The sequence below is a fragment of the Myxine glutinosa genome, chromosome 2 (assembly GCF_964187855.1).
Source record: "Myxine glutinosa chromosome 2, kmMyxGlut1.1, whole genome shotgun sequence".
Taxonomy (NCBI): domain Eukaryota; kingdom Metazoa; phylum Chordata; class Myxini; order Myxiniformes; family Myxinidae; genus Myxine; species Myxine glutinosa.
The window spans coordinates 178,914,271-178,986,359 of record NC_136262.1 but is presented as its reverse complement, the minus strand read 5'-3'; the positions used below and the strand labels follow the sequence as shown (position 1 = coordinate 178,986,359).

The 72,089-nt window shown below is 44.2% G+C and overlaps 1 protein-coding gene across 1 annotated transcript; it reads right to left on the bottom strand.

Annotated features, from left to right (window-relative positions):
* Positions 1-33,993: 33,993 nt before the first annotated feature.
* On the bottom strand, positions 33,994-36,266 carry LOC144890683 (glycosyltransferase family 92 protein F49C12.5-like). Its single transcript, XM_078771983.1, has one exon. The coding sequence runs from the start codon at positions 36,083-36,085 to the stop codon at positions 35,036-35,038; it is 1,050 nt and encodes a 349-aa protein (XP_078628109.1). The 5' UTR covers positions 36,086-36,266; the 3' UTR covers positions 33,994-35,035.
* Positions 36,267-72,089: the final 35,823 nt, after the last annotated feature.

The following is a 72,089-nucleotide window of genomic DNA, read 5'->3' as shown; positions in this document are numbered from 1 at the left end:
TTGTCTAATCCCTCAAATTTCTTGTCTAACCCCTCAAATTGCTTGTCTAACCCCTCAAATTTCTTGTCTAACCCCTTAAAATTAATGTCTAACCCCTCAAATTTATTTCCCATATTGTTTAACCCGTCTCTTAATTGCTCACTAGTACCCCTTGCTTCGTCCCTCATTTGGCCCCTCAATTGCTCACCCTGAGCATCCATCTGTTTCCCCAATTGCTGACTATTAGCCCTCATCTCGTCCTTCTGCAGGTTGAGGGACGCCTGCATTTGTGCCATAAATTGCTCCATGAGGGCCTGCATTTGGGCCATCCCTCCCACTTGTACAGCGGGCGCGGCCGCCGTAGCCATGTGCGAGGCGCCATTTTGCGCGCCCGTAACCTCGTGCGCGAGAGCGCCATCTTGCGCGCCTGAAACCTCCTCAACCACCTCCTCATTGCCCTCGTCCACATACATTTCCCCGCGGTCCTGGGTCGATTCTACCCCGTCTATCTCTCCCACCGACATCCCGTCGCCTTGACCAACCATGGCGCGATTTCCAAATTCGGGTTTTGTAAAACAAAACAAATTTCAGTAGCTCGCAATTTTGAGCGCGTTAAGCGCGCTTCGGGTCCGTTCCCGCTCCCTACACCAATTGTTACGGCAAATTGTACAATTGGTGTTCCAAAATTTGGGCTAAATAAATTTAGTCCCAGGTCCGAATCCGACACTCCTGACACCAATTGTTACGGACCGCGGATAAGATGTTCGTTTTGCCGAGCGGAGGCCCCGCGGCCCTAACAGTTACCCCGACTAACCCGATTCCCGAACGTTGGCCGGATCGCGCCACAGATATTCAATATGGAAAAGACAAAAGCGACACGGATGTGAAGAAGAAGAAGAAGAAGACAAAAAAAAAGGTTGGCAATACTACTGAATTTATTCCTACTATTTACATGCTCAAAAGTAACCAAGGAAGAAGGAAAGATAAGAAAATAATTTACAGAAGATATTAGACAGTGCAACGCTAGCTTATACAAACTTAATTAACCCAGGGACAGAACAAACAAAACAAACTCACGTACACAAGGAGGATGGAAAGGCAGGAGGTGGATGGCTGGAGGGAGAGGAAGGTCCAATGGTACTGCAGCACGATTGGCGCGTTTAACAGCCGCCGTTCCTTCGCGGCCCTGCTCCGGAACTGCCGTCAAGGCCCCACGCTGCTGTTGTTGCTGCTGTGGCTGCTGCTGCTGCTCTGTGTACGTCACGTGCTCTTTTCAGGACTCGTCTGGTCCAACCACACAACTGAACAACGTGCTTGCTTCTTGCCCAACTCTCTTGCTTGGTCCAACTTTGGCGAGCAAGGCAACGAATAGCAGGCTTTGTGCTTCCCTGGATGATCTCTCTCAGTACCTTGCACGCGCTTTTATAGCGCTTCCGGCGATCAAGCCGCCGGCCTTTAGGACACGCCCCTCGGTGTGCTCACCTCGGCCCTGGTTGGTCGCGCGACCCTCTGGCTCCGCCCTTGATGACAACGGGCGGGCACGCCCGTCTTCCCCGACCCGAGCACATGTTCAATGGTGGTTTTGGAGGGGATGTAATTGGCAATCGAGGCTTGGCAATGATGAAAGGGGAAAGTGAAAGGAATCTACTCTATTTCACTTGGTGCAATGGAGTGTCATCTTAATGGAAGACAAGGCCTTACCCTAATACACATAATAAAGATATAACTATCAACCAGGGGGAAATCTATGATTGGCTGACGTGATTGCTTTATGGACTAATTATGGGACGCCCTTTGACCTTTATACATAACTGGAGTAAGGAGGGTCCAGAATCAAGCAATATTAATAAAACACACAATAAAAAAAATACAATCCTCATATCCACAACAATTTTTTTTTTTTAATCATCATTAAATAAGAGATAATCACAGAATAAACTTTGTTTATGGGCTTTTGACTCTGTATTTAATCCCACTCTGTCACAAGCCGGACAATTCTCTAATTTATCATATGGAGAATTAGGGAATTCAAGAGGCTCAATATCTGGTATGTCGTTTGGATTTATCATTTTTATATAGTAAAAGATTACTTAAACTAAAAATCATCTTCACTATAATTGGTGCTTTCATAATCATCATCATCTATAAAACTACTTTCATAGCTATCGTTAAAACACAAACTCTCAGTATCATAACTGTCTTGCGAAGACAAAGTCTCACTACCACTATCATCACTTTTAAAATCAACAAAATCTTCACTTGAATAATGACTCATATTTAATGAGATGAAAAAACATTACTGTCTATATCCATATACTTTTTTTCATTGACAGATTCAACTACAACAATTTTTATATTAAAGGTAATTTTAAAATGGTTCCTAACTACTATTGAGCGAAATGACATTTCTCCTGATATATCAACATCTTTCATTTCATCAAGATTGACATCTTTGGGGTTATTAAAGAATATAGAAATTTCACCGTGTTTAGAGCTGATAGTTTTATCTTCCTTTTCGGTAGCTTCAGTAAAAAGAGTTTTCTTTTTTGATACTTTTACATCTTTCATTACCTCCTCTAGTTTATTATAAATTTCCATAAATAGTGGTGAAACTTTTGTTATAATTACTTTAAATGACGACTTCCCAAAGACAGAGAATGCTCTTCCTTTAAAAGGTATTGAGTAGCTCATATTATCCTTCATAATAGGTTTAATCCAAAAGTTATTGTAATAATCTTTATTCAATTTTACATCAGTGCAATATATTTCAGTATCCTTTTAAAATGAGGAGATTGATTGAAATTTGTCTTTTGTGTTTTGGAACATTGTATTTATTAGACAAAAAAGTGATTGTCAAGAGATTGAGGGGAAAATAATTTACTATAATCTCAAAATGGTATGTGGTTCAGGAGGGGGTCAGACAAGGTCATTAAGAGAAGTTTATCATTTCATATCAGCTCAACTGCGATACCTAAACCGAGAGTTAAATTCTAATATAACATTTATCAATATTCTAGATCAGTGGTTCTCAACCTTTTTTCTGTCGTTTCCCCCTTCAACCAGTTCAACCCTCCGGATTTCAATCAACTTTCGCAGCTCAATCAATTTTCACGGACCAGGTGTTTACGGATACGGATATCCGGCCGCCCCATTTATATTATTGCATTATCATGAATGTGAATGCCCTATTTATATTTAAATATAGTTTGAAAACTTTTTGAATATGTTCAGATAAGTAGGCTTACTCCTCACTTGTTTTGAAAATCTTTTCACCGGAATTAAATTGAGAATGAGGTCGTAATTGCCATAATTGCCGTTATTGCCGATATTCGGTTCTTCACCTGATGTCCTAATGGCCTACAATCTCACGTAATGTAGGCCCTACATTACGTGAGAGCACATTGACTCAGTGTGAACTTTGACCCGCCCTAATCGCTATGTAAATGTTCTCATTGTCATGTCAATCATGTATTGTAATGACATGCATACGCCCGGGGCGTATAGTTGATTTATTCGAATTTTATTAGAAAATTGAATTTATAGTTATTTGAAATATAATTTAATACACAAATATAATTTGTTTTGAAATATATATATTTATATTTTAATATATATTTATTATATATTTAAAGTTCATATTTCATTGAATTTATCACAATTTATTGTTATTATTTATTACGAGTCCCATACCCCCATATTTTGGTCCCCATACCCCCAAGGGGTATGGATACCCCAGGTGAAGAACCCCAGCTTTAGGGTCAGACCTGCATTCTCAACCTGTTACAACTTAATGAAGGTAAAGGAGCAGAAGTTGGGAGTGATGAGAGGAATGGAAAATATACAGGTGATGTGGTGAAGATGGATAATGGGCATCAACATGCAAACTCGGAAAAGCATCACCACCCCCCCCCCCCAACCCCCCACCCCCTAAATGCCCTTGAGCGAATGGAGAGAAATAAATGTGTCCCGAAGTCGAGAAAGGATGTTTGGTGGAGAATATTATACACCTGATACGGCGGCGTTCATTCCTTCACAAACACACTTTCCTAACTAGTGATAGTGATGAGAAATCTGTTCTGGGTTGGGCTGGTAGATGTTCCCATTGTGACCTGTGGTCAGGATGCTGCGATCCCAGGTGAAAGTCCCTGATGTGGGATTGTCACCAAACCTTTCCAATTCCACAACGGTCAGTACAATTCAGTCCATACCATCAGACAAGGGATTAAGCGTTTGCCTTTCTTGGTGTAGTTTATACATCCTGCCAGTCCTCCTGTGTCGTTGATTCCAATTGATTAGAATGCCACTGTTCAAGGACTACCCGGAACACCACTAATCTCATACCAAACTAATATCGACAAAATACTCCCATGAGTGTCCCCTCTCCCTCAACATTGATCACCATTTCAGTGAAATATCTTTGATTAATTCTAAATTCTTCCTTTCTTGTGTCCAGAACACAGGAACCTGTTCCTCAGAAGAAGCCCCAATTTTCCAACTCGTTCTGGAAGGAATTTTCCAACATCCTTCCAACCTCCAGTCTGAAGGTATGATCGCACACACCACTCCAGAAACACACACACTTTAATCCCAGAGCATAGAATTACCACAAGGATAGACACACACAGCCAACTCAACATGTACAATCTTAATTAACAGGCCAGGACAACCACAAACGCAATAACATAGCAACTCAGAAAACCACATGTGTAACCACACACCGTCCAGAACATATCACTGACTGTTGAGGGATAACTGATCACCTGTGGCCACTTTGGTGAAGTCTTTCATCAATTCTCAATTATTGTTTTCTTGTGTCCATCACAGAGAAGGCTGTCTCTCTGAAGCCACAAGAGCTTCTCTGGTCGACGTGAAACAAAATCTATAACATCCTCCCAACCTGCTTTCTGAAGGTATGATCGCATACACATCACTCCAGAAACACACACACTTTAACCCCAGAGGATATAAATGATAGCAGGACAGACACGCAGGTGGGAGGAGTAGGATTCAAGAGAGTGATGGAGTTTGTTCCAGAGGCGGGAGAAAAGAGGAATGAAAGAGTGAAGGTGAGCAGAGAGTCTTGATTTTGGCAGTTTCACAATAAGAGGGTTGCTGGCAGAGCTTGTGCAGTTGTGCATCCTGCAGCAATATTTGGCAGACAGAGCACAAACAGACCTGGGGGAGATAGGCTGGAGAGGAGTCGGTAGAAGACAGAAAGACCACCAACCTGCCTGCGGTGAGTGAGTGAAAGGGCCTCGGAGTTAGCTTCATCATGGGAGCTTCCAATGATTCTGAAAGCTTTGGTTTCAACAGCGTGAAGATGAGCTAGGTGTGAGGCAGGAGCACCAGCCCAGAGGGGAGAACAGTATTCCATTGCGCTGCGGATGAAAGCCTTGTATGTGGTGAGGAGCTCAAGTGTGCCGACGGAGGATGCCCAGTCGGTGTTTGGCTTTGGAGGCCATCTTGGAAATGTGGTTTTTCCCAGGAAAGATCATGGCAAATCGTGAGACCCAAAAGCTTGAGTGACAGAACTTCTTGGAGAGGATTGTTCAGAAAGTAGATGGGAGCATTGCCCAGTCAGTCTTTTTGGAGAGACATAGTGAGAGTGTGAGATTTGTCAGGATTGAAAGACATGTTCCACTTGTTTGACCAGTCTGTGATTTTGTCCAGGTCTGCAGAGAGTGACGAGGCTGCAGACTGCCGATCTGAGGGATGAGGTATGGAGCGGCAGAGAGTGGAGTCATCAGCAAAGAGATAGAGAGGATTTTCAAGAGTGTCAGAGAGATCATTGATGAAGACCAGAAAAAGCACAGGGCCCAGAACATTGCCTTGGGGAACTCCATCCTGAACCGGAAGGGGAGATGAGAGAAACCCATTCAGGGGCACACTTTGACTACGACCATAGAGGAAGTCCGCAAGCCATGTGTGGAGATTTCCATGGATACCATAGGAGGAGAGTTTGGTGAGCAGAGCGGGGTGCCAGACCTTATCGAAGGCACATGATATGTCAAGGGAGACACCTCTAATTTCCTGTTTGACATTGAGGACCACCATCCATTGTTGAGAAAGCAGAAGCAGCATGTCCAGAGTAGAGTGACCTGGTGTGAAAGCAAATGGATGATCAGAGATCAGGCCTTTGGAGAAGAGGAAGGATTTGATATCTGAAGCAATGATGGAATTCCATGACTTTGCTGGTAATTGGGAGCAGGTTGATATGTCTGTAGTTGCAAGGATCTGTTTTTGCACCTTTTTGTGTAAAGCGCAAATGTTGGCTGATTTCCAAGCTAATTGCAGATGACCTTTGAGTAAAAGAGAGGGTGAAGAGAACAGAGAGAGGGAGTGAAAGCGTGGCAGAGCAGGATTTTAAGACCCATGGGCTGATGCCGTCTGGTGCAGTTGTTTTAGTTTGTGTTGAAATCACTTTGACATGTATTGATTAGTTGTCTAAAGAGTACAAGAGCTGTTTAGGAACAGGTTCAGGTAGGGGTCAGGACAGTCAGGTCTTCATTAAAATGATCACCAAGATCCCATAAATGAACCTTAAATTTCTGTCAAATCCGATCGCTAAATTGAAGCTTTCGAGTTCAGTGGAACATTTTATGAGACATTTACTTCATAAATGAACAAATCATACACCGAAATAAATAAACCTGTTCTTCACCTCATAACGTCCTCACAACCAGGGCCGCCTGGGGCAATACCAAATACCAAGTCCTTTCATCCATGCCCCCTTTCAAAAATTTTTTTTTAAATCAACCTATTGCTTAGGAGGTTTCCGTATTTTCGTCAGAAAAAACACATGCCATGGTTAAGGGAAATCAATTTGTTTTGTTTTTTTCTATTTTTTGTAGGTGCCGAAAACACTCCCCTATCTACACCCAATAAGTAAAAATTTTATTTATTACACACACACACACACACACACACACAGACAGACACACACACACACACACACACACACGGCTCTCTTATGGTATAGATGAACGGATTCGTTTATTAACTCACTCCATTAGGATGGGGTTTCGCCAACATTCCTGTGTTCATTTACGTCATTACGACATCACCGCAATTATATTATTTCGTGAGGGAGGGTGTTTACTGCCCATGGCAATAGTATGTCAGGGAATCGCCCTGAGTGACTTGGAGGGAGACACAAAATAAAACTGTAGATGCTGTTTCTTCGTCGCAAACAATCATTGTTTGAAACCAAAAAATATTGAAGGAATAATTACGGCCCTACGGGCCCCTATTGGGTCCGGGCGGGCCTAGGGTGGTCGGGGGAATTACATGAAGAAACTGTCCGTTTAAAACTCACTTCTTTGAAGATGTCACCCCATACATGGTGGTAAATGGGGTGAAAGATGGTAATTTATGATAGTACGAGCAAAAAGAGCGCGATGAGACAAGATACAACCTTCATGTTTCACTTCTCACGAACAATGGAAGGAACAGCGATTGTGGGTTCAATTTATATAACACTGAGAACAATGGTAACCATGGAGACAGGGAGGACAATGGAGAACTAGACAATCGGAACAGTTTAATGATAAATAACGATAAACATTAAAACAAGATAATTCACAATTAAAACAATTAAGGTTTACTAGATGAACACTTTTAATTATAAATGGTCATTTAAGTATTTTAATTTTCATTTATAATCCTTCAATTGAACGAAAAAGGCAATATTGTCATTCCCATTAAATAATACATTCCATCGTCCGTTAAGCCCCATGGCAACAGATGTTCATTGATCAGAATTGCATTCCTGTTGTTTTTCAACCATTAAATCTGTAAATAACCCCAGAACAAAAACCAATAAACAGGAGTGTGTTCCGTTACCAAGCGGCTTGATATCGCTTACCAAGCAACTTACTGACGCTTACCAAGCAGCTTGCTATTGCTTACCAAGCGGCTTGATATTCTTTGCCAAGCGGCTTACTGTCGCTTACCAAGAGGGTTACTGTCGCTTACCAAGCGGGTTACTGTCGCTTCCCAAGAGGGTTACTGTCGCTTACCAAGCAGGTTACTGTCGCTTACCAAGCAGGTTACTGTCGCTTACCAAGCGGCTTGATATCGCTTACCATGCGGCTTACTGTCGCTTACCAAGAGGGTTACTGTCGCTTACCAAGCGGGTTACTGTCGCTTACCAAGCGGCTTGATATCGCTTACCATGCGGCATACTGTAGCTTACCAAGCAGCTTGATACCGCTTACCAATCAGCTTGCTGTTGCTTACCAAGCAGCTTGCTATCGCTTACCGAGCAGCTTGCTGTTGCTTACCATTCGGCTTGCTGTGGCTTACCGAGCTTTATGGCTTGTGCCTCGGGCCTCGTCTCATTTCGCGTTACTCGTATTGCAGGTGAACACCACATTTGGCGGCAAGGATGGCTGACAAATCAAGCCAGTATTCACGGTTAAATTCCTGCATTCAGTAGCGACGATTTTGAACTTTTTGCTGAACAAGTGAAGTTCCATTTCATCACAAATGGTGTGGACAAAGAAATCACAAAGAAAGCCATTCCTCGTTATTTGGTGTCCTCAGACAACTATCGGCCTTTCTGTGGCTTGATTGCTCCCAACAAGCCAAAAGACGATGGCTTCACATTGAATGTGAACACATGGGTGTGTTATTTCGCTGAAAACCAACCCAGTGGTGTGTTATTTGCCTGAAAACCATTGTCAAACCTTGTCAAACAAGTGGAACATGTCTTTCAATCCTGCCAAATCTCACTCTCTTACTATGTCTCTCCGAAAAGATCGACTGGACAACCCTCCCATCTACTTTCTCAACAATCCTCTCCAAGAAGTTCTGTCACTCAAGCTTTTGGGTCTCACTATCTGCCATGATCTTTCTTGGGAAAACCACATTTCCAAGCTGGCCTCCAAAGCCAGTCGCCGACTGGGCATCCTCCGTCGTGCGAAGTCCTTCCTCGGCACACCTGAGCTCCTCACCACATACAAGGCTTTCATCCGCAGCTCTATGGAATACTGTTCTCCCCTATGGGCTGGTGCTCCTGCCTCACACCTGGCTCGGCTTCACGCTGTTGAATCCAAAGCTTTCAAAATCATTGGAATCTCCCGCGATGAAGCTATCTCTGAGGGCCTTTCACTCACTCACCGCAGGCAGGTAGGTGGTCTTTCTGTCTTCTACCGACTCCTCTCCGGCCTTGCTCCCCCAGCTCTCTCTGTGCTCTGTCCCCCAAATATTCCTACAGGTCGCACAAGATCTGCCAGCAACCCTCTGATGGTTAAACTGCCGAAATCTCGGCTCTCTGCTCACCTTCACTCTTTCATTCCTCTTTTCTCCCGCCTGTGGAACAAACTCCCACACTCCCTTCAATCCCTCTCCTCCCTCCAGGTCTTTAAAACAGCTGTTCACCACCATCTCTTATCTTCCCCCATCCATAACCTTGATCTTTTCTACCCCCACTAATTCACCCCAGATCCACCTTGTTTGAAATTCCAACTTATTTCCTGGAAATCCTGGCAGTGTCCATATGTTTATACCTCTCCCACCCCCCCCCCCTTCACATGCCTCCCCCCCTTCACATGCCTCCCCCCCAAAGCCCTCTCCCTCCCACAGATCTCTCGATGTCTCCATGTCTCTCGGTCCCTGCTCTCAAATGTTGTGTTTGTGTCCTTCCCCCTCTCTCCCCATCTTGTCTACCGCTCCCGATGTTATTTGTTTTATGTGTCTGTTTGTCTTTCTGTGTGATTAATGTTCGCTCTTTCACGAGCCTCGATCTTGTATACAAAAAAAAAAAAAAAAAAAAAAAAAAAAAAAGCAACCCAGGGGTGTGTTATTTGCCGGAAAACCAACCCAAGTGTGTGTTCTTTACCTGAAAACTAACCTGGGGGTGTGTTCTTTGGCTGAAAACCAATCAAGGGGCGTGTTCTTTGGCAGAAATCTAACCCAGGGGTGTGTTCTTTGGCTGAAAACCAACCCAGTCGCTTGTTATTTGCCTGAATACCTACCATGGGGTGTGTTCTTTGCCTGAAATCCAACCCAGGGGTGTGTTCTTTGCCTGAAAACCAACCCAGGTATGTGTTCTTTACCTGAAAACTAACCCAGGGGTGTGTTCTTTGGCTGAAAACCAACCCAGGGGTGTGTTTGCTGTTCACTACAACCTGACAATTTTTTCTACTTCTCGGGGTTATTTCTTTTCTTCCACCTTTTCGGATCACCTTTTGCCTGTGGAATGTTCATTTTGTTTAACCACTGTGCTGGTCACCCCGAAACATTGGTATTTTCGTCTTTTAATCAACATTTCACGACGGGTTTACCCACCGAGACCTTCGACCAGCTTCAAGGGAGCAATGGCTTCATCTCGGTGGACAACCACATTTACTCCCGCTTCTCCACATTCGGTGAACGTAACATTGATGGAGGATTCCCAGCAAGCATCTAACCACCGTATAACTACATATGAGTAGAAATTAATACACACATAATTTCTACATTGGTGACCCAGATGTGATACGGTGGTTTAGATCAAAATTTTCTACACATTTGGACTCGTTTTCCAAACAGCATGTCTGAACCCGAGGTGCATATTCCTGTGGATGACATGTCTATAGAGGCCACATAACCTTCCCCAGTTGTGGCAGTTGGACTGAAACCTCCTCCCCTTCGGCCCAATGATCCAACCTTAAGCCCCTGTCACACATAGGCGGATTTGTCGGCGACTACTGGCGACTGAAAAAATCGCCACCACCCGCCGACAATCGTAATGAAACCGTAATGGACGGTCTTCTGTAGTCGTGGTTATCCTCCCCAGGTCTGCTGCAGTCGGCAAGAGCCGCAAAGGGGCCAAATATTTTTTTAAATGTTTAAAAACGGCGCGCTCAGTCGTTCTCAAAAAAAATCCGCCATGCTGTCGTGATGGAACCGCCATGCTGTCGTCGGTATCCGTAATAAGACCGTAAAGTGGCCGCAACCCAGTCGCTCATAGTCTTCCGCAATCACCCCAGCATCGCCCCACCAGCTAGCACGGCAGAGATGCGAATGCCATACGGCCTTCCCGCGGCATCTTCCCGACTACGGGCCGACACTGTTGCGGCTGCATATCGACTCCAGAAGAACTGTCACGTCTCCCCTGCGGCTATGGGAGACTGACGACGACAGCAGTAGGACTAGTGGCGGCCGAGTTATGGCCATTGGCGACAGAGACACGACTGCCTGACGACTGCATTACGACATACCACGATTTTCTGGCCAGGTATAAATAGGGGTGGACATTTCAGCTCACTGCAGTATGTTCTATGGTCAAGGTCTACCAAGGGTCTCTCTACCAACATCTATCATGGATGATGAACATAGGATGAAGCTGGTCCTTCTGAATGACTTGGCAGCACTGGACCAAGATATTGCTGCGAATGACCTACTGCTGGCTCATGCTGAGGAGCAGCATCAAGAAAGAGGACAACGGAGGGAGAGAAGACATTGGGTGAGGCCGTGGCTCCTGCGACGACCAGCTCTAGGGCAGTATGAGCATTGAGCAGCTCATGGTAGAGCTCAGGGGCGGAGACGTGCAGGGCTACAAGAACTTCACCAGGATGGAGCCAGCTCCCCTGCCTGGATGGACTCCCCTGCCGGCTCCATTCCATGGCAAGACAGGATGGTGTGAGGGTCTCCGTGGAGTGAGGTCCTGTGGTGCCGACAAGGATATGGCTTTATTGTTTGGAGTTGGGACTTTTGGGAACTTTATTTTTGGGACTTTGGTCCTTTGGAAACTTTATTTATGGGACTTGGGACCAGTGGAAATAATTTGTTGGACTGTATTTCCATTCTCTCTCCCTGCAGAAAAGTTTGTTTATTACATTACAATGATACATCTTTATTAACTTTCTTATTGTACATCAAACATCTTTATGCCTCATGTCATACATCATTGAAATGAATAAAGTGAAATGTAAAATAGAGAAATAAAGAGGGAAAAAAATGCAAAATAGAAACACTATAACGGTAGCTTTAGCCGTCTGATGAGTGCCTGTCGCGAGGACGAAACAGTGATTTTTGAAATTTATATTTAATACAAACAAATTTATTTGTTCATATTAAATACAAATTTGTTCATAGCACAAGTATCCAATAAATGAATCACAATGTTCAGAGCACAAGTATCCAATAGCACAGCACAAGTATCCAATAGCATGATGACATGATGACTACAGCTTCAAATACACAAAACTGTACCCTGTCTACGAGCAAAGAGCGTTGTGTGAATCGTCTCCAATCGCCGGCGGTCTTATTGCAGTCTTGCGGACGTCGGAGTAAACCGCCATCCGGGCCCAATGCAGTCGCCGCGATCCGCCATCAGTCGTAATCTAGCCGCTAGACTGTCGCCACGCTGCCGCCGTGCATCCGCAATGCAGTCGTCATCGATCTTCAACAGTCGCCATCCCACTCGGGGCGAGGTCAGTGCTTCGTCGCAATGCAGTCGCAATGTGGCCGCCTGCAGTCGCCATACTGCCGCCTGACCATATTTGACCGCCCAAAATCGCCAGTAGTCGCCGAATAATCTTGATCGCCGGCAGTCGCCAGTAGTTGCCAAAATATCCGCCTATGTGTGACAGGGGCTTTATGGTCCGCGCAGGTGAAGGCACACAGTTCCTGACTCAAAAGATCTTAATGCAGGATACGACATTTGTTTACATCGTTGGCTCCCTGCAACCAGAGATTGCTCAAGAGGTCAGAGATTTTCTTGTCAACCCACTGAGGACGTAAAGATATGACAAGCTCAAGACTGAGCTCATATGGCGTACCTCCGCAACTGAGCAGAAACGTTTTCACCAGCTGCCCATCTCAGAAGAGCTGGGAGACAGGAAACCATCACAGTTTCTTTGGAGGATGAGGCAGCTTTTGGGTGATGCCAAGCTGGAAGATAACATTTTGAAGCAGCTCTTTTTGCAGTGTTTACTCAACAACGTTCAACTCATCCTGGCCTCTACCAGTGAAGCTGTTGTGGCGGACACAAAAGCCCACTGGCGTGGTGACATCATTCCACGCACCAAGTGGGCGGTGGCCACGCCCGAGGGGTAGGCGTGGCCTCATGATATACACCGGGCGACCAGCCCGGAGGAGTTGAGTGTTACAGTGTAGTCTTACAATAAAGACGTTTATATGTTACCGCTTGTCCGCTTCCTCCTTGCTCACAAGCAGCGCGCGTAACGCCGCGCTTTACTGGTGACCCTCGACGTTGGATCTGCCGGAGCGATCCTTCCACACGCGACGCCATCGCCATGGCCGCCTTCGTCAAACTTCCGGAATTTTGGGAGGCTCAGGCCGAAGTCTGGTTCGTCCAGGCCGAAGCCCAATTTCAGCTTCGGCACCTCACCGGCGATGACACGCGCTACTGCCACGTCGTCGCCTCCCTCGGGCCCGGCACGGCCGCTCGAGTTGTGTCCGTCCTTCGCCACCCACCGGACGGCCACAAGTACGAGGCACTCAAGCGGCTACTCCTAGCCACGTTCAGCCTTACGGACGACGCACGGGCCGACCGCCTCCTGGATCTCCCCGAGCTCGGTGAGACGCGCCCGTCGGTCCGAATGGACCATATGCTGTCACTGTTGGGCGACGAAGCCCCTGGTTCACTATTCCGGGCGCTTTTCCGTCGCCAACTTCCAGCGCAGGTTCGCCTCGCGTTGGCCGGGACCGGGCTAACGGAACCCCGAGCATTGGCGGCCGAGGCGGACAAGTACTTCGCCGCTTCGGACACGCGGGCGAGCGTTGGCGTGGCCGTCACGGCCTTCGACGCTGATGTTCCACAGCATCATCTTCTACAGCACGCTGAGGTTCAGCAGCATGCTGATACGCACCTCGTGAACGCCGCCACGCCCCGCCCACCGCCGCGGCGAAAACCGCCACCGCGGGGAAACCCGTCGACTCCACCGGCCTGGCGGAGCCAGCCGCGCTCCTCCAGCTCCACCACCTGGTGCTGGTTCCACGCCAAGTTCGGCCACGATGCTCGGTGGTGTCATCCGCCGTGCTCCTTCAACGGGTCGGGAAATGCCCGGGCCGGCGCTCAATTGTGGCGATGAGCGCCGGCCGTTCGAGCAGCCTGCTGTTCATAACGGACACCTTCTCCGGGCGCCGTTACCTGTGCGACACGGGAGTGCAGGTGAGTGTCATTCCCGCCGGCACGTCAGACAAGCACGCCGCGGGTGGGGGCCCCGCGCTGCTTGCCGCGAACGGGACGCCCATCCGTACGTACGGAAAACGCTGCCTCTCTCTGCGGATTGGAGGGCAGGTTTTCCGATGGACGTTCGTCACCGCCGACATGCCCATGGCACTGCTTGGCGCGGACTTCCTGTACGCTAATGGGCTCCTGGTCGACGTCAAGCGCAGACGGCTTGTCCAGGCCGAGACGTTCAGCTCGCTCGCGTGTGCGTTGCCCAGCACAACGAGCGGCTTGCCAAGCGGCTTGCCGAACGATTCAGTTCCGGCCACATTGGTCTGTACGCTTCCGGCAGCGGACGCAATCACCCGCCTCCTCGCCGGCTTCCCGGCCCTCATGCGGCCCACCTTCTCGGCGGGGGCCGTCAAGCACGGGGTGGCCCATCACATCCCCACCGTCGGGCCACCGGTCTACGCCCGGGCACGCCGCCTCGAGCCGACGAAGCTGGCGGTGGCAAAAGCGGCGTTCGCTACCCTGGAGCGACTCGGCATCGTTCGGCGCTCAGAGAGCGCTTGGGCGTCGCCGCTGCACATCGTGCCGAAGCCCGGCGGGGGATGGCGACCGTGCGGGGACTATCGCCGTCTCAATGACGCCACGACTCCCGACCGCTACCCCGTCCCCCACATTCAGGACTTTTCCGCCCGTTTGGCGGGCAGGTCCTTCTTCTCGAAGGTGGACCTCATACGCGGCTACCATCAGGTCCCCGTCAGGCCGGAGGACGTACCGAAGATGGCGGTCATCACGCCATTCGGACTCTTCGAGTTCCTGCGCATGCCCTTCGGTCTGAAGAATGCGGCTCAGGCGTTCCAGCGACTGATGGACAGCGTCCTGCGCGACTTGGATTTTGTCTACGTCTACCTGGACGATATCCTCGTCGCCAGCGCGTCCCGCGAAGAGCACCTACGCCACCTCCGCACGCTCTTCGAACGCCTGGGCCAGCATGGCCTAATTGTGAACCCTGCAAAGTGCCGGTTCGGCGCCGCCACAATCGATTTTCTGGGGCACCGTGTCACCAGGCACGGCGCCGTCCCCCTGCCGGCCAAGGTGGAGGCGGTGAAGGGGTTTCCGCGCCCCCGCACGATAAGAGGGCTGCAGGAGTTCCTGGGCATGGTGAACTTTTACCATCGGTTCCTGCCCCGTATCGCCCAGCTCCTGCGCCCCCTGCACGAAGTTCTCCGAGGTAAGCCGGGCAAAGGCGACATTACCTGGACCGAGCAGATGGACACGGCATTCACGGGCGCGAAGCTCGCCTTGGCTAACGCCACCATGCTCGCGCACCCGGCGCCCGATGCACCGATCGCCCTCACCACCGATGCCTCGGACTACGCGGTGGGCGCGGTGCACGAGCAATGGGTGCGTGGAGCTTGGCAACCGCTGGCGTTCTTTAGCCGGCAGCTTCGCCCGCCCGAACGCCGTTACAGTACCTTCGACCGCGAGTTGCTCGGACTTCACTTGGCGGTCAGGCACTTCCGCCATCTGCTCGAGGGCCGGGCGTTCACTGCCTTCGTCGACCACAAGCCGCTGATCTTCGCGATGGGCAAGGTCACCGAGCCGTGGTCGGCCCGGCAGCAGCGTCACCTCTCGGCCGTGTCCGAGTACACGACGGACATCCAGCACGTCGCGGGGAAGGACAACCCGGTGGCGGATTGCCTTTCCCGGGCCGTCGCCCACGCAGTCCACCTCGGCATCGACTATGCCCGGATGGCAGCGGACCAGGCCGCTGACCCCGACGTCCAGGCCTTGCGGACCGCCGTCATGGGCCTCCGCGTCACCGAGGTGCCGTTCGACGGCGCGGGCGCGGCCCTCTTGTGCGACGTCTCCCTCGGGCGTCCTCACCCCATTGTGCCCGCGGGCTGGCAGCGCCAGGTGTTTGACGCCATCCACGGCCTGTCCCACCCGGGCGCGAGGGCCTCCCAAAGGCTGATCGCCGACAAGTTCATCTGGCATGGCCTCCGGAAGGCCGTCCGCGTCTGGGCCAGGACGTGCCTCGCGTGCCAGCGCGCCAAGGTGCACCGGCACACCCAGGCCCCGTTGGCCCCGTTCACGGTGCCGGAACGCCGGTTTGACCACGTCCACGTGGACCTGGTGGGACCTCTGCCCCCCTCGCGGGGTTTCACCTACGTCCTCACCATGGTGGACCGCACCACCCGGTGGCCGGAGGCCGTGCCCTTGGCGTCGACAACGGCGGCCGATGTCACGCAGGCTTTCATCGCCACCTGGGTCGCCCGGTTCGGCGCCCCCTCAGACATCTCATCCGACCGCGGCCCCCAGTTCACCTCGGAGCTCTGGGGGGCGGTTGCGCAGGGGCTCGGGGTCCGGCTGCACCGAACCACGGCCTACCACCCCCAGGCTAACGGCCTGTGTGAGCGATTTCACCGCTCATTGAAGGCCGCGCTCCGGGCCACCCTCCGCGACGGCGGCTGGGTCGACAGGCTCCCCTGGGTCCTGCTGGGCCTCCGGACGGTGCCCAAGGAGGACCTGCGCGCATCCGCGGCGGAGTTGGTCTTCGGGCAACTGCTGCGGGTGCCGGGCGAGTTCCTCCCCGACTCCACGGCACCATGGTCCGCGGCACAGCAGCGCTCCGCTCTGCAAGAGACCGCCCAGAGGTTCGCCCCGGTGCCAACGGCATGCCACGGGCACCCACCGACGCACGTCGCCCCGGAGCTTCGCACGGCGGAGTACGTCTTCGTCCGCCACGATGCCCATCGGACACCACTGCGGCCCCCGTACGACGGGCCTTTCCGCGTGCTGGAGACTGGGGCGAAGCACTTCACCCTGGACATCGGCGGTACTCCTGACCGCGTTTCGGTAGACCGCCTCAAGCCGGCCCACCTCGATGTGGACCATCCACCGCCAGTGGCCCGACCCCCACGTCGGGGCCGCCCTCCTGCGGGCGGACCCCCGGCACCGCCCAGCCCCGCCGCCACGGCGCCCCCCGGTCCTGCACCCATCCCAGGGGCAGCCAGGGGCATCCCACCTGGTATCCCTGCACCCCGGACGCCGCCGATCGCCAGGGGGCGCTTCGGCCGGGTCATTCGTCTGCCCCGCAAACTGGCCCTCTAGGTGCGCGGGAATTCTGGGGGGGGCGCGTGTGGCGGACACAAAAGCCCACTGGCGTGGTGACATCATTCCACGCACCAATTGGGCGGTGGCCACGCCCGAGGGGTAGGCGTGGCCTCATGATATACACCGGGCGACCAGCCCGGAGGAGTTGAGTGTTACAGTGTAGTCTTACAATAAAGACGTTTATATGTTACCGCTTGTCCGCTTCCTCCTTGCTCACAAGCAGCGCGCGTAACGCCGCGCTTTACTGTGATCATTGAACAGCTTGCTGAGATGGCTGACGAGATTGTGGAAGTGGCAGCACCAACATTTTCTATTAGTTCTGCTACACGCCAGTCATTCAGTGCAACGTTTGATCATTGGGTCATCCAGGATTTGGAGTCGACAGTTATCCAGATCACAGCACTAATGTAGGCGCTCACTTATCACCTGCAGGAAGAGCGCAGTTTTTCTCGTGATTGGGCCCAAAGCAAACAGCATAGCAGGAGCTAGAGTAATAGCTGTCCACGTCACGGGCATGAAGGTGCAGACTGTTGGTACCACTGGCGTTATGGTGCAGCAGCCCAGGAGTGTGTGCTGCCATTTTCATTTAAGACGCCTACTTCCACCATGCACTGAAATGGCGTGAGTGGCAGCTAGGGACGATGAGCTCTGCCAGTCAACGTGAGAGTCACCTTTTCTACGTCACTGACAAGAACACTGGCACACGCTACCTGGTTGATACTGGAACCAAAGTGAGCGTGTTGCCTCGCACGACAGAAAGTAAGAATCGGTATAACAACACTGCACCACAACTTCAAGCAGTTAACCACTCACCTATCGCCACCTATGGAGAGAGATCTTTGATGCTTGTTCCGGGACTGCGCCGAGTTTTCCACTGGGTATTCATCATTGCTGAGCTGCCCACACCCATTGTCAGAGCTGACCTTACTGTGAAAGGGATTGGTTCACAAGCATCCACCAGCAGTCTCACGTACAGTATGTGAAGAGTACTAACTCGTCACGATTTAGTGCCCTCCTTCATAAATACCCCAGCATAAGTCGACCAGTGTACAGCAATGCGTCAGACACTCCATCACACATCACTTAGAGATTCAAGGCCCACCTACAACAGCGAGACCCCACCCCCTTGCACCTGATCATCAGTCTAATGCCAAGGCAAAGTTCGATCATATGCTTGAGGTCGGTATTTCTGCCCCTCTAGCAGTAACTGGTCTTCCCCATTACACATGGTCCCGAAAAAGACACCAGGAGATTGGCGGTCTCATGGAGATTATGGGGCACTCCCCAGATCCATTGTGCATGATCGCTATCTGGTGCCACACCTCCAAGACTTCTCTTCTTCTTTGCAAAGTGCTCCAGTTTTCTCTAAAGTAGATCTGGTTGGAGTGTACCATCAGATACCCGTCGAGCCTGATCATATCTATAAGACGGCCATTACCACACAGTTTATACTCTTTTGAATTTGTTCCTACCAGTAAAAAAAGCCTGTCAAAAATGACGGATTGGAATAATTTATTTGACATTACTGCCTCGTGAGTGTGCCAAAATCTGAAGCCTGAGCCTTAAGAATGTTTGGGTCCTCTTGAGCTTTTCTGTCCTCTGAAATTTGAGGGGGGGGGGGGTCTTTTGGGTCCTTTGGGTACTTTAGATGAAGTATTTCAGTTAGAATTGTGGGTGGCGTCAGGTCAGCTGTCCAACGAATGGGTGAAGAGTGGACGGTGTTGCACTCGTGGGGAGGATTGTTTAATGATGGCACACTCGTGGGGCTGGGCTAGCAATAATGAGAAGCTGTGATCATCAGGGTGTATCTTATGTGAAATGCTGGGCCGGCTGTGGAACCAGATGAGCTCTTTCCTTTCTTCCTTCCCGTTCAACTTTATTTTCATTCTTTTGATTAAAAAAAATATCTTCCTCATTGACCTTCTCCCTCCCACCAGAGCTCTACATAATTGAATAGAGAAAGACCCTCAGGGAGAAAAAGAAAGAAGAGGAGGTGAAAGGAAGAAGAGTGCATCAGGACGGTGGTGGAAGGCGAAAATGAATACAGGATGCCCACTGCCCAGTCCAAGGTTTGTTTAACGAGAAACTCGGCCTGTGTGAGCTTTTTGAGGATTTGATTAATCTCTCTGAGGGCTGCCTGTTGGAGGCACAGTGTCGGAGAGTCTGGGGTGGAGGAGGGTTTTCTCGGTGCGCGTGGGATCGTGAGGAAAAGTGGGAGAGGGAGCAGAAGCGTTTGCTCCTCATCAAGCATCATCTGAGCCAACCGGAGGCAACATGCGGCTTCATGGTTTTGCAGAAACTGCTCTGGACAAGTCGTTTGTGGAGTTTGAGGACACCCACTGAAAAAGAGAAGAGTGGAGGTGAGGCGCCATCCTCGGGACACGTGTCTGGGGCGAGGCAGCAGGAACGCCACCTGAAACAGGCCTGAATTTCCCTCCTCCTCTCCCGGTTTTATTTAACCCATGATTTTCTTTGTATATTTTGGTGAATATACCTTTGTTATTTTTATTCTCTCTCCCCTCCCTCTCCTTTGAGATTAGCTGTGGATACCGGGTGGGTCATTTAATTGTCTTGCCCGTATTGTCTGCACGCCTGTCTGTCCTTCTTTAATTTCCTGATCTTTGCCGCTGCATATCAGCGGGATTTATTTTCCTTTTGATTTATATATTCCTTGGTGATATACCCTGTGTTTTTCTTGATCTGGAGTAGAAGATTTGCATTTATTCCATTGTTTTGAATTTGCATTGCATTTCTGAATTGGCATACTGTGTGTTGAACAGTGTGGGTGGCGGGATGTAAAATTACGTCAGCATTTGGATGGTAACTTCGCTCGGTCACTCCTGACTGCTCATACGGTGCCACGGGAACGTTTTGGCCTCCCGATCACATCTATTAGGATCTCCAGAGCAATCGGCAGTACCCCGAGCCCTTTATGCAGGGGCCAGGTCGTAACAACGGACATACATACATTCATAATCACAAATACATGCTCCATTATATATAGATGTTGTCGTCACTACGTTTTATCGCGTTGCTATTTGCATGGTTATAGATGTATAGATGTTGTCTTAGCTCTTTCACGAGCCTCGACTCTGTATACAAAAAAAAAAAAAAAAAAAAAAAAAAATGGTGAGGCAATCCGTCGGTGGAACTACGTGAGAGAAGAGTACGCCTGCGTGCGTAATGGCGGCACAGCTATTCAAGGCTTGACTGAATGTCTGTGGAAATAAACTCCTATTGTCTCCTGAGAATCTGCCTTCGAGTCATCACAATGGCGCTGCGAACAAGGCCAGACACTCATCTTCCGAGGAAACTTCTACTAACTTTCCGGAGTGTCGAAACGGGGAGTGGAGATTATCCGTTCGTGCGACGCCGACGCAGAGGTTTCCCGCCAACAAGCTGACCTTCCTTCGAGGACCGTCAGAGCCAGAGGTTTGGAATTTATGTGATAACTTCTGTGAGACCTTTGGAATTTTGGGAACTTTTCGAACAGGTATCGTAATTCATTGTTACATACGATTTGAAAATAATCGGTGGTTAATTTCAATCTCGTTAATTAATGGTGGTTAATCTCGATTGGTTAATTTCCCTGAGTTTGGCGGCGGAACATGAAGAACCGCTACGGCTGCGATTTCAGAACTTGGTTGCTGAAGTTTTCTGGTTGCTGAATTTCCCAAAAAAAATTCCATCTCTTACAGTGCATCTTTCATTCATTCCCTAAACTCTCCAGAACTCCACACATCCTTCAGCGTCCTCAAATGTATTTTTGACTCGAATGTCTCAAGAAACTCATTTTGCAATAAATGTTCGTTTCCCATTAATCGTACACTTTTCAAAATCCAATCTCACCCCTTCCCTCCAAATCTTCCCCATCACCCATCTCTTTCAAATCTTCCCCCTTGCCCCTCCCTCCCAAATCTTCCCCATCACCCATCCCTTTCAAATCTTCCCCCCTGCCCCTTCCCTCCTAAACTCCCCCCACACCCCTCCCCTCCGAGACTCTCCCTCACTCCTCCCCTCCTAGACTCCCCTCTCACCCCTCCTCCTCAAAGCGTCCTCCCCGCTTCTTCACCCTTCCAACTTTCACCATCTTCTCCCAATTATCAACAAAGTCATGGAATCCATCATTGCTTCAGATATGAAATCTTTCCTCTTCTCCAATGGCTTGATCTCTGATCATCAATTTGGTTTCAGACCTGGACACTCTACTCTGGACATGCTGCTTCTGCTTTCTCAACAATGGATGGAGGTCCTCAATGCCAAACAGGAAATTAGAGCAGTCTCCCTTGACATATCACGTGCCTTCGATACGGTCTGGCACCCCGCTCTGCTCACCAAACTCTCCTCTTTTGGTATCAATGGAAATCTCCATGCATGGCTGGCGGACTTCCTCTCTAGTCGTAGTCAACGTGTGGCCCTGAATGGGTTTCTCTCATCTCCTCTTCCTGTTCAGGCTGGAGTTCCACAAGGCAGTGTTCTGGGCCCTGTGCTTTTTCTGGTCTTCATCAATGATCTCTCTGACTCTCTTGAAAATCCTCTGTATCTCTTTGCTGATGACTCTAATCTCTGTCGCTCCATTCTTCATCCCTCAGATCGGTAGTCTGCTGCCTCCTCACTCTCTGCAGACCTGGACAAAATCACAGACTGGGCAAACAAGTGGAACATGTCTTTCAATCCTGACAAATCTCACACTCTTACGATGTCTCTCCGAAAAGTCCGACTGGACAACCCTCCCATCCACTTTCTGAATAATCCTCTCCAAGAAGTTCTGTCACTCAAGCTTTTGGGTCTCACTATCTGCCATGATCTTTCCTGGGAAAACCACATTTCAAATCTGGCCTCCAAAGCCAGTCGCCGACTGGGTATCCTCCGTCGTGCAAAGTCCTTCCTTGGCACACCTGAGCTCCTCACCACATACAAGGCTTTCATCCGCAGCTCAATGGAATACTGCTCTCCCCTCTGGGCTGGTGCTCCTGCCTCACACCTAGCTCGTCTTCACGCTGTTGAAACCAAAGCATTCAGAATCATTGGAATCTCCCGCGATGAAGCTAACTCCAAGGGCCTCTCACTCACTCACCGCAGGCAGGTTGGTGGTCTTTCCGTCTTCTACCGACTCCTCTCTGGCCTTGCCCCCCCAGCTCTCTCTGGGCTCTGTCCCGCAAATATTCCTACAGGTCGCACAAGATCTGCCTGCAACCCTCTTATGGTCAAACTGCCAAAATCAAGACTCTCTGCTCACCTTCACTCCTTCATTCCTCGCTTCTCCCGCCTCTGGAACAAACTCCCTCACTCTCTTCAATCCCACTCCACCCTCCAGGTCTTTAAAACTGCTGTTCACCACCATCTCTTATCTTCCCCCATCCAAAACCTTGATCTTTTCTACCCCCGCTAATTTCACCCCAATTCCACTTTTTTGAAATACCAACTTCTGTCCTGGAAGTCCTTGGTGTCCTTATGTTTTATACTTCTCCCTCCACCCCCCCCCCCCCCACTTCCCACGCCTCCTCCCCCCAAGCCCTCTCCCTTCCACACATCTCCCTGCTCTCAGGTGTTGTGTTTGTGTGCTTCCCCTTCTCTCCCCATCTTGTTTTCCGCTCCCTCTTTTTGTGTGTTTTGTTTGTCTGGTTGATTTGTTTGTGAAGTAAATGTTAGCTCTTTCTCGAGCCTCGATTCAGTATACAAAAAAAAACAAACAAACAAAAAAAAAAAACACTTCTGCCTCACTCTTCCCCCGCCTCAAATAAAACCTCACTGCGCCTCACCCAATCACCATCAAACCTTTTGTCCGCCCCATTCTTCCCTTTCTCCAAGCTATTCTGTAATCTCTGACACACCTTCAACAGCTCTCCCTACCTCTTCCTCCTCTTCCACATCTTACCCTACCGCTCCCACCCCCCTCTCCCCCCCCTGTTCTGTATCCGATGCTCCCCCTTCCTCTTCTTTAACAGTATGGACCTCAAACATCCGGGGCCTTCGCTCAAACTTAACTGATCTCTCCATACAGGTTGCTTCTGACAAACCAGACGTGATCTGCTTAACAGAAACTTTCCTCCTTCATGATGTCTCTGATTCCTTGGTATCTTTCCCAGGTTACTCCCTCCTCCGGTATGATAGACCTGAGCCTCGTCCTGGAGGTGGGGTTGCTATCTTTATAAAAAAACTCTCTTCCTCACTCGCCCTGCACTGCCCTCTCTCCACCTCACCCCCAGGAATACCTTTGGCTACGGCTTCCCCTTCGCTCCCACCTTTTGTTCATATGTGTGTTGTACCGTCCACCAAACAGTGGTGACTCCATCTACATCTCGCTGTCTGATAATATGGACCAACTTCTATCTACCCATCCCAACTCTCTCTCTTCCTCATATGCGGTGATTTCAATTGTCACCATGCCAGTTGGCTGGGTGTGGGTACCTCTCTCACCAGCCATGGCTCTTCAGCAAAGGACTTCTGTGACTCATTGGGACTGACACAATCTGTCAATTTCCCAACCCGGATCTCAGTCAACGGAGCATCTTCTCTTCTGGACTTGGTTATGACTAACTTCCCTGAAAATGTCTGCTGCTCTTCTTCTGCTCCAATCGGCTCATCTGATCATGTGCTTGTCAAAGTGGACATCTCTCTGACCATTCTCAGAGAGCCTCCTCAGCGTCGACGAGTCTGGCATTTCACTCAGGCCAACTGGCATGGTCTCCAAGCAGCCATCAATCATCTGGACTGGTCTCCCATCTCTACTGCCTCTGACATCAACTCATCCTGGGAATTCTTCCAAAGTAAATTGCTCTCTCTCTCATGCACAGATTTATCCCATCTCGTCTTCAGTTGTCATACCCTTCCTCCCGTCCATGGTACACGGAATCTTGTGGTGAGGCTATTGCCCAGAAACAACTTGCTTTCGTCTCCTGGAAAGCAAATCCAACGGAAGGAAATCTCATTTCCTTTCACAAAGCCCGAAACAAGTGTGTATCCACCCTCAGGAGAGCCAGGAAACAATATCTCTCCGTTCTCAGGACCGAACTCTCTTATCTGTCTCCCTCTTCCAAATCCTGGTGGCATCTGGTCAAATCTGTTTCTGGTGTTTGTTCCCCCTCCATCCCCTCCCTCACCTCAAATGGCCACACGGCTGACTCCGCACGTGAAAAAGCTGAATGCCTCAACTCTGTGTTTGCCTCTAAATCTTGTGTCCCAAACCCATCCCTCTCTGTACCCACCGTACACAGTCGTACCCAGCTGATCCTGGACTCTGTGTCCTTTCCTCCTGACAAGGTGGAAAAGTTTCTGTCAACCCTCGACTCTGATTCTGCAACTGGACCTGACGGCATCAGCCCACGGGTCCTAAAATCATGTTCTTCCACTCTTTCACTTCCTCTCTCTGTTCTCTTCACCCTCTCTTTTGCTCAAGGTCATCTTCCATCTGCTTTGAAATCAGCCAACATCACCGCTTTGCACAAAAAAGGTGAAAAACAGATCCCAGCAACTACAGACCAATCAGCCTTCTCCCAATTATCAGCAAAGTCATGGAATCCATCATTGCTTCAGATATGAAATCTTTCCTCTTCTCCAATGGCTTGATCTCTGATCATCAATTTGGTTTCAGACCTGGACACTCCACTCTGGACATGCTGCTTCTGCTTTCTCAACAATGGATGGAGGTCCTCAATGCCAAACAGGAAATTAGAGCAGTCTCCCTTGACATATGATGTGCCTTCGATACGGTCTGGCACCCCGCTCTGCTCACCAAACTCTCCTCTTTTGGTATCCATGGAAATCTCCACGCATGGCTGGCGGACTTCCTCTCTAGTCGTAGTCAACGTGTGGCCCTGAATGGGTTTCTCTCATCTCCTCTTCCTGTTCAGGCTGGAGTTCCCCAAGGCAGTGTTCTGGGCCCTGTGCTTTTTCTGGTCTTCATCAATTATCTCTCTGACTCTCTTGAAAATCCTCTCTATCTCTTTGCTGACGACTCTACTCTCTGTCGCTCCATTCTTCATCCCTCAGATCGGCAGTCTGCAGCCTCCTCACTCTCTGCAGAGCTCGACAAAATCACAGACTGGGCAAACAAGTGGAACATGTCTTTCAATCCTGACAAATGTCACACTCTTACGATGTCTCTCCGAAAAGACCGACTGGACAACCCTCCCATACACTTTCTGAATAATCCTCTCCAAGAAGTTCTGTCACTCAAGCTTTTGGGTCTCACTATCTGCCATGATCTTTCCTGGGAAAACCACATTTCAAATCTGGCCTCCAAAGCCAGTCGCCGACTGGGCATCCTCCGTCGTGCAAAGTCCTTCCTTGGCACACCTGAGCTCCTCACCACATACAAGGCTTTCATCCGCAGCTCAATGGAATACTGCTCTCCCCTCTGGGCTGGTGCTCCTGCCTCACACCTAGCTCGTCTTCACGCTGTTGAAACCAAAGCATTCAGAATCATTGGAATCTCCCGCGATGAAGCTAACTCCAAGGGCCTCTCACTCACTCACCGCAGGCAGGTTGGTGGTCTTTCCGTCTTCTACCGACTCCTCTCTGGCCTTGCCCCCCCAGCTCTCTCTGGGCTCTGTCCCGCAAATATTCCTACAGGTCGCACAAGATCTGCCTGCAACCCTCTTATGGTCAAACTGCCAAAATCAAGACTCTCTGCTCACCTTCACTCCTTCATTCCTCGCTTCTCCCGCCTCTGGAACAAACTCCCTCACTCTCTTCAATCCCACTCCACCCTCCAAGTCTTTAAAACAGCTGTTCACCACCATCTCTTATCTTCCCCCATCCAAAACCTTGATCTTTTCTACCCCCGCTAATTTCACCCCAATGCCACTTTTTTGAAATACCAATTTCTGTCCAGGAAGTCCTTGGTGTCCTTGTGTTTTATACTTCTCCCTCCCTCACCCCCCCCCCCTTCCCATGCCTCGTCCCCCCTGGCCCTCTCCCTTCCACACATCTCCCTGCTCTCGGATGTTGTGTTTGTGTGCTTCCCCTTCTCCCCATCTTGCCTTCCACTCCCTCTTTTTGGGTATTTTGTTTGTCTGGTTGATTTGTTTGTGAAGTAAATGTTAGCTCTTTCACGAGCCTCGATTCAGTATACAAAAAAAGAAAGAAAAAAAGTTGAAGATGAAAAAGAAACAGCCATCTTAACAGCTGTTGCTGTGGTTCGTGCAGAGTTTGACCAAGAATGTGCAGCCCTGAGAAACCAAATCAGAGACCTCAGGTACAAACAGTGTGAGGATCGGGAAAATGGAATAATTACTAGACAGGATGAAACCAACGTTCAAACAGTATGTAATTAATAGACATGTAGTCACGAGGCTTCACGGACCGTGTTTTTCGGTTTTATATATTGTTGCGGTTGTGGGAATAAAGGAGAACCCCCTCGTAGGTAGACGCACCACAACATGTAGCCTCGCTGTTGTTCAGTTATCTCTTCGTAAATGTAAGCGTAGTCTCCTTTCCTGTGTCAGTTTTGCGTTGAGCAGGCTAGTAAGTGTAGGCCTCGATTAGGCTGGAATACCATGTCCTCAGCCTGAACAAGTCTGGCAAGGCCGAAGGGAGGAGCTGCAGGGGGAGTGGCCGGTAAGCAACGAGCTGCCAATCAGAGCTCGAGGGGAGTGGCTCACCACGGCGACGGGAGGAGGGGCACGGAACATTCGGGTAAGGCCGGGGCTTAGCCATAAAAACCCTGCCCCGGGCCCCCCACCTGAGTTGAGTTGAGTTGAGTTGAGTTGAGTTAAATTGAGTCGGAGCCCTGTGAGAGTTAGAATCCACAGAACGCAAGAGGACAAGAGAGAGCCGAATTCAGAGATCGTCAGAACCGCAGCAGAACGAGTGGATTGAACAGTTTGTAATAGCCTCGTTGTACACGAACTTTCCCCGTGTCCTGTGCCCTGCGCTCTGCGGCTGTATTAATCGCGCTTGTGGAGACGATCTGTTCCGGAGCCACCTACGCCGACGATCCTCCTACCTGGGCTTCCTGCATACGTGCCATGACCACCAGAGGGCCACGCCGGGCAAGCTGTCCCGGAGCAACCGACGGCAAGGCGCATTTGGTGCGCAAACTTCCTTCCTTCCTTCTTTTTCCCCGCGTGAGTGAGTGGGCCCTTTGTCTGGAGATAAGTTAAGACTGCTTAAGTGCCTGCTTTGTGTCTCTTCGCCTGTAAATAGTAAATAAACCGTGTTCTTCCTCTTATTTGACCGTTCCCGTCATTTCACTATTGGCTTAGCATCGCACGAACAGAACCGCTCGAATCGGGTTCAATAAAAGGTAACGGCACGAGTCACGTGATACGCACACCGCTCGGGCGTATTCGATTAGCGTGGCTTGTGCGAGGTCCGGTCCCGTTTTCGTGGCAGTGTGGGTACCAAAGGTACGTGCGGCGTCGACCCAATACCCTTTTCCACGCTCGCTGCGGAAGTGGCGATTCGGCCTCGTGGACACGAAGACCCGAGGGGGAATGGGGGCTTAAGCCCCCCTCTGTACGTCGACGGGCTTCGGGAGAGCCGCAACAATATATATAGGTGAATATTGAAGCAACATGTTTCGGAAGAGCGCAGATCGACAATATAAAATTACAGTGATGATAATATTTAACTGTTATTGCCATGACATTGTTGAAGTTACATAAAAATTACATTTTACATGATGCTGCATTTTTTTGTTTTTCTTTGTATACAAGATAGAGGCTCGTGTAAGCGCTAACATTGATGATAACAAGCGTTACGCCTAGGTCCCCCGTCGGGGAAGTGATGTGAGTTGACAAAGTGGAAGACGCAGAAAACATGCTATGATATGATATTTCGCTCACAAGGTTCAGACATACATGGAGGCGGCCCTCTTGGATTTTGACGTGGCGACCCAATTTTCAATAGCGTTCTTCCTTATGCCTAGATACACCCACACACCAAATTAGAAGTTGGTACATTCGCTTATTTTTCAAGATATTCATCTCAAGGTTCAGACAAACATGGCGGCGGCCATCTTGGATTTTGACGTGGCGACCCAATTTTAAACAGCGTTCTTGCTTGTGCCGAGATACACCCACACACCAGATTAGAAGTTGGTACTTCACTTATTTTTCAAGATATTTCGCTCACAAGGTTCAGACATATATATGGTGGTGGCCATCTTGGATTTGGACATGGCGAACCAATTTTCAATAACGTTCTTCCTTATGCCGAGATACACCGCACACCAGATTCGAAGTTTGTACTTCGCTTATTTGTCAAGATATTCATCTCACGTGGTTCAGACGTACATGGCGGCGGCCATATTGGATTTTGACGTGGCGACCCAATTTTCAACAGCGTTCTTCCTTATGCCGAGATATACCCACACACCAGATTAGAAGTTGGTACTTTGCTTATTTTTCAAGATATTCAGCTCACAAGGTTCAGACATACATGGCATCAGACATACATGGCGGCGTTCATCTTGGATTTTGACGTGGGTTGCACCCACACACCAAATTCGAATGCGGTTCTTCGCTTACGCACGCACGCCCGCACGCACGCACGCCCGCACGCACACACGCACGCACGGAAGACAAACTGACACATAAAACATATGATAAAGGGAGTGGGAGATAAGATGGGGAGAGAGAGGGAAGCACACAAGTACAACATTTGAGAGCAGGGACATCGGGAGATCTGTGGGAGGGAGAGGGCTTGGGGGAAGGAGGCATGGGAAGGGGCGGGGAGAGGGGGAGGAGAGGAGGGGACAGGTAAAAAAACAAAAACACATAGACACTGTTCGGACTTCCAGGAAAGAAGTCGGTATTTCAAAATACTGGTCGAAATACTTCGACTACATCTATGCCTGGTTCAAGTAGATCTCGTCTTGCACTTCTCAAGTTCTGTCATATTGTGCTCGAAAGAGAGAGAGAGGTATGAACCTGCAATACATCTACAAGTAGTAATGTAGAATCCCTTGTGAACTGTTCGAAAACCCAAGCAGACAGATTTGAGCGGACAATCAGATTATTTTCGGTCAATTGGATGAAAATGGATGATTTTATGTGACTGACCTTTTGACAAAAGAGTTAATTTGATTTTACCGTTTTATCATAATAAAGCTTTGTGGTAAATTTGAGTGAGAATAGCTCAAATGGAAAAAAGTTACGACCCAGGCACACACACACACACAGGCACACACACATAGACACACACACACACACACACACACACACACACACACACACACACACACACACACACACACACACACACACACACACACACACAGACACACACACGCACACACATCTCGTTTTTTCATTTCTGTTCCTCACAATTCTATCTCTCTCTTTCATTCACATACACGCACAGACACACACACACACACACACACACACACACACATACACACACACACACACACACACACACACACACACACACACACACACACACACACATTTAATTAATTATACAGTATCGGTTGTTCCGAAACTTAAATATAAATAATTTAAAGGATTGTTGTAAATGATGTTAATTTCACAACATCCCATATTCAAACTTTATTTAAATTGTAAACCTCAAACATAGTTTCTCCACCTAAAGCAAGAATCTTAACCTGTAAGCAATTGACTCGTTTCCCGATTGCATGGATCATCAGCTCAGCATTGTTCTTCCTCGAGGTTTCGATCCTTTTTTTTTCTTTTTTTTTGTATACAGAGTCGAGGCTCGTGAAAAAGCTAACATTTATCAAACAAACAAATCAAACAAACAAGCAAACAAAGTATATAAAAAGGGGAGTGGTCGACAAGATGGGGAGAGAAGGGGAGGAAGCACACAAACACAACATTTGAGAGCAGGGACATCGGGAGATGTGTGGGAGAGAGAGGGCCTGGGGGGGAGGGGGGGTTGGGGGGGGGGCAGGATAGGTATAAAACGCAAGGACACCAAGGACTTCCAGGAAAGAAGACAAAAGTCAACTCAAAAAAGTGGATTTGGGGAGAAATTAACGGGGGTAGAAAAGATCAAGGTTTTGGATTGGGGAAGACAAGAGTTGGTGGTGAACAGCCGTTTTAAAGACCTGGAGGGAGGAGTGGGATTGAAGAGAGTGAGGGAGTTTGTTCCAGAGGCGGGAGAAAAGAGGAATGAAGGAGAGAAGGTGAGCAGAGAGTCTTGATTTTGGCAGTTTAACCATAAGAGGGTTGCAGGCAGATCTTGTGCGACCTGCAGGAATATTTGGGGGACAGAGCCCAGTATATGAATCTGATGGAGAGGTCTCAAGTTAAAATTTAGTTTTACCTCATTCATTTTATTTGGTTTCCAATTACTTTTAATAAATTCATTATTTGTTTAATTTTACTTTTCTTGTGCTGGTTCGTTTCTTTGTTTTGTGGGTTCGGAATAACCCCAGCCAAGGTTCAAAATATGCCTACGAGTTAAAGCTCGTTTCGGTCATTCGTCATCCAGGGGTCTTAACCCTGGGGACACGATAGTATTTATTATATGGCATAGTGTGCTGCTTTGTAAAAATTGTGATGGTATTGATCAAAGGAAAAGAGGAATCATATTTCATCGGAAAGTGGCATTCACCTTGGTTATTATCCAGCGTGTGGGAACTCATAGGAGAGCAAATATGGGGGACAAATGGCTTCAAAAAATGAGATTCTCGCTGCCATACATTTAGTATAGAGATCAATGTTGGAATCCACACTTTTCTATAATTTCACCCTCTTTATCGTGTAAAATTTATACATCGGCCATCCAAGGATACTTCTTATTTTTTTCTCTTTAACGGGTGGAGTTTCCTTAAGCCCGGCCTTTGTGTACAAGCAAGATACGCTACGATGTATGACATATGGTGAGGATAGATGTGTGAGGAAAAAAGTGAAGAAGGCGCTGCACTTGAAGGGTCTGGACTCTGGACAAGAGTGTAAACTGTGGTGAGAGGAATCAGAGAGTGTGTTTGGTTGGCAGGATGGCTGAGATGTACGCAGATATCGTCTCGATGTTGTCTCACCTGGGTTCGAATCTTGACCCAGCTATAAGCTGTCATCCTGGTGTTTCACAGTCAAGGTGATTCATCATTGTGTGTGTCATTCCTTGGATGGACGTTAACCTGGGTGTCCCGACCACCGTCATTAGTTGGTGGATGTTAAGGATCCCACGGTGGTCTTTGGAAAGAGTAGGAGAGCTCCATTTCTGCTGCTGAGATACTGGGGAAGCTTAGAGCTCTTTCATATGGCCCCGATATAAATCCCTGACTATGACAGTGCCTGTGGGGCGCTACAATTGACCTTTGGCCTTGGGCGCCACAAACCCAAATTCCACCACTTCCTACAAGTCCTGCCAATATCTGTGTACCCCTTTGTCTACAATGCATATCGGTACAAACAATGCATATAGAAAAAGTGTACAACCCCCTTTCAAATTTTTCACGTTTTGTTGCCTTATAACCTGGAATTAAATTGCATTAAAACAGACGTTTTCTACGTTTATTTACACATCGCATCCCACAACTTCCAAGTGAAAAACAAATTATACAAATTTCAGAAAATTCATTGAGAATACAAAACTAGAAAAGGGTTACGATGTGCAAATATAGGTGGAAAATGTCTGATTTAATGCATTTTGATTTCAGGCTATAAGGGAAGAAAACGTGAAAATTTTGAAAGGGGTGTAGACTTGCTTGAGCAGTGGTTCTTAACCTTTTTAAAGGCGCCGAACCCTAACGAAACCCACCAAACACTCGCGGAACCCATCAAATTTGACCAAAAAATTAAGAAGAATTGCATATTCATGCGTTTTCTGTTCTTCTTTTCGGGAGGCGATCTGGGAAATGCGTGGTTTTGTTTTGGCAAGGGCCACCCTCAAATCATTTTCACATGAAAGCCTGCTCCTTTTCTTTGTTTTAATGTCCACCAGTTTTGAAAACGCATGCTCGCAGAGATACGTTGTAACGAACGGCGTGAGGATCTTGAGGGCAATTTTAGCAATGTGAGGATACCCTTCCATTTGGCGGCACCAAAACGTTGAGAGCGTTGTTGTGCCGAAGAGTTGTTGTTGAGTCTGGCTCTGCTGAAGTTCAATGAGGTCGTCGAGGTATTGGTCGTTGACATCTGCCGTTGCAACGTCGAAAGTAAACGGCTGCCGCACCCATGCTGGGTATTGCTCTTGGTCGCGGAAGTAGCCATCGAATGACTTTCCCAGCTCATCCAAGTGCGTGGCAATCGCTTGCTGCAGCTCACCCAGTACAGCAGTGGCTCCAACTTCAGACTCTTCTTCGATCCCGCTCACGCACTCGTCCAGTAGCGAAAATTTCACGAAGTTGTCGTTCTCTGTTCGCCGCCTCCACAACGGTAACTTCTTTCGGAAAGCGCTCAGCTTTTCTTCAGATTCGATGACATTCACTCCACTGCCCTGCATCTGGCAATTTAGATGATTGAGTGCGTCGAAGATGTCAGCCAAGTACACCAAGGCGAGGATGAACTATGACTCTTGAAAGTCGTTGCATGGTGATGCTGGTGTTCTCGCAAAAACAGGGCTAATTCTACACGCAAGGCAAAAACACGGCTCACTACCTTCCCTCGTGATAACCATCAAACGTTAGAGTGGTAGAGAAGGATTTCGAATTCAGAGCCGATTTCATTGCACAGCTCTTTGAAGATGCGATGATTCAGAGCACGACTTCACACGTAATTCACAGTTTCAACGACGATTTTCAGAACATTGGCCAGTTTTGGAGGCAGGGTTTTTGATGCCAGCGCGTGTCTGTGCAGGACGCAGTGCGTGACGATGATGTGTGGTGCATCGGCCTTCACCAGCGCTCCAAGACCAGAGTAGCATCCCAGCCTGGCTGGAGCTCCGTTCAAGCGAACTGCAGACACCATGTTCCACGATAGGCCGTTGCTTCTGAAGAAGTCGTCCACAAGCAAGAACAAGAACGTCCATCAAGAACAAGAACGTCCAGAACAAGAACATCCACAAGAACGTCAATCACGTCAGCTGCCTTCATCGTTGTTGTGAGAGGCTTGCAGAACAGAAAGTCTTCCTTGAGCTCATCTCCTTTTACATAACGCACAAATAAGATGAGCTGGCTCAAATTCGAAAAGTCGGTGGTCTCGTCGATTTGAAGGCTGAATTTCGTCGGGCTAGCGACTAAATCTACAACTACCTGGGCGAGGATTTCGTCGCTCATGTCATCGATTCTGCATCTGATGGTGTCATTTGAGAGTGGAACGAGAGACAACCTGTTTTCAGCAGCTTTTCCCAGCATGATGTTGGCCATCTTCAACGTGGTCGGTTTGATGAGTGTCTCGCCAACGGTGTGTGGTTTGCCCTGCTTTGCGATCAGGTACGCAACTTCATATGACACGGTGAGGATCAGTTTGTCAATTGGAACGAAGTCGAGAGTGGGCAAGGTAGAACTTCCGTCGAATCGGACTCTCTTCAATTTGAATTCATCCAGCATTGCGTCTTTGTACTGCCCCTCACCGTGCAGTTTTTTGAAGTGTTCCTGTAGTTTTGCTGTTGCTAGGCTGGAGTTGCTCAACTTGACATTGCAAAGCATGCATTGAGGACGTTGACTTCTGTCCCGTTCCGTCAAACACGTGAACCCGTACCGCACGTAATCCTCCGACCACTTCCTTTTTTTGCTCGACATACTGCAAAAAAACAAATAAAGTAACAAACTGATCTTAATTTAGTTCGGGATAATAATTATACGTATGACATGTATGAAAAGTATGACAAAAATTTAAAAAGGAACATGCTTAAATATAATCAGAACCCCTCTGAAAACTGAGAAATTTTAACGAAGAAAACACAACTTATAGTTACGATGACGGGATTTATTATCTACTCAACTCTATGTCACCTCAAATCCCATTATAATATTACATAGAAAACTGTGAATTGTTAGTTTTGAATTGCGACCAAAGGAGTTATATAACCTCCACCTAATTTTCTGAGTAATTCAATCATATTTTATAATCACCATCCACTTTTGACTTTAATATAACTCTGAACCCGCCCTGCATATCCACAAACATTTCCAACTTACTTTTCAATTAATCAGTAACTCCAAAGTAAGGCGTGACCAATGACGCACGGCACACGGCAAGCTAATCGAGGCTATTCACTGGAATTTCCGGACACCTGCCAAGTCCAAAATCCAGAAAGTAAGTAAGCAAGTAAGTACCATCAACAGAATAATTAGCAAGTGGCTCATTGATTCAACTTACTACAGTCAGTGTGAAACAACTTATCTTCAACACAGACCAGAGAAACCATGAATGGGATGGGAATACAATTACAAATAACATTTCCATTCGTTCGTAACATACATAGCAAAATAATAATAATATTAATAATAAGCGTAATTACACATAGATTCAAAATTGATACAAAACTAAAAACAAAACAAAAAACAAATTGCAATGCGTTTCGGCGTTTCGGAGGACCTCCGACGAACCCCTGAGACTGGCTCACTGAACCCCTGGGGTTCGGTCGAACCCAGGTTAAGAACCACAGTGCTAGAGGCACTGCATCTATTTCCATTTTAAACCTATCTTCTCTTTCTGCTGCCACAAACTTTCTACAAAACACAAGGAAAAAAGGGCCATGGCCAATGCACCAGCTGTAGGACAAGCACACCAAAGACAAACTCACCACGTATAATTGACTGAAATGAAACAATGTACAGAGAACCATGAGAACATCCTAATACTCCTTCTCCCCAACCTCGTGCATACATTATTACTGGATTGCTCCTCCACAATACCCCTACCAACTTCAGGGACATCAACACAATCCACATCAAACAGGAAACTTTGTTGGTTCCTGGAATAAAGAAAGAATAAAAATCAATCACTTCGTTTAAAAAAAAAAAGAATCGACAAAGTCCATGAATTTGTTGATGTTGTTCTGGAGTGTGTCAATGTATGGATGAATCAATGTGCTGTTGAACAAGGATGGGAAACCCCAATAGATCCCCCACTTTTTATAGTGATGAGATGATGCGTCACTCATTGGCACATGAGAGTCCTTATAGCCAAATTGGTATTTCGTTACATCGGCTACCCCATGATAGACTATCCCACTTGGTTTAATCATAACCTTCTTTGGTTTATTGGCCCAGCTCCGTTCAATTGGCGGAAACATCGTTTTGGCTTTTAAAATGTCAGTCCCTTTTAACACTAGGCCTCCTTCACTCGTCGTGGTGTTGTACTGAGCATTGGTAATTGGAAAGGTGTGGTGTAAAAAGTACCAACAGGCCACTTGGGGCATCGCGAGATCTTCCATCATTGCACTCCAATTGTTCCATTTGTGTGGTACAATTATTTCATCAACATCGAGGAAAGCAATATATTTCGTGCGGTGCTTGTTCCGATACAAACAATCATTGATGGTGGCAATCTGACCGAAGTACTGTATTTCTCCAGGGTGTTTGCTTGGTCTCCATCCAAAGGAAGGCCGCAGGTAATTCGCAATGGGCCACTGGATGACCTCAAGGATACCAATCTCAATGTAAGCCCGCAGGATAATGTCCATGGTGTGGCTCACGCTCGTGTTGTAGACCGTTACACTTGTAGCGCCCAGTATGCGATACATCTCAATGCTCTGAACAAACTGCAGAGTGTTGTCAAATTGACCGAATAACGCTGGTAGGCACACGGCAAAGTCATGTTGAGGAGACAATTTCGGGGGAGCTTGTATTGGCAGATAATTTGTCAGAGGATGGATGGCTTGGTCACACCGGGTGAGAGCTACGTGTGTAAGTTGTAAATTGCTTCGATAAACTTCACAGAAAAAGTTAAAAACTGCAAACTTGAAGTCATAGTGTGATCCCACCATTTCCCGTTTCGCTTCTTTCAATGACATCACAGTAAAGCGGTCATTATATAGCAGGTGACAACACAAGCTCATTCTTTGTGCCCACGGAGCAAGAGTGAAGACCCTCACTCTGGGTTCATCTTTGTCACGCTCATCAAGGTAGGCAGAAAAGACCAGTATCGAGCTGTTTTCCACTCTTACGAAGGTTTGACCACTCAGATCTGATGAAGTAGAAACGAGATTCACCGACTCGTGGAATTGGTGAAAGAATGGTGATTTTCTTGGGTTTTTGACAAGTTCGAACTGGCCTTGTGTCGCAAACCAAATGAGAATTGAAACAGAACATATGGAAAGTCCAAGAAAAATCCATGTCAGTCTCGAATTTATGACTGCCATGAGTCATTCACCACAGTGTTTGAAGTGCTGTTCCTGCAAAACACACACACTGTTCACATTGGATTTCCACTTCATGTCAAAAACTCAACTTCTATTCATCATTCAAAAAAATCTCCTTAAACTATATACCATTTATTTAATGCTTCAAGTTGTTGTAGAAAAAAAAATTGACATATAACAATTCTACATGTCACATAAAACTTCATAATAACTGTTCATTTTGTATATTACAATTTATTCTTCGACTGATATTTGAGTTTTGATATGAAACGTGGAGGAAACTAAAAAAGCATTCTTGTAGAAAATAACCTCCTCGGAAATTGGACGAGCGTCTAATTGTAATAACCAATTACAATTGTAATAAACTAAAACAATACGACTGTGTCGCCAATATGCCCCCGCATAGTCCCACAACCGGTAGATGCCATCACTCTGCATACAGTGCATTCAGAAAGTATTCAGACCCCTTCACTTTTTTCACATTTTGTTATGTTGCAGACTTATGCTGAAATCGTTTAAATTCATTTTTTCCCTTATCAATTTACACACATAATGACATTTACCCCATAATGACAAAGAGAAAACAGGATTTTAGAATGTTTTGCAAATTTATCAAAAATAAAAAACTGAAATTTCACATTGACATAAGTATTCAGACCCTTTGCTATGACACTTGAAATTTAGCTCAGGTGCCTCCCATTTCTCTTGATCATCTTTGAGATGTTTCTACACCTTGATTGGAGTCCACCTGTGGTAAATTCAATTGATTGGACATGATTTGGAAAGGCACACACCTGTCTATATAAGGTCTCACAGCTGACAATGCATATCAGAGCAAAAACCAAGGCATGAGGTCGAAGGAACTGCCTGCGGAGCTCAGAGACAGGATTTTGTCGAGGCACAGATCTGGGGAAGCCCACAAAAAAATATCTCTGCTGCATTGAAGGTTCCTAAGAGCACAGTGGCCTCCATAATTCTTAAGTGGAAGAAGTTTGGAACAACCAGGACTCTTCCTAGAGCTGGCCGCCCGGCCAAACTGAGCAATCGGGGGAGAAGGGCCTTGGTAAGAGAGGTGACCAAGAACCGGCTGATCACTCTGGCTGAGCTCCAGAGATCCTGTGTGGAGATGGGAGAAACTTCCAGAAGGACAACCATCACTGCAACACTCCACCAACCTGGGCTTTATGGCAGAGTGGCCAGACGTAAACTCCCTGCCTTGTTAGCAGCTTCGGAAGAGATGAATCCGCCCCGACGATGAATCCGGATGAAGATTTAATGAACAAGGTGAACATGATGATGAAGATGAAGAAGATGATGAAGATGAAGAAGCTGATGAAGATGAAGATGAAGATGAATCTCACAACATTCATTGGAGGTGTATCTTTTGTGAAATAGAATAAAACTTTAATTATTAAAGTGACACGCCAAGATAAGGTGTTTGAACTTTATTTTAATCTTCATCGTGAATAGATGATGAACTTAAAATGTAACATGAACTGATAAACAAAATAGGAATAACTTTTACTGAAAAAACCCGATATGCATCTGAACTTATATCCAGGTTCAATGTTCCTTATCATGAACAACATTAAATAAACAACTTTCACTGATTAAACCCGAAAGTGAAACTTACAAGCCTAATTTAAATGTTCCGTTTGCAACATTGTAGATGTGGATTATCCACATCAGTGCCATGGTTGACTTTGCATATTGGCTACGATATTCAAGGTGAACCCGTAGTTCAGGAACACAAGCTGATACTTTCGAGCCATGGCGAGTACCTTACGCTCACAGCTCAATCTTTCGAATGAAAAGCAATGGACATTCGCGTGTCGGAAACTAAACGGATGATCTGACTGACCGGATGCACGCGCGGTACATCGGTACATCGCGGTACATCGGTACATCGGTACATCGCGGTACATCGCGGTACATCGCGGTACATCGGTACATCGCGGTACATCGGTACATCGGTACATCGCGGTACATGGGTACAGCACGGTACATCGGTACATCGCGGTACATCGGTACAGCACGGTACATCGGTACATCGCGGTACATCGGTACATCACGGTACATCGGTACATCACGGTACATCGGTACATCGCGGTACATCGGTACATCGCGGTACATCGGTACATCACGGTACATCGGTACATCGCGGTAGAAGAGTCCACATGATAAAGTTTGTGTCGGCATTCGTTTGATCTCTGTTCTGTTGAGTCGGGAGAAATAAATCGTCGATAAAGTTTTTTTCCCGCGATTTCTGAAACGATCGTGCGACCCATTGAAAATCCTTCGCGACCCAAACATTGGGTCGCGACCCATAGGTTGCGGAATGTTACATTACAGTATCAATTATCCCAGCTCCTTTATATCTAAATTGATGACCCACACCCCGTTGTCTCTTAGGTTGAAAGTATCCTCCACCAAGAAACATACCTTCACCCTTATAGTATGGTGAAAGGAACATCCCATCCCCTGTAATTATTTTATATTTTCCCAACTCGTGTTTTCTCACAATCATCGTATTTATTTATTGGAAAACTTCACGTAGGTGAATTCTGATGGATATAATTTCTTCATTAAAGGAAATCATATGATTATCTTGATCGGTTATCCTAAAATTTACTCGGTATATGGTTTTTCCTGACACAGATAAATAGACAAGATTTTTTGGTTCCATATTGAATTTATAACCAATCGGTGTTGAGTATGCGCTGAATGAAAATATTGTATTTGTTCTTATTCCATCGTTATAAGCACCATCAATCAAATCACAATGAATTAATACTGAATTTATACCGGAGGATATTTGAATGACATTATCACTGTAAGACGTCCCGTTAGTTTCAATCTTTTTTGAAGAGAAACCCAATAGCTCTCTGAATGAATTTTCAATCGTGAAATCAACGTTATAATTATTTTTAAGTTTAATAGTTGATTTTAAAGTATGTTTTTGAATATCTATTACAATATTTTTCGGTTCATCACCTTGGTCTTTCATAAGGCGAGCAATTTCAGAAGATATTTGAGAAATCTCGTATGCTCCGGATGAAACTGTTATAGTTTTATATCCACATCCTGAATTATAACTAAACTTCTTGTTTTTCTCTGTGATATTAAACAAAGTATTGTTACGGACGCGGTTTAGATGTTATTATGGGCCGAGCGGATGGTCCACCGCGACCGTTACAGGATCCCCGATTGGCCCGACTCCCCCAACGTTGACTAGATCGCACCACAGATATTCAATTTGGAAACCTCTAAAGCGACCGCAAGAGAAGGAAGAGAGAAGAAGACAGAGTACGGAGGAATACCAGGATTTATTAAGTATTTTCACAAGCCAGAGCAACGAGAGCAATCGGTTATATTCAGCGAATTGAAGGAGCAGATACACAGTGAATCGTTAGCTTATACTATTCAATTTACTTAACCCCAGGACAACGATTAGGACAGACGACGTTCACACTTACACGGGGGATATTGCAGGCAGGTATGGCTTGAGGATGGATGGTTGTTTTTGGGAGGCAATGGAGGGTCCAGCGTGGATTGCTGCCTGGCGCGTCCTTTTCGTGGCCTGCGGCCCCTTAGCTGCCCCCTTAGCTGCAGCGCAGCTGGTCGCACGATGGCTCGCACACACCTGCTCGTTCAGGCGTCTTCCTTCTCCCCAGCAACAACGAGGGACAGCAAGCAAGAGGACGGGGTCAGAGCAAGAGCTGGAGGGGCAAGAGCAAGAGGAGCAAGAGCAAGAGGAGCAAGAGGGTGGAGTGCGTCCCACGGCGACTTATATTGGTTTCCTCACCGAACCTTCGCGCACTTTCTCCGGTCACCTCCTCTGTGACAATCACAGGTGTGCTTTCACTCGCACACCCAACCACGTGCCTCACGACCAACTCAAGTGTGCATTCCCACACACGCTCTACCATTCCAGGTGTGCATCCGTCCATTCCAGGTGCACATCCTCGCTCACCTGTCACAACCAACTCACGCTCCGTGTCACTCTCACTACTTTCACCCCCACTCTCGGTCGCGCACTCACCCTTACTCTCGACAGCGCACTCTTTCCTCATGCACCTGTCCGTTACACACCTTTCTCGTGCATCCTCTTGCGCACACTCTTTCGTTACATCCTCTGTAACTCTCACCATAGGCGTGCATTTTCCTTCACTCTTGACAGCGCACTCTTTCCCCATGCACCTGTCCGTTACACACCCTTCTCGTGCATCCTCTTGCGCACACTCTTTCGTTACTTCCTCCATAACACTCGCCACACGGCGCCTCCATGTGCTCCCTCGCACACGCGCTACGACCGACTCACTCTCGACAGCACACTCACTCCTCGGCGTGCACTTTTTCCTCACACACCCCATGGTCGGACATTCTCGCACACCTCGTTTTTCGCACGCCAGACCTGTCGCACACTTCACCAACGGCCTCTCACGAACACCCGGATCCAAACCAATCCCCAAGCCGACTGAAGCTTTCCTCACATCATATACATTGCCGAATATTTCGCCACTCACCTTGGCACCTCGTCTCCGCACCTCTTTTGCCACCTGCAAACTCTTTATTTGGTTAGTGAGCCGCACATCATGAGTTGAGCACCGACCTTGTACATATTCCATCACCTCCTCCCGTATTTCTCTCTTAGTTTCTGTCCGTCTCTTCTTAATTTCACTCACCTCTTCTTCCACTTCCTCTAATTTTTGCTTCACCTCTTTTATTTCCCGGTGCGTCTCCTCAAGTTCGTCCTCTCAGGCTACCTTGACCGTTTCTATGTGCGTCCTCACCTGCCGGTCGTTCGTTTCCATTACCTCTGTCACCTCGTCCACCCTCGTTGTCAGTCCCTCACGTACCATCTGACATTGCCTCTGTGTCGCTATCAAGTCATTTTTAATTTCTTTTTGTGTCGCCTTTAACCCTCCTAGTACCGCAGTGTTCCTTTGAACCTGCTCCACTAACTCCATCTGTCCCTCCGTCAGCTGTTCCACCTCCTCCGTCAGATCTTCTATTCCCCCTTGTAACCTCGCCGTATTATTCCTCACCTCTTTCTCCATACGCTTCTCACCTCGCTTTACCTCCTCGCGTAGCCCCGAAACCTCCTCACTTACACCTCGTCGTATCTCCTCTTTCATCTCCTCCATCTCTTTTGTAGATGCCACCCTCATCTGTCCCAATTCATCCCTCTGAGCATCCAGTTTACTTTCTAACCCGATTTGCACCTCCTCTATCTGGTTCCCCATTCGTTTGATTTCCCGGGCAGATTGTTCCCCTATCTCCCGCAATTTGTCTTCCATCCTATTTTCTAACCCCATTAACCCATTTTTCACCCCCTTTAACCCATTGTCTAATCCCTCAAATTTCTTGTCTAATCCCTTAAGATTATTGTCTAACCCCTCAAATTTAGCTTCTAGCCGTTCCCCCATTTCTCCCATTTTGCCCCCCATTTTGCCCCCCATTTCCCCATTTTGCCCCCCAATTGCTCACTCTGAGCCCTCATTTGCTCACTCTGAGCATCCATCCGGTTCCCCATTTGTCCCATTCGCTCACCCTGAGCATCCATTTTTGCTTCTAGCCCCATATTTGCCATTAGTATGGCTGCATTAATCTGCGCCATGAGGTCCCGCACATCAATTCCCGCTATTTGCGCAGCGGGCGCGGCTACCCCGCGCTCGTGCGAGCTGCCACTTTGTGCGTCTGATACCACGTGCGCGAGAGCGCCATTTTGTGCGTCTGATACTCCCTCAACCACATCCTCCATATACATTTCCCCGAGGTCCTGGGTTACCCCTAACCCGTCTATCTCCCCCACCGACATCCGATCGCCTTGATTGTCCATGGCGCGATCTCAAAATTCGGGTTTTATAAAACAAAATTTCGGCAGCACATAATTTTGACCCAAAAATTTTTTCCTACACGTTTTAAAAATTTGGTTCGGGCCTCGAATCCCACTCCTGACACCAATTGTTACGGACGCGGTTTAGATGTTATTATGGGCCGAGCGGATGGTCCACCGCGACCGTTACAGGATCCCCGATTGGCCCGACTCCCCCAACGTTGACCAGATCGCACCACAGATATTCAATTTGGAAACCTCTAAAGCGACCGCAAGAGAAGGAAGAGAGAAGAAGACAGAGTACGGAGGAATAACAGGATTTATTAAGTATTTTCACAAGCCAGAGCAACGAGAGCAATCGGTTATATTCAGCGAATGGAAGGAGCAGATACACAGTGAATCGTTAGCTTATACTATTCAATTTACTTAACCCCAGGACAACGATTAGGACAGACGACGTTCACACTTACACGGGGGATATTGCAGGCAGGTATGGCTTGAGGATGGATGGTTGTTTTTGGGAGGCAATGGAGGGTCCAGCGTGGATTGCTGCCTGGCGCGTCCTTTTCGTGGCCTGCGGCCCCTTAGCTGCCCCCTTAGCTGCAGCGCAGCTGGTCGCACGATGGCTCGCACACACCTGCTCGTTCAGGCGTCTTCCTTCTCCCCAGCAACAACGAGGGACAGCAAGCAAGAGGACGGGGTCAGAGCAAGAGCTGGAGGGGCAAGAGCAAGAGGAGCAAGAGCAAGAGGAGCAAGAGGGTGGAGTGCGTCCCGCGGCGACTTATATTGGTTTCCTCACCGAACCTTCGCGCACTTTCTCCGGTCACCTCCTCTGTGACAATCACAGGTGTGCTTTCACTCGCACACCCAACCACGTGCCTCGCGACCAACTCAAGTGTGCATTCCCCCACACGATCTACCATTCCAGGTGTGCATCCGTCCATTCCAGGTGCACATCCTCGCTCACCTGTCACAACCAACTCACGCTCCGTGTCACTCACTACTTTCACCCCCACTCTCGGTCGCGCACTCACCCTTACTCTCGACAGCGCACTCTTTCCTCATGCACCTGTCCGTTACACACCTTTGTCGTGCATCCTCTTGCGCACAATCTTTCGTTACATCCTCTGTAACTCTCACCACAGGCGTGCATTCTCCTTCACTCTTGACAGTGCACTCTTTCCCCATGCACCTGTCCGTTACACACCTTTCTCGCGCATCCTCTTACGCACACTCTTTCGTTACTTCCTCCGTAACACTCGCCACACGGCGCCTCCATGTCATAGAGGGGAGGAGTGAACCAATTGTTACTGTCGCGGTTAAGATGTTATTTTTGACCGAGCGGTTGGTATGACCGCGACCTAACAGTTCCCCCGATTCTTCCCCAACTCACCCGATTCACCCCAAACTTTGGCCGTATCGCACCGCAGCTGCCCAATCTGGAAAACTCTAAAACGACCGAATGCAAAGAGGAAAAGGAATAAGACGAGAAGACGGACAGAAGAGTAATTGGATTTATTATACACACAAGCAAAAAGAAAGCAGTCACGTTTATTTACAGACGAGATTAGATACACAGTGCAACGCTAGCTTACCTACAGTCTTAATTAACCCAGGGACAGAACAAACAAAAGACAGACTCACGCGGGGAATGATGACAGGAATTGGCTGGAAGGAGAGGATGGCTAGGAGTTGTATTGTACAGCACGATCGGCGCGTTTAGCAGCCGCCGTTCCTTCGCGGCCCTGCTCAAAACCGCCGTCCAGGCCCCAAGCGGCTGTTGAGTGTGGTTGCTGCTGTGGCCGCCGCTGCTGCTGCTGCTGTGGACGTCGCGTGCTTTTCCAGGATTACAGCAGGCTTTGTGCTTTCTGGGATGTCCCCTCCTTGGATGTTCTCTATGTTCTCTTGGTCCAATCACTCCTCACCACCGACAACTCAACGCAACCAACGCAACCACTGACCACCACAACGCAACCACTGACGACCAAAACCACACAACTCAGCTCTGCTTCTTGGACCCTCTCTCTTCTCAACGGCTTGGGCTCCCTTTTGTCTGCCGGTCAAAGCTCATCTCTTTTGGACACGCCCTGCCTTGGGTTATATAGGCCCCGCCCCTCAACCTTTGCGAACCTCCCCGATCGCTCTTCCTCCGCCCTCTCTAGCCAAACCCCTGGCTCATGGTTGGTCGAGTGGGGCTGGCTCACTCCTCCCCTCTATGACGAGGTGGAGACACGCCTTTCTTCTCCGACCCTGCCTCGTGGTCAATGGCGGTAATTGGAGCGGAGGTAGTTTCTAATCGACGAAAAGGGGGAATGGAGGTTTTGGGAATGGGAATGAAGGGAATCTATCTCTTTCACTTGGTGCAATGGAGTACTTCTATTAATGGGAGACACAGCCTTACCCTAAAACACAGAATAAGATATAACTATCGAACAGGGGTATTCTATTATTGGCTGACGTGTATGCTTGTGGACTAATTATGGGACGCCCTTTGACCTTTACACCGCTCCGGAGGCAGGGGGCGCAGAATAACAATAATAATAATAATAAAGCACACAATCAAAAAAAAATACAGTCCTCATATCCGCAACAGTATTATAAGTTTCCATCGACAATAAAGATGCCTCATATTCTTTTCTGGGGTTAAGTTGTAGTGGGTAAGGGAATGAAGCCGTGTAATCCCTCATTGTGAAATCAAAAGTAAGCATTGTGCTTCTCATCATATTTAATATGTAATAAAATATCTTTGTATTGACATTTATTATTTATTTTCATCTTCATTGGGCTAAAATGGCTGAGGCTTCATTAAAACAATCGCTGTTTCCAGCCTTCTTACTACCTAACAGCCTATTAACTAATTGTGATGGGTCATTTGGAAGAAAACTAACACCTGAACCAAGCTTACTTAAAGCATCAATAATATGTTTCTCCTCATTGTCCCCCGTCGCACCGCGGAGCGAAAGGGGGACTATGGTTTTCCTCTCCGTCCGTGTGTCCTTCCATCCGTCTGTCCGTCCGTGCATGCGGGCATGCGTGCATACATGCATGCGTAAGCGAAGGACCACATTTGAATTTGGTGTGTGGGTGCAACCCACGTCAAATCCAAGATGGCCGCCGCCATGTATGTCTGACGCCATGTATGTCTGAACTTTGTGAGCTGAATATCTTGAAAAATAAGCGAAGTACCAACTTCTAATCTGGTGTGTGGGTGTATCTAGGCATAAGGTAGAAAGCTATTGAAAATTGGGTCGCCACGTCAACATCCAAGATGGCCGCCGCCATGTATGTCTGAACCTTGTGAGCGAAATATCTTGAAAAATAAGCGATGCACCAACTTATAATCTGGTGTGTGGGTGTATCTTGGCATAAGGAAGAAAGTTATTGAAAATTGGGTCGCCACGTCAAAATCCAAGATGGCCGTCTTGCGTCTTCCACTTTGTCAACTCACATCGCTTCACCGACGGGGGACCTCGGCCTAACGCTTGTTCTTCTTATTTTTTACCAGCAACATAAACCCCATAATCAAACGAGTTTAGTAAAGCAATATATACTCTATCATCTTCATTTTTCATATTCCATGGTTCATCAAAATAACGTGAATTACGTCTATTACTTGTTGCTTGTTTTCCATCTTTTGTTAGAAGAAACATTAATCTCGTGGTTAATTTAACAGGGGGATGAGCAGAACTCAAGAACATCAATTCCTTAATTATGTATCAATACCTTTTCTTTCACAAGATGAAACACTGCTGTTTCTTCTGTTGGTATGAGACCCGCTATGGTTTTTGTATCTGTTGAATATTCGTTGTTTGAAATAGCCTTCACAATAAAATTGGGGGGTTGATTTGTCTCTTCAAGTTGCCGGAATCATCCTTCATCATCATATTCTAATTCTCCAAGTTCTTGCTCTGTCATTTGACTAACATCTTCAAGCAATTGAAGTTTTTTCGGAGTGTATTCTAGCACGGGGATTGTAGAGGGTTGAGAAGTTTTTAAAAGTGGTTTAAAAAATTTATCCTGTTTTCTTTCAAAGGCTTCTTCACCAGTTAGTTTCTGTTTCAGTTTCTTTTGTCTCTTCCTGTTGTTTAACAACTTTTGAAACAAACTCCTGACGTTCCTTAAATCTTCTTGCTCTTTCTTGCACATTCATTTGTTTATTTTTTAAAATATGATTTACTGAATTGTAACGGTCAATCGAAATTTTTTCCTTTTCTTTATCATTAAAGTAGATGTGTTCAAATAAATCCTTTTCTTTAAATATTTTATCAAATTCTTCATTAGCATTAATACGAGTTGTAATTTCTTCTTCACGAATACTAGTATCTCTGCTTTTCATACATTGGCGTTGAGTTTCTTCATCAATATCAAAACCAAATGATAAAACCTTAACTCCATTATCACTCAGATGTTTCGTAATTTGTCTCATTCCTTCTGGATTAGTTTCTAAAGTCCCAAGACCACCAGATTTTAGTTTATTTAACTCACTCTTACAATGTGAATATTTTGTCATGCCAAGAGAGACCTCCTCAAATATTTGACCTTCATTCCTCAATCGCATATGTTCCTCCATTGAAATGTATTAATAATCTTCACCCTCCACTTCTCCTGGTCGCATTGCTCTGGTTGTTGTAGATACAATATGAATCATAGGGTGTTTCTTAAAAAAACTTACAATCTTTTCATTTTTACTCTTCAAGAGTCTAGATTTATGAGTTTTTTCCTGAAGCAGATTTACCCACAAGATTAATAATGATAGTTGTCATTTATGTGTGTAATTATTTATAAAAGAAAAAAATATCAGTTAGTATCTCATCTTGTTTCACAACAATATATTTATATTTTCCAATCGTGTGTTTCATATTCTCCTCAAATTCTTTTTTACAACAAAACGTAGAGCAATTGTCTCTCCAAAAATTATTTATATCTATTGAATTTAACTTGAACAAAATAAAAGTATTGGCATTGTTTCTTATTGAGCTACAAGGGAGTTGAAAGTATGATTGACTGAGATAAATACAATTACAAGAAGAATGTCTCCCTCTTGTATCGTAGCTATCCATAACCGTTTGATTTCTCTCATTAACACAGTCCTCAAAGATAACGAGGTTCTTTTTTGATTGATCTAAATCTTGGGGTGAAGGTACATCATTCGTATTATCACTGAGAATACAAGTTATGGGTTTTGGTTTCGGTTTTGATTTGTGTGCATCACAAAATAGTTGTATTATATCCTCAATGTTATAATCATTTAGTTTGTTCTGATGTTTAAATAAACCGATTATATCTTCTTTTTGAAGACCCGAATTAAAACCTTGTGATAGTAGATGATACTCCGGTTGAAAACTTGACTTTGTGAAAATTGTTAAATTATCATAATCTAAAAAGTTGGGGGTAAGGAGCATCTTTAAAAGCAAACAGGTTTTTCCACATCCGCTTGAACCAACTATGAGACATCTTAATGAATTTGGAAGATTTTTATGGTTGTTAAATTTTATCTTGCTTTCCAAAACAGGTAAAAATCATTCATTTATATATTTGGAAAACAAGTCATCTAATTTTTTATGAGCTTTTTTAGAAACTATATTTTATCCTGAGTTCAGGTTTAATTTCAAGATAATTCATTATTTTATTTATATAATATCTTGTGTTGATATTTCCCTGAAAATGACAATCGTGAATAGCAAATAACATTAAACCCCCATACAGTTCCTCAATACAAATAGTCTCTTCCCTTGTAAGAAATGGTGTATTATCATCATCATACTGTTACGGATTCGTCACTTCCGTTGTTGTGGTTCTCATCCACTGTGAACATTTTTGGTTCCATGTACTATTATTGTTATAGTTTCAGTGAATTGGAGATAACTGTTTTCAAAAGGTAAAAAAAATTAATGTTTTTAAAAGAAGCCGGAAACCGGATCAGGAACTGGACGAAGAAGAAGAGGAAGAAGAAAAGCAAAAGGAGGCCGAGCAAGTGAGGTCGGAGAAGGATCCGAGCTGCTTTGAGGTCTGGAGCAAACGCTGGCGAACGGGGGTCACTAGCGAATTTTGGGGTTTCCTGGGAAAGGGATTCCTGCGACAGAGTTGTTATCACTGTGACAGATAAACCTGTGTGAAAGGTTTTGCGGTTGATTCCGAAGAGAATCATTTGAGTGCCGTTACGTCATGTGAACGGACCGTTGGCCATTTTGCCTCACGCCTGATTTCGCATCGCTCCAGGTTTTTCACCTCGCTCCAACCATTTCAACACATCCAGTCCAGCCGTTAGCTTGGTTTGCATGTGTAACGTGGATTTCGAGTGGGAATTTGCGGTTCGCCGTGTGGGGAGCCGCTGAACATCCATACCCGAAGGTGTGAACATCCATCCATATCCCAGTCACCTCTTGAGGACACCTTTGCCTATCTTTGGCAGTGTGACTGTCAACCGAGCGGGATTCTGGTCTCGATACAACATCGTTCTGACGATCACTGGAGCGTGGATTGACTTTGGCTTGAAGCCGGGACAGAGACATTGGGAATGTTATTTTCACTCACTTGGAGCACAGTGAGTTATATTGTACGACACTGATGGTACCATCATAGGAATGATATATTGGTTGTACAATTGATTAACATTGTTATTGTGCTGTTATTCTTGTGTGATCTTAATACAATACTTGTTTGTTGGTAATAATTGGTGTGGTTTCACCATTGATCTTTGACACACAGAATAACACATCTTTCTGCCGTGACTCCCAGTCGAGGCTCGGAGGTACACCGTGACCGGGGTTTGGGGAGGAGCACGTAACAGAAATTGGGGGCCCGTCCGGGATATAATTCCCTAACATTCCCAAAATTCCCAAATTTGGAATTTTCTAACATTCCCAAATTTTTCAAAAAATTGGATTTTTTGGTGTGAAGGTTAACAGGTGCTAACTGATAGTCACCATTGTGTTTGACGCAGAATAATTTGTGGCGTCCCCTAATGAGGCACAGTTCCAGGCGTTAAAAAGATCGGAACTCATGATATTGGCCAAATATTTTAACTTGGAGGTCCGAGTTAATATTAAGAATGCAGAGATGCAGACATTGGTGGTGGAGTCTTTAGTGGGACAAGGAACATGGGAAGAGGTAGCCTTGGATTGGTTACCAGAGGAAAAAGGAAATGTGGAGCTCCGGAAAATGGAGATGCAACTGCACAGCCAGGAAAGGTTAGAGGAAAGAAGAGCAGATGAAAGGAGAGCTGAAGAAGAAAGAGCAGAACAGGCACGAGAACTCGAGGAGAGAAGAGCAGAGGAAAGAGCAGAGGAAAGGAGAGCCGAAAGGGAGTTAAAGAAACGTGACATGGAGTATGAGAAGGAACTTAAACTCAAGGAGCTGGAATTACTGGGAAAACGGAGAGAAGTAGTATCCATGACGGCCAGTTCGACAACTAGTGAGAACTCTTGGGATGTTGGTTGGCATGTGAGGCTGGTTCCACCCTTCAATGAAAAGGAGGTAGCCAAGTTCTTTTTACATTTTGAGAAGGTGGCTCAAATGCTAAAATGGCCTGTGGGGTCCTGGATTATGTTAGTGCAAAGTGTTCTGGTGGGTAAAGCTCAAGATATCTATTCGGCTTTACCGATTGACCAATTTGCAGATTATGAGATAGTGAAGAAAGCCATTCTCAAAGCCTATGAATTGTTCCCTGAAGCTTACCGGCAAAAATTCAGGAATGCCAGGAAGAGGGAGAGTGAGACCCATGTGGAGTTTGCCAGAATAAAGGAAACCATGTTTGATAGGTGGTGTGAATCGAAGGAGATTGTGAAAGACTTCAACCTGTTACGACAATTGATCTTGGTGGAGGAATTCAAACAGTGTGTTCACGTGGACATTAAAGTACATCTGGATGAAAAGAAATTACCAGAGTTGTATGAGGCAGCAACTGTGGCAGATGACTATGCTTTGACACACAGGATGGGGTTCCACAAACCTAACTTCCCGCCTCGAGTTAGCCAGGGGAGTTATGGTAAATCAGGTTCGGAGAACAGATTTTCATGGAGGCGGCCTAGAGAGGACTATGGGGACAAATCTGATACCGCGACTTTTAGGGACCAGAAGACTGCAGTTCCAAGACATACCGATCTTCCAGGGGGCCCGAGGCAGACCACGAGTTTTTCCTCCGGGCTGACTTGCGCTTTTTGCAATAAAACTGGGCATTTGATGTCCCAATGTTACGCCCTGAAAAGGAAAAATCAGGAGTGGAGTCAAACTAGTACAACTCCGAATGCATTGGCCAATGTGAGAAATCGTCCTTGGAGGACACTGCCTTGTGAAGGTTCCCGTGCCAAAGTTACGGCATCACAGAACGACCTTGTTCAAGAGGGTTACAAACCTTTTATTTCAGAGGGGTTTGTGTCACTGGATGGGGACTTAACGAACCAGAGACCTGTTAGGGTATTGAGGGATACAGGAGCACATCAATCTTTGATGCTTGAAGGTATTTTGCCAATGACAGAGAAGATGGCAACTGGTGTTAGTGTTCTTTTACAGGGGGTTGGTGGCTATGTTAAAGCTCCTCTTCATGTCATCCATTTGAAGTTTGATTTGGTGTCAGGACCGGTCACCGTAGGTTTAAAAGCCACTCTTCCTGTGGAGGGAATCTCTTTTATTATCGGGAATGATTTGGCCGGTGGTCGAGTTTCTGGTAATCCAATGTTGGTTGAAAAGCCCAGTGTGGAAAATAACACCGCACAGTTAGAGCAGGAGAATTCCGGGTATCTTTCCATCCTGTGCAGTGACTCGTGCTATGGGTAGGAAGTGCTCTGAAGAGAAGGAGAAGGAAGGCGATGTGGATTTGGGTTCCTTAGAGGTATTGGAGGAAAATTCAAAAGAGGAAATGGAGTGTCTGTCGGAGACATCTGGGAACGAGGTTGAACAAATGGTGCTGGTCCGAAAGAGACTTGTTGAAGAACAACACGGAGATTCAAAGATCCGGAGTTTGATTGATAAAGCCGTTACAGAGGAAGAGGCTATGAAGATACCTGTTGGTTACTTCATGAAAGGGGAAATACTCATGAGAAAATGGAGACCACCGGAGGTGCCAGCAAATGACGAGTGGAAAGTTCATCACCAAATTGTGGTGCCACCGCCGTACCGGAAGGAGATATTGAGTTTGGCGCATGAGACACCTTTGGCCGGGCACCTTGGAGTGAACAAGACATGTGACAGAATATTGGTACATTTTTTCTGGCCAGGATTGCGACGTGATGTGGCGGAGTTCTGTAAATCTTGCCACTCTTGCCAGCTGGTGGGAAAACCTAATCAGAAAGTCCCATCCGCACCTTTAAAACCAATTCCAGCTTTTGAAGAGCCATTCAGCAGAGTCATTATTGACTGTGTAGGCCCTTTACCTAAAAGTAAGGCTGGACATCAGTATTTGCTGACCATCATGTGCGCTTCCACAAGGTTCCCAGAGGCAGTGCCTCTTAGAAAAATTACTGCGGCAGTTATTGCGAAGGCCTTGATTAAATTTTTCACTTTGGTTGGCCTACCTAAGGTCATCCAGTCTGATCAGGCTTCCAATTTCATGTCAACACTTTTTCAGCAAGTGGTACACCTGTTGTGAGTGGAGCAAGTAAGATCAAGTACTTACCATCCCGAGAGCCATGGGGCCTTGGAAAGGTTTCACCAGACATTAAAGAATATGATCAGAACGTATTGTTTTGAATGTGACAAGGATTGGGATGAAGGAATACCCTTATTGTTGTTTGCTACGAGGGAATCTGTTCAGGAGTCATTGGGATTCAGTCCTTTTGAACTTGTGTTTGGACACGCAGTTCGAGGACCATTGAAATTGGTGAAAGAACAGTGGCTACAGGAGGAGTCACAGTCAACAGTGGTAGAGTATGTGTCAACGGTTAGGCACAGATTGGCAAAGGCTTGTGAAGTTGCGAGAAGCAACTTGAAGGTGACACAGGATAAAATGAAAGTGAGACATGACAAGAAATCTCAGATAAGAAATTTCAGTCCTGAGGACCGAGTGTTAGTGTTGCTTCCTGTCCCAGGTCAGCCACTACAGGCTAAATATTTTGGTCCCTATGCAATCAAAAGGAGGGTTAATGAAACAGATTACGTGGTGACAACTCCCGACTGACTGAAAAAGCGGCAGCTGTGTCATGTCAACCGACTGAAGAAATATTATGAGAGGAAGCCTGTGGAAAAAATGGTTCCTGTCTCACCTGTCATGCCTGTAGTCGGGGTGCAAGAGAATCCAGAGTTAAAACTCTTCACTGATCACAACCCCTTAACCTTCATTCAAAAAATGAAAAATAAAAATCAGAGGTTGATGAGATGGAGTTCGGCTTTGCAGGAGTTCAACTTGGAAATTGAGCATGTAAAGGGCAGGGACAATGTCGTTGCTGATGCTTTATCCAGAGTGAACTAACTTTGGAAATTCCTGTAGGTTGTTTGGAAGTTTTGTTGCTTTATTTTGGGGAATATTAATTAATGTTGCTCACGTGAATTGATCATTTGAGGGTGAGTTTTACTTTTGTTTGTTAAAAGAGTTTTTGCATGCAAAGAAAGTTTTTACTATGTTCCAACTTTCTTTCTTGAGGGGGGGAAGTGTTACAGATTCGTCACTTCGGGTGTTGTGGTTCTCATCCACTGTAAACATTTTTGGTTCCATGTACTATTATTGTTATCGTTTAAGTGAATTGGAGCTAACTGTTTTCAAAAGGTAAAAAAAATTCATGTTTTAAAAAGAAACCGGAAACCGGATCGGGCACCGGACGAAGAAGAAGAGGAAGAAGAAAAGAAAAATGAGGCCGAGCAAGTGAGGTCGGAGAAGGATCCGAGCTGCTTTGAGGTCTGGAGGAGCAAACGCTGGCGAACGGGGGTCACTAGCGAACTTTGGGGTTTCCTGGGAAAGGGATTCCTGCGACAGAGTTGTTATCACTGTGACAGATAAACCTGCGTGACAGGTTTTGCGGTTGATTCCGAAGAGAATCATTGGAGTGCCGTTACGTCTCGAGAATGGACCGTTGGCCATTTTTCCTCGCGCCTGATTTCGCAGCGCTCCAGGTTTTTCACCTCGCTCCAACCATTTCAACGCATCCAGCCGTTAGCTTGGTTTGCATGTGTAATGTGGATTTCGAGTGGGAATTTGCGGTTCGCCGTGTGGGGAGCCGTTGAACATCCATACCCGAAGGTGTGATTTCCCAGTCGCCTCTTGAGGACACCTTTGCCTATCTTTGGCAGTGTGACTGTCAACCGAGCGGGATTCTGGTCTCGATACAACATCGTTCTGACGATCACTGGAGCGTGGATCGACTTTGGTTTGAAGCCGGGACAGAGACATTGGGAATGTTATTTTCACTCACTTGGTGAAAGTGTTGTTAATTTGTTATTTTCAAATTTATTTTCACAGCACAGTGATTTATTTTCAGAAATAAATGTTATTTTCACAGCACAGTGAGTTATATTGTACGAAACTGATGGTACCATCATAGGAATGATATATTGGTTGTACAATTGATTAATGTTGTTATTGTGCTGTTATTCTTGTGTGATCTTAATACAATACTTGTTTGTTGGTAACAATTGGTGTGGTTTCACCATTGATCTTTGACACACAGAATAACACATCTTTCTGCCGTGACTCCTCTCGAGGCTCGGAGGTACACCGTGACCGGGGTTTGAGGAGGAGCACGTAACAATACTGAACATTAATTTCTCTTATTAATCTTGTGAAGTAATTCATTTTTGGTGTAATTTTAAAATAGTTATATTTATTTTAATATCTTTTATCATCATTAATGAAAAGATAATCACAGAATAAACATTGTTTATAGGCTTTTCATTCTGTATTTAATCCCACTCTATCACAAGCCAGACAATTCTCTCATTTATCATATGGAGAATCAGGGAATTCAAGAGGCTCAATATCTGATATGTCGTTTGGATTTATCATATTTATATAGTAAAAGATTACTTAAACTAAAAATCATCAGTATCTTTAGTATATTATAGTAGTAGTAGTAGTAGTAGTATATTATAGTAGCAGTAGTAGTAGTAGTATATTATAGTAGTAGTAGTAGTAGTATATTATAGTAGTAGTAGTAGTAGTATATAGTAGTAGTAGTAGAAGTATATTATAGTAGTAGTAGTAGTAGTAGTATATAGTAGTAGTAGTAGTAGTAGTAGTAGTATATAGTAGTAGTAGTAGTATGTAGTATATAGTAGTAGTAGTAGTAGTAGTATGTAGTAGTAGTAGTAGTAGTAGTAGTAGTAGTAGTAGTAGTAGTAGTAGTAGTATATAGTAGCAGTAGTATATAGTAGTAGTAGTAGTAGTAGTAGTAGTAGTAGTAGTAGTAGTAGTAGTAGTAGTAGTAGTAGTAGTAATAATAGTATATAGTAATAGTAGTAGTAGTATATAGTAGTAGTAGTAGTAGTAGTAGTAGTAGTAGTAGTAGTATGTAGTAGTAGTAGTAGTAGTAGTAGTAGTAGTAGTAGTATATAGTAGTAGTAGTAGTAGTAGTAGTAGTAGTAGTATATAGTAGTAGTAGTAGTAGTAGTAGTAGTATATAGTAGTAGTAGTAGTAGTAGTATATAGTAATAGTAGTAGTAGTAGTAGTAGTAGTAGTAGTATGTAGTAGTAGTATATAGTAGTAGTAGTAGTAGTAGTAGTAGTAGTATGTAGTAGTAGTAGTAGTAGTAGTAGTAGTAGTAGTAGTAGTAGTAGTAGTAGTAGTAGTCGTAGTAGTAGTTTAATCATCATCTTCATCATCTATGAAACTACTTTCATAGCTATCATTAGAACACAAACTCTCACTTTCATAACTGTCTTCTGTTCCAATAGAGTCTGTCTGTTCTGTCTGTTCCAATAACTGTCTTCTGTCTTCTGTTCATAACTTGATCATCACTATCATAATCCCCAAAGTCTTCACTTGAATAATGACTCATATTTAATTAGCAGAAAAAAACATTACCATCTATATCCATATACTTTTTTCATTAACAGATTCAACGACTATTTATCTAATATTAAAGGTAATTTTAAAATAGTTCCTAACTATTGAGCGAAATGACATTTCTCCTGTTATATTAACATCTCTCATTTCATCAAGATTAACATCTTTAGACTTATTAAAGAAGATATAAATTTCGCCGTGTTTAGAGATAATAGTTTTATCCTCCTTTTCGATAGCTTCAGTAAAAAGAGTTTTGTTTTTTGCTACTTCTAGTTTGTTAAAGATCTCCATTTGGTGAAACTTTTGTTGTAATTACTTTAATTGATAGCTTCCCAAAGACAGAGAATGCTCTTCCTTTAAAAGGTATTGAGTAGGTCATATTAGCTTTCATAATAGGTTTAATCCAAAAGTTATTGTAATAATCTTTATTCAATTTTACATCAGTGCAATATATTTCAGTATCCTTTTTAAATGAGGAAATTGATTGAAATTTGTCTTTTGTGTTTTGAAACATTGTATTTATTAGGTAAAAAGTCTTAAACCTAAAACAGTCTCCTCCAAAATAAAAATTGAAAAATAAGGTTTAAAACCTTAAACAGTCTCCTACAAAGAGACAAACTATTTTTGGAGCTGTGCCAAGAATTGATTTTTTAGTTTAAGCAAAGTTTTGTTCTATAAATAGAGATGAAAATAACGTATTGCGACATTTGTTATCACGAGTACAAATATTACAAAAAACACCTCCAAACCCACAAAAAATTCAATCTTTTTCAGCTGATATCCCCGCTTGAACGAGAAACAAAACATTGTGATGTCTGTTCTAAGGATGTCTTGAAGAAGGGTTTTCCTAGACACCTTCAATCATAAAAAACACAAGAAGAATGAAGAGTCAGTTGGATACTCCATTAAAAACTCTGATTGAGCATTTAAGGGACATAATAAGATAAGCGTTTTTGAGTTTGAAACTCCTGGACCAAAATCAATAGCTGAGGCGATTGAGATGGTTAAACCTGCTGTTGAAACACTTGTAAAAGATACGTTGACTGAGATGAATACTTTAAAGTTTTATATGGGAGTAAAAATGGGTATGGTAAAAGATGGTTTTGAAGACAGACCCTCACTTTATCGTATCATTCCAAGATTTCTTCTCATCAGGTGTTTATGGTGAACTTGTAACACAGGAGCAGGATGTTGATAATACAATTGTAGGTAGTGGATATAGTATTAGTAAAATCATTTTCTTAGATATACACATTCTAAAATCAGACCCTCTTAAAGCTTCTTCTTACATTGATTTACCAAGGGTTGTAAATCTTAAAAAAGCAGTTGTTAATATTAAATATTGTTGTGCGAATCCCTCACGGTTAACACCAGGGACCGCGGAAGACCGAACGGCTTTAACTGAGGCGACGACCAAATACGGATTTTGCCATCAACCGCGGGAAGAAGAGTGAAGAGGAAGAGGCGGAAGCGCTTTCTGAGAGCGAACCAATGGCAGCTCCGAACCTGCAGGGGAATTAACTCAAAATGGGAATCCGGGGTAAAATGTGTAAAAACAATGATTTATTAAACGGACCCGATACAATGTAACGCGACGATGAATGAATAATGATCCTAAATTGGGATCCCACACACCTCACTTCAGAAACGAACAAAGGACTGAATTAATAAAAGAAATGTCTCGTCGTGTACTTGTGAAATGTGGTGCGTCTTATCTTTGTCTGTATTCGTGTCCGCCATCCAGCGTGGCTCCAAGCTCCGGCGCGAAGAAAACCTTCATCCGCTCGCTCGCACGCTTTGCCAGGCCACGATGCGACTCGCTCCACGGCACGCCACGAGGTCCCTCGCTCCAGTACCAACAGCACCGGATCCCACTCCAAGCACCACGACGAACCAACGTCACCCAGCACGAAGCACGAAGGTCCAGCACGCGAGAAGGAAGAGCCAATGGAGACCAGAAACAAGCAAAGAAAGGGAAGGGCTTCAAGCACAGAGAGATCTCCAATACGAAGGGGTCCAGCGCGAAGAGAGCAAAGAGAGAGGGGCAAGATGTTGTGCAGCGCCAAGAGAGCAAATGTCGTCCAGCGCGTCCCTTTGTAACCTTCCCTGTGACGTCAGTCTTGGCGCGCCACCAACCAGGGCCTCGTAGCTTCCCGCCGTTTGCCAAACCTAGTCGCACCTTCCGCGCTGATTGGTTCCAGGTTCGCGCCTTCCGCGCTAAACAATCACAGTCCTTCTGGGCATGGTTCCAACTCGGCTCACACGATGTTGCTAGGCCAGCTGGTGGTGCGGCTGGCGGCGACTATCCGGCGGTGCCCCGATCTGGCTTTCTGCCGGTCTTCTTCCAAGGTCATTGTAAGGGAAGGGAACTAATTAACGTGTGCACTAAGGACCTATCTAAGTTTTTATATGTGTGCGTTGCCATAAGGGACAAAGGAATGATTACCAGGTCTGACACACAGGGGTTTATCTTAGTCCCTACAACTATTTAACACACGAACATCCTCGTATGTTCACAGGTATACACTTACCCGACAAACCACCTAAAAACACAGAACTTATTACAGGGTAGATTCCCTATCACGACAATCTACCTAGCCTGAGAGCATGTCACTTATACAGATCTACCTGGCCTGAGATATTCCTTTACCCCCCGACATAACACAGCCCCCCCCCCCCCCCCCCGGAACCATAGCTCCTGCTAGGTTCACTGCAGGCGATACCATTCCAGTCTTAACACTTACTGTCTCACACTTAATTAACCTACGAAATAAACAGGAGGGCTGTGGGAAGTGAGCCGGAGCTACTTACCTATCCTCCTTAACAAGCTAATCCCCTTAACAATCATGCAAATATGCACAATGATCTTAATTGGTCATTCCTGCGAGGGAGGAAACAAAGAACACACCAAAATCCTACCTCAACCACAAAACTTAACCAAACTTACAAAAATTCAGAACTCTGTAAAACATTTGTACATACCCCAGTTTACAGACCGCTTTCCCCGGTGGATGCCACAAGACGCAACCTTACCTGTGGGGCCATCCCAATGCACCCCTAAATTTCCACGGGCCCTGTCCAGGTTTTACAGGTGAGTGACATGGCTCGGTGGGTTTCGCCAACATTCATACAACACAACTCCTTAACCACTCATACTCATTCCATAAGTCATCACAACATTTGACAACATCACAACAACATTCATCATTTGAGTTCCGGTCTGTGAGAGGATGCTGGCACTGCTTGTTCGCCGCTTCTCCGACTGGATATATGTATATGGTCTATTTCCTCTACTTTTCCGACCTGACATCTCACATCTTTCCTGCCTTTTGTTGATTGTGGATTGGATTGTGAACTTCGTGGATTGTGGACTTTGATTTGTGGATTGTGGACGCCACCACGTATGCCGTGTGTGGGGTCGTTGGTGCTGTTTGTTCTCCAACGGAAGGTGCACGTGCCGCGCGTTCTCCGGCTGGATAAAGGTACGGAATCTGCTTTTCTCGTAATCTTGGCGGCTTTTTGGCCGACGGGTCTGCTCTCTGCTTGATCCTCCCGGCTTCACCTGCCGGGTGAAGACTTCACCTTCACCTTCGCCATCCTGCCTGGCTCTTCTGCCGCTGCCTCCTGCCCGCTCCTGGGCATCTCGTACCTGTCCTGCCTTTGTTTTCTTGGATTGCTCTCCTGTGGGTTGCCTGGACGGCTGGCTGGCTCCCTGTTGGCCACTGCTGCGGTCGTCGAGCTGCAAGACACTCGTTGGCTGTTGGCCCTGGCTGTTGCCTGGCTGCCTCCTCGGCTCCTCGGCTCTTGGCCTGCATGTCCTCGGCTCCTCCCGGCCTCTATTGGTCCTCGGTCTCTATTGGTCCTCGAGCTGCTCATCTTCATTCCTCGACCCTCCTCGCGTGTCGTGCTCTGGACCAGCCTGTTGTGCCTTGCGTTTTGGTCAGCCAGCCTGCGGCTGCCGGCTGCCCTCTCCGGGCTCTGTGCCCCTTCACTCCTGCCTGGCATGGCTCTGAGGTACTCCGCCGCTAGGCTTCTTCAACTCAACAACCACTCCACTCTGCCATGCATCTCTGTCATCAAAAACCACGGACTCCTACGACGACCCAGATACATCCACAGAGGCTCCGGTCGCAAGTTTGTTTATTCCCAGACAGGTCACTCCATCCCCTCACTCTGGTTATCTGAGCGCACTCTCACCCGTCGATTACGTCATCACAACAACATACACGAACGCGCCCCCTGTCTGCAAGCCCTGGCAAAATCACCCGAGTCCATCAACACCATACAAAGCAATATGAAGCTTACTCTGTTCAATACCCGGTCCCTCAACAATAAAAGCCACATCCTAAACGACTTCATTCTGGACAATAAACTGGACTTTCTCTGTTTGACTGAAACCTGGCAACAACCTCTGGACTACCTCTCACTCAACCTCACTACACCCAATGGTTACTCATACATCAACAAACCACGCTCGGACGGCCGAGGTGGTGGAATTGCTGTAATACACCGACAGGACATCAAGACCAGCCTCATCTCCATCTCATCTGCTCCATCATTTGAACACCTGGCTTTTAAACTTTCTGGTCACACACAGTCAGTCATGGCAGTTGTCTACCACCCTCCCAAACCACACCCATCATTCCTGTCTGACTTCTCTTACTTTCTGACCCAGCTCTGTTCCTTCTCCCCCTCAACCCTCCTCCTCGGTGATTTCAATATCCACATGGACTCCACTGACTCCACAATAACCGCTGACTTCATTGATATTCTTAATTGCTTTAACCTCACTCAACATGTCAACTTTCCCACCCATAACCGTGGTCACATTCTGGACCTTGTCCGTTCTATTGGACTAAATCTACACCACCTCTCTGGCTCTGACCTCACCCTCTCCGATCACTTAGCCATCACTATGACCATCAACATTCCCACCCCAGCACTAAGGCAAAAACGCATAATCAACTTCCGTAAGCTAAACTCTTTTTCACCTATATCATTCTCATCTTCCCTCTCTGAAAAAAATGTCCACCTCTACCTTCGTTGATTTGCACAGCCCCTCTGACCTCACTGACTACTACAACCACACTCTTTCCTCCTGCCTTGACCAGCTTGCGCCCATAAAAACCAAAACAGTTTCCTTCACCCATTCTGCTCCCTGGTTTACCCCTGAACTCCGCCTGATGAAAACCCGTGCCCACCAACTTGAAAGACTCCGTAATAAAACAGGTCTCACAATCCACTCCCAAGCCTACAAAGACCACCTGCAGCACTACAAGGATGCCCTCTCCCACGCCCGCTCCACCTACTACTCTCAAATAATCCACTCTGGCTCCTGAAACCCAAAAGCACTTTTCTCCACAATAAACAAACTCCTCAGCCCCCTGGTTACCTCCACCCAGTCATTCACAGACGACAACTGCATTTCTTTCCTTTCATTCTTCCAAAGCAAGATAGACAACATCTACAGCAGCTTAACCACCACCGCACCTGCTCCCCCTCAAACCACCTGCCCCCCCTTATCCTGCCAACCCCTATCTCAGTTTTCCCCAGTCTCCCCTACTGACCTCTCTGAACTCCTCACAGGAATGAAAACTGCCACCTGCACTCTGGACCCCATCCCCTCCAGCTTTGTTAAGGCTTGCCTTCCTGCTCTCTCTCCACTTATCACTGCAACGATAAACTCCTCCCTGTCTACTGGCATCGTCCCACCATCCCTCAAAATCGCTGCTGTCACCCCAGTAGGGAGATAATGGGGCTTCCAGGACACCCATGTATTTAGATGAGACTTTTCCCCAAACTGCCCATTTTTCCCCTGATTACCGCGACACCCCTTTCTCCTTTTACATGTAAGTGAATGGGGGAGTCCTTACTTAACCTCCAAGGACCACGCGACATTCAAAATTCCTCATTGATCCTATGAATATTTGCTCATTTTCTAATTTTTTAAACAACTCCATTCTCTTATGGAACTCATCCCCATCTAGGATATTGATAAACTTTACATTAAGCACCTTTCTCTGTGCGTTTATAAAATGATATGTTTCACGGAGGGACCTGGTCTGTCCTCCTCCCGATCCACATACCATTTTAAAATTATAATATTTATTATCCGGTTGATAACCATCAAAGTTCTCACTCCACTCTAATATATTTTTCTTCCCGCCCTCCATTACCCCACTTAACAAATGAATACGTTTATCCGTCTTGAGGACCTTCTGACCCTCTCAACCTCTCGGATCTGGTATTTCTCACATTCATTATGTTTTCCATTTATATACCAAGGTTGATTACACCTCCACTCTTTATCCATTTATATATAACCAAAAGGTACACACATGACACCACCATCTAAAATATATCGTTTATCATCATATGCTCCTAGTGCTAGTTTATTTATCTCTTCTGAATATAATTCATGCTTATAACTCCTAATCCCTTTTACCTTTTTATACTGTTCCTCCCCACTCATCAAACATTGATAATAATGACCAAAATTTATACTTTCTTTAATTACATTTTTCTTAATCCCCTTGAGCTTCTGATCACACTTCTCCACATTCCCAACTCTATATTTATACGCATAAGCCTTTGCTCTCAAAGCTATGAACTCACTCAGAATATTTCCACCAAGCTCATCCTTGAACTTTCCAATCACCTTTTTATTTTGATTCGAGAACAATTCACTCTTTTGACCATAGTTGCTTGTATCATAAATTACAGAATCAGCTTTCATATCATCATAGACGTCATCTGTCTTGATACTCAGAATGAAGCTGTCCGTATCCATATACATCAACATGACGTTATCATCATACTTTGTTTTCAAATTCTCATAATAATATTCATACATCAGTAGTTTTGATAGATCGAGAACAGTAGTACCAATATAAATCGGTTTATCCATCTCAATTTCTTCTTTCATCATATGAACAGCACAAAAGTTTTCTGTAAAGATTTCAACACGCTCAAAGCTCGGTCTGTTGATTAGTTTGGAAGTTTGTTCCCAGGAAGTTGTCAACTTGATATTTTGTCTCTTTCTAACATTTTCCATAGTCTTCCCAAACACCGCGTTATTCATCAACTTATAAAAATCTTTCTCAAAGTCAGTCTTTCCAAGCGTTCTCTTTCGAGTGTTAAAATCAATATATTTCATTAACCAATAACTCTGTTTGAATTTCAGAACCCGATGAACTTTCTCAACAATTAGACCATGTTTCACAAATTGTAAAAGATTTCTCTGATGTAGTACATAGTTCTTCTTATCAAAGAATGTTGTTAAAAGTTTTTCTGTTCTTGATTCCTTATCAAATGATTTCTGATATTCACTCAACCACTCTGGGTTTGTTAATTCTTTCTCACACCCGAAAGGAAGATCTTTATGTTTCTCAAAGAGTTCTTTTGGATACTTTAGATCAACCTCCAGGAAATACCCTTCTTTCCTTTCATCCAACTCTTTTTGTGTTGAACTCAGAATCTTTTCTCGAACACCCTCATGATCACTCTCCCATTTCAATCCTCCATAAGGTTGTGCTTGGGACATTGCCCACCCATAGAGGTTGTTGGCGTCATAATACATGAGATAGGAACTATCTTTCTTTGGATCATAATCTGGAAGATATTTGTTATTTGCTTTTGAATATCTTGATGAGCAGACTTGTGAAATTCCCCCTCTCTTTGCTCTCTCTATCATCAGGAGCAAATCAACATCGGTTATCAAATCCAAATCTTGTTTAGTCATTTTAAACATAGCACTCCAAGCAAGACCCGGTGCTGTGAAATAATGAGCAGGGTCCAAGCCATATCCAGAAAGACACACGGATCTAAATGCTTCGAATACATCTGCTAGAAGAAGGACATCAGTCTTGAGATAGAGATCATGATAATCACCCATATTATTGATATTGTATTTTTTCCAAACATTTTGAGCATGTACATAATCATCATCTGAAACATTGCTATTATTTAGAATATTATAAAAATCTTCTTTTGGAGAAAGTTTCTTTTCATCAAATCTTTTAAATGAATCCATATAGTCGTACGGGTAAATTCCCTTTTGTGTTAGGAGTTCCGTATCCTCATAATTACTCTCCAAACATGGAAATTTTTTCAAATTTTTAACTAGGTTAGCAAGAGGACTAGCCATGAATTTATATGTATCCAAGAATCGAATTCTTGTAGTTGGTCTTGTTGGAATGATTTTTGTAAAGGAGATGTATTTTTGATCTGTACTTGGAATAGCACTGATACTCCCAGGAGTCTTTGACAACTCTTTAATAAACAAGTGTGTATCATAATGAGCGTTGTTATGAAGAAAGACTGGAATGAACGATGGGAGTTTATAATTAATATTACAACTTTGATGAGCCGGACCTCTATATTTACCAGTGAGATGGCAATGATCTCTAACCTTTAGGCTTTCACCAATTTTCTCCTCACAAATATGACAGACATTGTTTTTTCTAAATTTACTTTTCTCTTCACTCGTCAAGTACATTGGTTTATTGGTTTCTCTCATTATCGTGGTTAATCGAACACAGTCTTTTTCTAGTCGTTTCACAAACTCCTCTGGGGCATTTGAGCCTATATACTCCTCTAACTTGTTATATTCACCACCACGGATGATTTGATATAATAACAAAATCCGCAAGGAGTATGTTTTTGATACTTATTTGTGTATGATTCTTTTGGATCTGGAGCCGCTGTTGCTATTTTCTCCAAGATACTCGCAAAATCAGCATATATTACAAAAGGATGTTTAATTGTTTTATTTTGATCTTTGAATGAAATTTTAGAACCAGGCTTTGGAAGTGTAATGACTGTTGCTTTCTCATTTGAACAATATTGTTTATGAGTATCCAATCTCTCCTGTGAATGAAATGTATTCAAACACCGACGACATGGATAAACTTTACATTTTCTAGAATAGACTTGTGATTTAATTAATCTTGAAAAGTTCTTGATATAAGCATAATGTTCAATTTCACCAGATCAGAAATACAAGAGATCAACATGTTTTTCTTTCTCATCATCTGAGATTTGTAAAATCTGCACTTTATTCTTTTCAGTCAACCCATAGACATTTATAGAAATATTATTTAACTTTTCAAACTTTGGAATATTATTAAGAGTCATCGGAAATTTCAAATTTTCCATATTCAATTCATTTTCATATTTCATATAATTGCTCACTCTTTCAGCATGTTCTTTTGCTGGATGTAGATATGCTAGTACAGACCACAAGAAACACTTGTTATCAGCATTCTGAATATTTACTATAGCATTTTTATCTTTGATGATTTTAGGAAGTTGAATATATGATCTTGCTTGTAGTGGATCAGATTTAAAAATGTGAACATCAACAAACAGAACCTTTTCAACAGTGAGACCGCTTCCGACAATAAGATCATCAATATCAAATTCACTATATTTAAGCTCATTAAAGACCTGTTCTTTATTTCTATCATATAATCATTCTTATTAAGTACCATATAAGTTGTTGTATGTAGGTAAAAGTTAAATGGTGGATCTTCCTTTTTACGAAGAACCAATTTAGCCCCCAAATAATATTTACAACTTCCCATTTCAGATATAGTCTCATCAATCTGATCATCTATTCCTTCCTTTGTAAGATCAACAGCAGCTCCCAGAGAATGGGGGACTGGATCTTTGAAACGGAACAATCTAATTTTAATATTTCCTTTGAAAGCACCATCTAAATTTTCAATCTCATAATATGGAACTTGGTGTTTCTTTGTCTTCTCATGACGCTTCCAATCCTTCTTGAGGATGTAGTGTTGACAGCGCTCACAATAGACCTTTGGAAGAACCTTTGGTTTGAGATTCTTCAAATGTTTTTGAGTGTCTAAGTGTTGATCATACCCACTTCTCAGGACCCATGTCTTACAAATCTTACAATACTTATTATCTTTACTCTTTAAATGTTTTTGTGTTTTATAATGTTTATTGATATGTTTGTAGTTCTGCTCACAACTCTCACAGTAAGTAGAATTCATCATATTTATATAGTAAAAAAACTTCACGATTTACTAGTTATCTTTTACTTAAAATAAAACATGAAAAAATTGAAAACAAGAGTCAGGAAACTCAATTAAATTTGGGGCAACTTATTCATATGATTCTTGGTTAGGATGTGATATCTATAACTAGTCTTCTTCATATCCTTATCACAAAGATCACAATGTTCCATCTCTTCTTCTTTATAACCGTTAAGAACATTATCTAAATGGTGCTTTGTTTGTTTATGTTTCCTTTTATCAAGTACTCTAATTAGCTTATTACAAGGTTCACATCTTATCATATTTTTACTCTTATCAGATGTATTGATAGCATGTTTAATGGTCCTGATATGAGTATCATATCGATTGTACTGTTTATCACAGGCGGAACAATAACCAGAATTCATGCTATTTATACAGTGAAAAAACTTCATATTTCTCCATCACTAAACTCTATATAGTAATCGGAATCATCAATAAAACTACTCTCATAACTATCATCTGAACAGATACTAAAGCTTTCTTCTGATCCGAGGCTCTCAGTATCAAATTCAGAATCACTGAAAAAGCCTTCTTCGGAATAACTACTCATTTAATTAGTAAGAAACACAATTTCCATTTATATCAATACACTTTCTTTCAATTACAGAATCAACTACAACATGACTCAAATTGAATGTAATTTTCAAATAATCATGAATAATAAGTGTTCTGAGAGACAAAGTCCCAGAAATATTTACATCTTTATTTATTTCAATACCTTTGGGTTTATTAAGGTATATACAAATGTCTCCACGAGAATTGTCGATGGTCTTATCATACATCTTTAAAGCCTCAGGATCAATTTTAGATTCTAGTCTTGTCAGAATAGCCAGTAGAAGTGGAGATACTTTTGTAAGACTTACCTTGAGTGATGACTTTACAGGATAGGCTCTTCCTTTTAATGAAATAGAGGGACTCATGTTATTTTCCATAACTGGTTTTACCCAAAAATTTCCATATTTATCTTTGTTTAATTTAACATCTTTGACATATTTTTCTATATCTTCCACTGAGGTAGAGATTTATTGAAATTTGTCTTTTGTGCTTTGAAACATTGTATTTATTGGCTAATAAACTTGCGTTTAGTTTAAGTAAAAATTTACCATATAAATATGATAAGTTCTGAAGGATATTTAGAATTTCCAGACTCTCCATATGATAAATTAGAGAATTGTCCAGCTTGTGATAGAATAGGGCTTAATAATGAGGGTTCATATAAACAATGTATTTTCTGTGATTTAATTTTAATTAATGATAATAAAAAATATAAAAATATATATAACTCTTTTAAATTAGAACCAAAAATGAATTACTTTACAAGATTAATAAGAGAGATGAATGTTAAGTATTGTGATGATAATACACCATTTCTTTCAAGGGAAGAGACTATTTGTATTGAGGAAATGTATAAGGGTTTAATGATATTTATTATTCAAAATAATTTTAATGGAAATGTTAATACAAGATACTATATAAATAAAATAATGAATTATTTTGAAATTAAACCCGAACTCAGGATAAAATATAGAGTTTCTAAAATAGCTCAAAAAAAGTTAGATGACTTGTTTTCCAAATATATAAATGAATGATTTTTTACCCGTTTGGGAAAATAAGATAAAATTTAATAACCATAAAAACATTCCAAATTCATTGAGATGTCTAATAGTTGGTTCAAGCGGATGTGGAAAAACCTGTTTGCTTTTAAAGATGCTCCTTACCCCCAACTTTTTAGATTATGATAATTTAATAATTTTTACGAAGTCAAGTTTTCAACCCGAGTATCAACTACTATCACAAGGTTTTAATGCGGGTCTTAAAAAGGAAGACATTATCGGTTTATTTAAACTTCAAAACAAACTAAATGATTACAACATTGAGGATATAATACAACTATTTTGTGATACACAGAAATCAAAATCAAAACCCATAACTTGTATTCTCAGTGATAATACGGATGATATACCTTCACCTCAAGATTTAGATAAATCAAAAAAGAACCTCGTCATCTTTGATGATTGTGTTAATGAGAGAAACCAAACAGTAATGGACAGCTACTATACAAGAGGGAGACATTCTTCTTGTAATTGTATTTATCTTAGTCAGTCATATTTTCAACTCCCTCGACGCTCAATAAGAAACAATGCCAATACTTTTATTTTATTTAAGTTAAATTCAATAGATGTAAATAATTTTTGGAGAGATAATTGCTCTACGTTATGTAGTAAAAAAGAATTTGAAAATTATATGAAACACACGATTGGAAAATATAAATATATTGTTGTGAAACAAGATGAGATATTAAAGGATGTATTTTTATTTTAAACATAATTACATATATAAATGATAACTATTATTATTAATCTTGTGGGTAAATCTGCTTCAGGAAAGAACTTTCATAAATCTAAACTCTTGAATAGTAAAAATGAAAAGATTGTAAGTTTTTTTTTAAAACACCCTATGATTCGTTTTGTGAGTACTACAACCAGAGCAAAGCGACCAGGAGAAGTAGAAGGGAAAGATTATTACTACATTTCAATGGAGGAACATATGCCATTGAGGAACGAAGGTCAAATATTTGAGGAGGTCTCTCTTGGTTCTACAAAATATTCACATTGTAAGAGTGAGTTAAATAAAGTAAAATCTAATGGTCTTTGGATTTTAGAAACTAATCCTGAAGGAATGAGACAAATTATTAAACAATTGTGTGTTGATGGAGTTAAGATTTTATCATTCGGTTTTGATATCGATGAGGAGACTCAATGCAAACGTATGAAAAGCAGAGATACAAGTATTAGTGAAGAAGAAATAACAACTCGTATTAATACCAATAAAGAATTTGATGAAATATTTAAAGAAAAGGATTTATTTCAACACATTTACTATAATGATGAAGAAAAGGAAAATTTTCCCATTGACCTTTACAATTCATTAAATGATATTTTTCAATACTAAATGAATGCCGAAGAAAGAGCAAGAAAGTTTAAGGAACATCAACAATTAGTTTCAAAAGTTGTTAAACAACAGGAAGGGATAAAGAAGAAACGGAGACAAAAACTGACTGGCGAAGAAGTCTTTGAAAGAAAACAAGAGAAATTCTTTAAACCACTTTTGAAAACTCAACACTCACCTACAGTCCCCACGGTAGAATTTACTCCAAAAAACTTCAAATGATCAAAGATTTTAGTCAAATGACAGAGCAAGAACTTGGAGAATTAGAATATGATGATGAAGGATTATTTCGGCATCTTGAGAAGGTAAATAAACTTTCCAATTATATTGTAGAAGCTCTTCAAAACAATAAATATTTGAAGGGTTCAAAAACCAGAGCAGGTCTCATTCCAACAGAAGAACCAGCACAGTTCCATCTTGTGAAAGAAAAGTTATTGATATTTAATGATAAATTGGTGTTCTTAAGTTCTGACCAAACAAAATGTTGAATTAACCCCAAGATTAATGTTTCTTCTAACAAAAGATGGACATGCTAATTCACCTTATTTTGATGAACCGCTTGATATGGAAAGAGAGGAAGATAAAGAGTATATTGAGTTGCTAAACGCACTTGATTATGGAGTTTCTGTTGCTGGTAAAAGTAAGAAGAATGAGAAGGAGAAACATATTATTGATGCTTTAAGTAAGCTTGGTTCGGGTGTTAGTTTTCTTCCAAATGACCCATCACAATTAGTTAATAGGCTATTATTGTTGTTAGGTAGTAAGAAGGCTGGAAACAACAATTGCTTTAATGAAACATCCGCCATTTTAGACCAGTTGATGAATATGAAAATAATTAATAAATGTCAATACAAAGATATTTTATTAGATATTAAATAAGATGAGAAGCACAATTCTTAGTTTTAATTTTACAACGAGTGATTACACAGCATCATTCCCTTACCCACTACAACTTGACCCCCTTACCTCATATGAGGCATCTTTATTGTCGATGGAAACTTATAATACCTTGTTTAATATCACAGAGAAAAACAACAAGTTTAGTTATAATCCAGGAAGTGGATATAAAACTATAACCGTTTCACCCGTAGCTTACGAGATTTCTCAAATATCTTCAGAAGTCTCTCGCCTTATGAAAGAAAAAGGTGATGAATCAAAAAATATGGTAATAGATATTCAAAAACACACTTCAAAATCAACGATTAAACTTAAAAATAATTATAAAGTTGATTTCACGATTGAAAATTCGTTCAGAGAGCTATTGGGTTTCTCTTCAAAAAAGATTGAAACTAACGGGACGTCTTACAGTGATAATGTCATTCAAATATCCTCCGGTATAAATTCAATATTAATTCATTGTGATTTGATTGATGGTGCTTATAACGATGGAATAAGAACAAATACAATATTTTCATTCAGCGCATACTCAACACCGATTGGTTATAACTTCAATATGGAACCAAAAAATCTTGTCTATTTACCTGTGTCAGGAAAAACCATATACAGAGTAAATTTTAGGATAACCGATCAAGATAATCGTATGATCTCCTTTAATGAAGAAATTATATCCATCAGAATTCACCTTCGTGAAGTTTTTTTTGATAAATAAATAATGGTTATTGTGAGAAAACACGAGTTGGGAAAATATAAAATAATTACAGGGGATGGGATGTTCCTTTCACCATACTATAAAGGTATGGGTAGAGGTTATTATAAACAAAAGAGACAACGGGGTGTGGGACATCAATTTAGAAATAAAGGAGATGGGATAATTGATACTCTTATGGGTATTGGTTCAACCATTCTTAAACATAAAGACCTAATTGGTTCAACTGCTTCTGTCGTGGGAAATGTAGCGGGTGCTATAAAGAGTATAAAAGATGCTCAAAAGGAGTCTCGTAAATTACAAGCAATCAAAGAAATTAAAAAAGGTAAAACTCAACTATCTTCACAAGAACGGCAAAAAATCATTAAAATACTCGGGTCTGGGTTTAAACGATTTTAATACTATATAAATACAAGTATGGAAGCGATTGATAGTATCTATGATTTGGATGATACAATTATCATTTCAAACTCCACGAAAAAGGAAGACTATTTTAAGGTAAATGCTACAACAGGAACAGACTGGAATTCAAACGGAACAAAAAGTTTTGAAATAAATAATCAACAAACTTACTTGAATATAGCTGATAGTTTCTTGCTGTGTAAATTTAAATTCACTAAGGCTGCGAATAATACTAATGCTACACTCGTAAATGATTTCTTCTGGAAAATGTTTGATAGTGTTCGCCTGTATATTGGAACACAAGAGGTTGAAGCGGTTGATTATGTCTCTGCTACATCTGAAATGATGAAATTTGCACAATATTCGTTTAGTGATAGAATGGGTAAGGGAGCTGTTGAAGGTTTTATTCCTGATATGTCAACGGGTACAAACACAGACCCTGGTTATAGTCAAAGGAAGGCAATGTATAATGATGACACAAAACCAGAGAATAGCTTTACTGTAGCAGTACCTCTGAAAGGTATATTTGGATTTTGTGATTATGATAAAGTTTTGGATGGTCTTAAAATTAGATTTCAACTACAAAGGAATGATAATGTAAATAGGTTGCTTTTTGGGGTTGAAAATGCTTTTGGAGACAACAATAAATTTGTTATTAATGATTTGTGTTGGTATATCAGTGAATATACTCCTAATCTTAAAACGGAAGAGATGTTAAATAGAAGACGTAACTCAAAGACCCCACTAAATGTATCATACCTTAAAAGAAGATGTCAACACGTTAAACTGGAACACACTACCTACACTTGGAATTTAGGTGTTCTTCAAGGAAAGCCCCGATACCTCTGGCTCATTTTTAAGAAACCAGATGGAGAGGAGGGTACTGATAAGTATAATGCACTGAGTGATAATGCTAAGGTGAAACAACTTCGGGTTTCTCTTGATGGTACATTTTATCCACGAGATAGATTGGAAATTGATTGGGAAAAAAATGATTATGGGGAAGCCGACAAGTCTTACCAAAAGGTGTGTGAAAGCAATGGTAATAATGATCCTATTTTGGATATGGTTGCATTTAAAAAACTTTATACAATCTATACAATTGACCTGAGTTCACAAAAAGAAACTATAAAGTCTAATAGAGTGGATACTTCTCTATACATTGAAAGAGGAGAGAATGAAGAAGTTAACGCATATTGTTTGCTTTTGGAAGAAACAGAATTACAGATTAATACAGATAATGGTGTTATGATTAATATGACATAGATTTTTTCTCATAAATAAATGGTAAGGGTATATGTTAATCAAATCAATCTTAATAAATTAACATCTTGTATTCAAAATCAAAAGCCTTGTATTATTAATGTTAATACAATTCAAAGAAAAGGAGCTGTAAGAATTGATGTTTTCCTCACACACACACAAGTAAAAACACTAAATGATACTGGTTCACTTAAAATTAAAATGACAAAACCTATGTTAAAGAAATATTCAATAGACGAGTCAAGAGGAGGATTTCTCCCGTTTCTAATTCCTTTATTTGCTGGTTTAAATGCGGCGGGAGCATTGACTGGTGGTATTTCAGCAGCGGTAAAAACTGCTAACGAAAGGAAGGCACAACTAAAAGCTCAAAAAGAATTGGAAAGACATAACAAGGAGTTGGAGAAACAAATTAGTGGAAGTGGTGTAATTGTAGATTTTGCTCAAAAACTTGAAAGTCTACCTGATAAAGATAGATTGTTGGTTGGAGATATGCTTTCCTCTATCGCTCAAGCGGGTGTTAAACTAACTAAAAGGGGTAATGGATTGTATCTTTCTCATAAATAAATGAATAAATGGTTTAAACAATTTGGAAAGAATACAACGTCAAATATTGAACTCGCTAAGTATTGTAAAAAACTAAAAATTGATA

What these genes read in the sequence shown, in the direction of transcription:
- LOC144890683 (XM_078771983.1), bottom strand. Translation starts at nt 36,085, where the DNA reads ATGAGCTTGTGTTGTCACCTGCTATATAATGACCGCTTTACTGTGATG.